The 72,089-nt window shown below is 36.1% G+C and overlaps 4 protein-coding genes across 5 annotated transcripts in view; 1 reads left to right on the forward strand and 3 right to left on the reverse strand.

The window, feature by feature from the left end:
• Window positions 1-15,749: 15,749 nt before the first annotated feature.
• On the reverse strand, window positions 15,750-55,151 carry LOC116169000 (sodium/calcium exchanger 3-like). The gene is made up of 3 exons (XM_031485032.1): window positions 52,777-55,151; window positions 19,835-19,926; window positions 15,750-15,922 (listed from the first exon to the last, which is right to left on the reverse strand). Exons 1-3 carry the CDS (start codon window positions 54,333-54,335, stop codon window positions 15,750-15,752), a joined length of 1,824 nt encoding a protein of 607 aa, XP_031340892.1. The 5' UTR covers window positions 54,336-55,151.
• On the reverse strand, window positions 37,218-39,963 carry LOC116168465 (facilitated trehalose transporter Tret1-like). Its single transcript, XM_031484317.1, has 2 exons — window positions 39,864-39,963; window positions 37,218-39,332 (listed from the first exon to the last, which is right to left on the reverse strand). The coding sequence occupies exons 1-2, from the start codon at window positions 39,931-39,933 to the stop codon at window positions 37,999-38,001; spliced, it is 1,404 nt and encodes a 467-aa protein (XP_031340177.1). The 5' UTR covers window positions 39,934-39,963; the 3' UTR covers window positions 37,218-37,998.
• A 3,079-nt stretch (window positions 55,152-58,230) lies between the features above and the next one.
• On the reverse strand, window positions 58,231-59,895 carry LOC116169950. The gene is made up of 2 exons (XM_031486162.1): window positions 59,008-59,895; window positions 58,231-58,961 (listed from the first exon to the last, which is right to left on the reverse strand). Exons 1-2 carry the CDS (start codon window positions 59,800-59,802, stop codon window positions 58,518-58,520), a joined length of 1,239 nt encoding a protein of 412 aa, XP_031342022.1. The 5' UTR covers window positions 59,803-59,895; the 3' UTR covers window positions 58,231-58,517.
• A 7,790-nt stretch (window positions 59,896-67,685) lies between these two features.
• The window catches only part of LOC116169312 (vanin-like protein 1), a 7,680-nt gene continuing 3,276 nt past the window's right edge, over window positions 67,686-72,089 (forward strand). The window contains exons 1-5 of one of the 2 annotated variants that reach the window (XM_031485376.1): window positions 67,686-67,860; window positions 67,923-68,031; window positions 68,081-68,197; window positions 68,243-68,386; window positions 68,438-68,586. In XM_031485376.1, coding sequence (XP_031341236.1) covers window positions 67,975-68,031; window positions 68,081-68,197; window positions 68,243-68,386; window positions 68,438-68,586 — 467 coding nt within the window. In that variant the 5' untranslated portion in view covers window positions 67,686-67,860; window positions 67,923-67,974. Of the gene's footprint in view, window positions 68,032-68,080; window positions 68,198-68,242; window positions 68,387-68,437; window positions 68,587-72,089 lie in introns of both variants that reach the window. The other variant, XM_031485375.1, reaches the window with a different exon arrangement.

A 72,089-nucleotide genomic window follows, 5' to 3' on the forward strand; every position in this document is an offset into this window, starting at 1 on the left:
ACCTTATTCATTTTTTCCCTCTCACTGTCTTGAGCCCAACATTAGTATGAAAATTAATACGTACCTACCACCTACTACAATAATACATTAGATGTTTGTAACAGCACTTTATAGTTTTCGAGATATTATTCCAGACGTCCCAATCGCCTTTTGTCCGTATCCTTTCCCGACAATCCGCTCATGAGATATAAGTAATTATAATCGTTCACGATAAAGGGTCGACAAGGGAAACTATGATTGGTAAAAGTTCATACCTTTCATTGTGACCATTCATTAGAGTACTATGAAGGAGAAAATCAGTCCCCCGGCCCCCTTTAATAAGGTGTTAGAAAGAAAGATGGTAGCTGGTAGAAAACAGTTTCTTTTGCTCCTTTTAATTAGAATACCGTGGAAGTCGCGTAGGAAGGATACAGTTCATTTCGATGAAACCTTTCATTAGAATACCATGAAGGGTAAAACGGGTATTTACCCCATCTCACTCCCCCCATTTTCAAAAGTCACTAGACGCATGTACATACAAATCAGTTGGTCCACATTTCTTTTAATTCCTAAAAAAAGCGCTAAAAATGGTATAATTTCCAAAAATTGAGACAAACACGCATTGCCAAACTTGGTTTTTTCTCTCTCTTTACTATTAAAACACGTCGGAAAAGTAAAATCTTCTACCGGACCTTTTGTAACTATGTATTTAGCATTTTTGCGTCTGATTTGGCTGAACTATGCACGTAACAAAATTACCTTGAGATAAGCGCATGGTAAGCTCAGGCACAGTAGAGGTGGGTACATTAGCAAAATAAAAGCAAAATGGAGAAGTAATGGTAAACCGAATAGGCGCACTTAATCTTCAGTAAATTTTAAAAGAGAGGAAAGAATGCTTACCAAAGGGGAAAACAAGACAGACTAAGAGAAACGTCACAATCGAGAGTAATTTAGTGAATGTTCGCAAAAATATTACAGATCTAGGGCACTGTAATATACCTATAGATCTGATATGTCAAAATTTAAATTAATTTTTAGTAAAAAGGGGATCAACACGTAGTCAGAGAAAGTATTAATATCAACACAGGCTTCGGCAGAAAACAACGAAGCTATAATCGTTAAATGAATATCAAACAAAGGCAAAACCAGAGTGTAATCAAACGTTATAGTGGACGAAATAAAAATATTACCTTTTGACTGTAACAAAGAACAGCACAACCAAACAAATAAAAGGGGTAGTGAATAACGCGGCACATAAAATATTGCGTAATCTGACACTCGCCAATCGGATATTACAAAATTGAAATTGCGACAAGCTGAGGTTCATGAGAAAACAGTTGAATCATATCCGAAAGGTAGGCATATTGAAAAAATACTGCCCATTTGGCTCAAATTGGGGGAGGGGGCAATAGGACATAGAGCAAGTCAGCTCATTGCGAGTAAAAAGATAAAAATTCGTTTTGCACCGTCATAGAGCTCAAGTCAAATGCAGGTTTAAGTTTTTATGTACAACAAACCAATTAGCCCAACACCGTCCACAAAATTCGAAGCGTGATAGTTTATCGAATTAAAAAAAAACCACGTCAGTCATTAATATGGAAGTGTTGCCGATTGACTTGTAAAATAAACATTACAAGAGGAATATTTCACTCACTAATAATGTCGCGAAAACTAAAGTTTTGTTAGCACCTAGGACCTAGTTCAGATGAAAGTATCATCATACATCAAATTCCAACTGTTTTCGTAAAAATAGTGTACGTGCAAATTCGTATCCAGAGAGCTGTCAAAAATGTTGTAAAAGTGCAAGCGGGCGTTAAAACAGACAGGCCAAACTTGGGCGTGCATGCTCGTTAATTAAAAAAACGAAACGATCCAACTCCTAAAGAGACAATATTTCTGAACATTTATCGATTTGCGCAACGAAAGACTGTAGAATTTGATTTGATTTTTTCGCGAGTGAAACACACTTCAATATAGAAGCAACGTGTGTACCTTTTAGCAAATGGAAATTCTTAAAAAATTAGAAATAGCAACTCAATCGGTATCAAATGATAATCTTGAGAGTCAAAGTAAATCTGGCATTTAGGTAGTTCATCTTGCCCTTATGTTTACCCCTATCAGTCAAATGCTGACAGGAAATGTCTTTGTGCATCTAATGGACTTTTCGAAGGTTTGTCGCCGCGTAGCTCGTAATTTGAGCCTATTAAAATTACAATTTCAAATGATCGATTCGAAATTTAGCACAAGCCGTCTTCACAAGGAATACAATTAAGTTACTTTTATTCAATTTGCATGCGGATTCAATAAACGCGGTGCTCTTTACTTTTAACGGTAGACAATCTAACCCTCTCAATTGTAGTCAACCTCATTAAAAATTGAAATATACCTCAAACATAGTCGTTACATCTTTTGCCTTTAGAAATTAACAAACGTTTACATTGCGTTCGCCATAAAATTCTCAATTCTCTCCCGTTTTACACGCAGATTTTGCATTAAGAGAAATTCATTTCGTCCCGCTGATAATTACTGGAAACGTTTCAAAATATTTAATGATCTTGCGTTCTGCACAATTTGGGTTTTAAAATGAAACAAGTTAATTAACTCGATTATCGATGAATGGCACTAATTAGACGTCCTTTTCTCCGCCAGGAATCGCTGGGGGACAGATTGAGTAACAAACAAATTTTGCCATGTTTATAGAGCTATTAAAGCTCGGCCAAGTGCAAGTTTCAGATTAGCCCTATAGACGATGTAGTTCTTGTAGATTTATTTAGAGGATTGCGTATAGGAAGCTCCGACCTGAATGATCTTAACGAAAACCCGACCCTTAATTGGTTAATTTTTCAATATAATCTCTTTTAACGTTTCGTAGGTCTTACGTACCGTCACAGATTTATTTATTTATGAAGCTTTTCTTGTCCACATGAAGAATTGTAAGGTTTACTGACGCAAAATATATGTATAGTGCAAATGTGGTATGTTCGATATTGTGGCTGTCCTATACTCGGAATTTAGACAGAATTTACGTTTTCCTGGTATTGGTGACACATTATTTGTGTTATCGTGATGCGAAGTATTTTATTTAAAATCGATTTCCAGAAATGCGTTCAAAAATAGAGCTTGCTAACGGACGGCATGACGCTACACGCCTTTATAATTTTCAACTTTTATTTTGAGAAATCGAATTACTCTGAGAAAAGCCTCTATATCTTCGGAATACTGTATATTATACAGGGTGGTGACTTGCGTAACGCATCATAGGGATTTCCTCGGGGATTTCAATGTAAAATTCATAACATGCGATTATTGGCTCCCCAAATTATTTTAGAGCAGGTTTTTTGTAGAAAAAAATTTTTTGACGCCAATCAACCGTATTCGTTTTCAATTTTTGGCATAATAAAGACGGAAAATTGGAGAAATAAAACAATCTAATCTAATAATTATCGCAGAACGAATACTTGCTGTATGACCAATACGAACCAAATTGTGAATTGTTAAAGGTTAGCTCTTGTTCGTCAAACGCTAAATTAGAGAGTTTCACAGTCAAGTAAAGGCAAAACTATGCATTTTTGAGAAAAACTTGTAGAATATTCTTTAAAGTACTTTCTTATTTTTTTTAAAAACGACCTTTAGCATAAAAATTAAGTGAGTGACGATGAAAATAAGGTAGATCCGTACTTTTTCCGTACTTTTTTCAGGGAAAAAATAAGTGCAAGCAACCCCCTAATTACCATTACTACATTCTAGAAGTGTGACCAGTTTAGAGGACTTAAATTTGAAACAATTCAACCTAAGTGAAAAACGAATTTCTGCAATTTTGTGAAAAACATCCTTCTCTTCAAAATAACTAGAGATACGTAAAATTTGTTACAGCATCCAATTGTCGCATTTTTAATTCCAAACATTTTCCTCGCCGGGAATTTTCTGTACGACAAAAATTAAGTGAGGTGTAGATGTTTAAAACGTGTATTTATATGGGTGCACTACCTTGTTTTAGCCCTTTAAGCTCACCCCATTTTAAAACTAAGAGTTTTAAAGGGATTTGATGTAAATAGCCTTGTAGCTTTTGCAAAGACCTACAAAATGGTTTTTTTAATGCACTTTCTATCATAAAAATAAACGAATCACAACTTTTTTCGAAAAATTCTGAATGCAGAAATCGGAGCATGATGATCTACATGACCGGTATGTATTTCGTATCTACACATTAGAAACATTCATACACACATCCATTCCATACACCTATACATCATGTAATGTATATACAGGGCGATTCAAAAAGAATATCACTACTTTGAAAATCTGAAAATTAATTAAAGAAACAAAGGGATGGGATGTATCAAAATTAAGAGTATTAAAGTAAGTTTTCTTCCACTAGAAAATAGGTTCACAAATGTTCAATATGACCCCACACTGAACAACTGTCGTCAATAATAGATCATTAAATTTTTGAAGGTAAATACTTATTTTATTAACGCACAATAAGGGTTGATTTTTAAGGGTTGAAATATTCTGAAATAATGTTCCAAAGCCTCTGACTAATCATTACTCAATTCATCTGAACCAAATTTTACTCACATTAACTGTATGTAGTTTTATGGGTTTTGGAAAAAGAGCCGGTTTGGGTTCGATTTCCAAAGGAAATATCCACACACCGGCAGCTTTCTGTTGGGCGAAGAATTCCACGACACTTTTAATAATATATCTGGCTTCGGAACGGAACGGAACTTTTTTTGCCGTACGGATAAAATTTGGTGCAACAAGCGGATTTTATAAACATTAAATTTGTTACTGTCACATTTTGTAGAAACTGTACAAGTGTACACGCATGCGTTGTAGGGATTGGGTTAACGTTTTCCGGCTACATATTTTTAAAATTAGTTCACAAATTTTCCGTCGGATTATTTGACGCAAGCATAAGATGATCATCTTCCTCAACAACGTCCTATATTTTAGATCCTTACTTAAACAATTTTTAATTAACATCCAATTTATCACCACTAACCTCTTATTTAGATTATTTGATTATGCCGTTTGCATTTTAACCTTTTTTTTTAAAGGTTGACAAACAAATGTATTACTTGCTAATGCTAATGGCTTTCATCCAAACATGTTAATTTGTAATTATGTAGTCCTCGAAAAAAACCAATTCACTTTTGACCCAATGTTGGCTTACCTTTTATCTCTCAGAAAATTTAGATTAGAAATATGCTAAATACTCTGGGGAGCAGTTGAGGCATTAAGTACTTTGAATATATATTAAATACATTCTATTTTTAAAAACTATATGTATACGGTCAATAACGTGTTCAGTCTCGGAAAAATTAGCCAAAGGGAACATTTAACATCTAATTGTTCATTTTCTTGATCTAAATTTGACAGCCCATATACTGTCTACTTGATATTATTACTCTGAAACCCCACATCGAATACTATTATCAACAAGTTCTGATCACTTTAACCGAGGGTGGATAAAGTGAAACATAGAGTGAAACAGTTGATTGTGCATTCTAAGGACATCTGTCATTCTTATTTCAAATGCACGATATAAAATGACGTTCAGAACATATAAAATAAAATCTACATGTACTCATATGTACAAATAGGCAACATTTTCTATACAATAATTATCCCAGATGTCAATTACATCTGTGATACTGCAATGCGATCATTAATCATTGCCTGTGCCGCTCTTATGAAACGTGGTTTTAGTACCCATTTGCCGCAACGCATGTGATGCTGAACTAAACATAAACTCTAAACCTAATCCTGTGGTTAATTACATTTTAAACCAGAAATTCATGTTTTATCGTGTTAGATTGAAATATTCTGCAACTGCGACATGCCCCTTACTTTAGAAGAAAATAAGCTGCTTTTCGAGAGACATATCCTAAACATGCCGTTGATTCCGAGAACTTACCCGCCACATTCTTCGTGTAGTTAAGCGATTTGATGATACAGGAAGTGTTGCTTGTGGTCCGCTGTGGAAATCTCCTGGTCACCCAACAGTTGCTAACGAGGCGGTAGTAGATGTGCGTGTTCGTCTTGAACAAAGATCTCAAAAGCCACTGCGATTTGCGAATTGAGATCCCTATGCAATTATTCAGGACAAAACATTTTGTTGTTCTTGCTTTATGCGTTTTGAAAATTCCGATTACCTCGTAGCTACCTTTCTGGACTTATCTTCCGCTTTTGATTGCGTCTCGCACAAAATTCTTCTTAATAAATTAAAACGTATATAATTTTGATAAAATAAGTGTGTCGCTCATTAATTCTTACTTGTCTGGTCGATCGCAGTGTGTACGTTTTAATAATGCGCTGTCACACAAATTACCCATTCAAAGAGGGGTTCCTCAAGGAAGTATTCTTGGGCCCCTATTATTTCTAATTTATGTGAATGACTTCCCCGCTTATGTTTCATTATATAATGACTGCATTTTGTATGCAGACGACATCACTCTTTTTAAACAGGGTAAATCTGTTCAGCAATTAAACGGTGAATCCGAGTATTTAGTGGATCTTGCAAATAAGTGGTGCATTGCAAATGAATTAAAAATCAATATTTCAAAAACACAACACTTAATTCTCTCCCTGAGAACACATAATCTTTTAACACCACGCTATGTCAAGTTCCTGGGACTCTGTATTGACAGCAAATTGAGTTTTAGTATGCATGTTGAACATGTTCAAGCAAAATTTAGCTGTAACTTATTTGTCCTACGTCGATTAGCAGATAATGTCTCAGCAAATGTCTTAAGACGCGCTTACTTCGCTTTGTGCCATTCTTTATTGACCTATGGTATTATAGTATGGGGAAGCTCTTCTTCCAGTGGAGATCTTTTTAGACTTCAGCGCAAGGCACTAAGAGTAATTTCAGGTCTGGGCTATAGAGATGATTGCAGACAGGCATTTATAGATTTAAAGATCCTTACATTGCCTTGTCTGTTTATTTTTACCTGCTTGTGTTATGCTAAGGCAAATCTCGCTAAGTATAGGCAACAACATCAGATTCATGCTCACGATACACGTAGCAAGGAGGATTATCGTTTACCCCTTTTAAGATTAAGTATATCGAAAAAAGGTGCAGAATATATTGCAATAAAATTTTATAATCATCTACCCGATACTATTAAGTTGCTTAATGAAAAGGTTTTTAGCAACAACATTAAACAATTTTTGTTGTCAAAGGCGTTCTATTCCCAAAATGAATATTTTAATTTTAAATTCGCCGAAAAAATTTAAATTTATGTATTAGTTTAGATCTCGGTTTAGATTTTTTGTAATTATTTTTTATTTTGACGATTGTATGTAACTTTTTTCGGTTACTTAAACATAATAAAAGTTATTATTATTATTATTATTATTATTATTATAATTAATTCTCAACCACTTGCCCTCGTTTCAAATCATCTTTTCGATTTTAAAACGTCAACGCCCGATCATTTTATTATTGGAGACTGCTATACCAGATCATAATTTGGAATTTTTGTCAATAAATAAATTGCTTATGGATATAAAATGTTTTTAACTATTCAGTAATTATTTTGAACTCGTGAACACTTTAAAAAGAGAAACATATTTTCAAGAAACAGCGTAGAATAGGACTACATGTTTTCAAACCGATTTCCAATCGACAGAACCGTCCCGCCCCATGAACGGATGAACTTTCGAATGTCGTTTTCGTTGATGGGTCAGTAACAAATGTAATACCACTCGCTCTTACTCCTCAATTATTATTCAGCGCTTTCCATAATGGAGATATGCAAAGTTTTCCTATTATAAAATGCAGCTCAGGGATACGCTACATATGTTTGTTACGTATATCCAACTTCGTAAAGGGAAAACAAAACTTTTAGGCTTTCGGCACTAATCAAAGTAATGGTTAGTTACCTACCTACTGTTAGTAGCCAGCGGAGAATAACGTGAAATTCGCTTTACCCATGTAGAAGTGATTTCGTTATTCAAAGTAGGGAGGTAGGTGAGATTTGTTAATAAGTAAAGAACTGGAGAAATTCTCTCTAAAGCTTGACAAAAACTTCGTTGTTTTTGACATTGAAAACCAGGAAAAATTGCGTGAGGTAACTCTACAAGTGAAACTTGGGAATTAAATTCCACTCATGGACAAGTTCATTATAGAAACTTTGAGTTGTTCGCTAGTAATAATTTGTTGTTGAAACCCTTACAGTTTGAAAAGGTTTTTGCTTTTTAGCGCATTTCCACAAAAATAAAAAAAAATGCGCTATTGTGGCCACTTTGTCCGTCCGTCCGTCCGCCCGCTCGTTTTGCGACGCTACTAGTTCTTTATCTTAAGAGCTATTGTTCTACTTTTTTCGCTATTTGGTTCGTTATGGTGCCGAGTCTTGTACCAAGGAAGGAATTTTTTCTGTACCGCTTACAAAAAAAGTTATTGTAAAAAAAAACAAAAAACCGTTTTTTACATTTTCCATAATTTTACACTTTTGCCGTTTATTAACGATCCTAGAGATCGTTTATAATTTTGCATTGCTATCTGTCGCCTGCCGGTTGGTCTCTCCGTCTGTTCCTTTGTCTGTCTGTCCATCTATCTGTCCGTGTGAACGATAACTTTGTTTAGAAATGTTCGATCGCTTTTACATCTCCGTTAGTTATGAACTGAATTGCATGAAATTCAATATGGGCATAGCTTTAGCCATATAAAAATACGAATGATTTGATACATAGGCACTTGGAATAAAGGAAAATCAAACGCCAATTTCATACATAGCACTTTAAAGGAAAATCAAACGCCAATTTCAAAATTTGGTTTTGCGCATGCGCAGTGCCAACTTTTTTATTTATGGAAGAATTTAAATGAAATGTGATACATAGGCACTTGGAATAAAGGAAAATCTAGCGCCAGTTTCAAAATTTTATTTTGCGCATGCGCAGTGCCAACTTTTTTATCTATTGAACTATTTAAGTGCAATTTGATACTTAGGCGCTTGGAACAAAGGAAAATCTAACATTAGTTTTAAAATTTAGGTTTGCGCATGCGCAGTTCCAACTTTCTTATTTAGAAAAGCATTGAAATGAAATTCTTCTCATAAACTGAAATTGAAGTAGCACGTCAAAAATGGATTGCCCATGTGCAACGCTATCTTTCATATTTGTGGCCGGATTTTTACGATTTTAACAGAAGTTGCATCTTACAAATGGGAAATGAATGCAAGTGGAAATGCGCTTTATGTAAATCGTTTACGATTACTTTTTAACTTGTTGAAATTGTATTAAATGTTTGGTATTGAATCTCGGGTCTCTGTTGGAGTGGTTTCCAGTTAGATATAAATGCCGCTGGAAAATTTCGGCCGTTGTATTGTTGGCGCCATTTGGTCGCATATCTCGCATGTAGGTTGAATTATCTTGAGTAGTGCCAAGCATTTCGTTGACGTCACGGTTAATCGACAGGAAAGCGGAGTTTTCTGTATTTTTGGGGTGTGACTGTAAAAGCGCGTTATTTAGCATTTCGTACGTCGCGTATCGTAGAGGAAAAGTAATCAATCTTAACACGTCGAGAGATGTACGTTCTGGTTTTGACGCAGCTATATTAAAAGAATTGTAGTTGTAGAATCGGTTTTTAGACATTGAAGTTATTTGTCAATACAAGACACGTTCTAAGTTGCAAACTTCATTGCGTAAGTGAACACGTTTGAAATTTCGTGTACGTGTATTTCGTTTCAAGAGCTAATTTTAATCCTTTCCAGAAGTTTTTCGCGAAAAACTCATCATTGTCCTATTTAAGAGTATTAAGGTCACCACATTTTGCAAGAATTCATTCCGTTTTCTGGATGAGTAGTAGAGTTAATTCTTACAGAAATTATTTAAACTTTATTGTCGTCTTTGTTTTCGGATACCGCTGCTTTGAAGGTAATAAGAGATTATGTAGAAAAGAGCAAAATTTACCTTTTTTGTGGCGCTTATTTGGCGGTCAAGTGGGCAATGTCGATATCAGATACAGATATTATTTATAGTTCCAGTCAGATTCCTAATACTATGCGATCAAAAAGGAGTTGCTGTCGAGTCACCTTTGGAATTTTTGTTCACATGGGAAATCGTATTTAATTTGAACATCCAAAGGCGACTCGACAGCTACTCATTTATGATCGCCCGTTATAACATTCGTATTGGTTTGTCACGTGCTCCAAGTAACTAAGTTTTAAAGGATTAACGCCCAATGTCCTCGTTTTAGGACAGTTCACTAAGGGCCTCGTAAATTACTATAGACGCATGTATTTTAAGGGCCGTGTTGAGATTTCGTGTTAGAAGGGAACGTGTTAGCAATATAACCCCAAGTTTGCTTCAAAACTTTGAGTACTAAACTGGTGAGGACAGATTTGTTGACGTAGTTTAACACATTGTGCGCGCGCGGCCATTTGCGACTTCTACGTTTTTGAGATAACAGGTAAATACGCCATTATTGTTTTTTTTGAATGTTTACTTAATGTGTTTATTGAAATTAATGTGCATGAGATAATTTTGTAAAAGAATTTTACGAAATAAGTCCGAATATTTTGATGTCCTCAAATGAGGACATTGGGCGTTCCTGTGATTTATTTTTTTTTCTCAGATACGAGTGGACAATACAATGCAATCAAAAATGAGTTGCTGTTGAGTCACCTTTGGAATTTTTTTGGAAGGGGAAATCGTACTTCACTTGAACTTCCAAAGGCGACTCGACAGCAACTCATTTTTGATCGCCCGTTATTTCAAAACTTTGGAAGAAGTAAGTGTGTGTCTTTAGTAACAAACTTTGACACCGTACTTCCAACGATGCAAGTTCCTCGCTGGAGTAAAGAGTTGAAAGAACTTGTGTTAGTTCCTCAACCATGTCTCATCAAGAACCCCCCATGTATTTATTATACATGGGGGGTATTGATCACCATGATTGGCTGCTGGACAAACACAATATCTCAATAAAAGGGAAAAAATGGTATTGGTGTCTGTTTACTCGTGTAATAGACATGTCAGGTGTGAACAGTCATATTATATAATATAACATGACACATTCAGAAACAATGCCAATAAAATGATTTCGTAGGCAAATTGCCTATACATATTTAAAACTTGGTTCTGGTACAAGGATAAGGCGAGGAAGACCAATGAGTACAGCAAGTACTTCAAAAAAACTAAAAACCATCATGTCGGCAAACGTGAGAGGCAACGTAGATGCCAACAGCAAAATTGTTCTAGCAAACCAACAACATATTGCCAGAAATGTAATGTTACTTTGGGCATTCCAGATTGTTTTTTTGAGTTTCATAAAAAACCGTAGATAACAATTTTATTTTAGGGCATTTGTATGCATTTTTTAAAAATATGTTTTGATTTGCTTTTTTATTAAAAAAATATTTTCCTCAATGTTTTGTATTTCCATCAGCCCAATGTCCTCAAATGAGGACAGCCCTTTTCTCAAAAATGGCTTTACCAAAATTTAAAATTTTGATTGCTTAGTACTTTTGACCTAAAATGCCACCAGTTTTCAGACCCATCTAGTAAAAATTTGAAAAAAAATAAATTTGGGCGTTAATGGGTTAAGGTGTGGGTAATTTTTCGAATTTACATGTTAAGAAATTTACACATGTACCGCTTTATAGCGAACCTGAACGAAAATAATTAAGTCAGACGATAACCACCCGCCCACCTGTGATAAGGAGAGCATACTATAAGACTATATAGAAAGGTGGAAGGCATGTCCATGGCGATGGAGGGCTTACGCAAGAGAGAATAGAAGAAAAGTACTTACTCAGAAATGTGTAATGAAAAAGATAAAGATTTGTTGCAAAAGGTAGCAATGTGCCTGTTGGGGGACTACGAGGTAGAGGTGGAGTTTACAGCGCCGACAGAAGAAAAGGACAGGGAACAGGCGGGGGAGCTGGAAGACGTAGTAGAGATACCGGGGAGAAGGTGGCAGCGAACCTGGTAAACGAGGAATTGGAAATGCATTGTTTAGAACGATGAAAAATAAAATTTTGTATGCACCTCGGGCATTACTCAATATTTAATCTTCGGGCGACTTACAATCCTTCGGGCCGGAGACCCTCGGGCTCTATCGCCCTCGGCATAAGTATCGCCTTAATGCCCTTGATGCATAAATAACTATGAATAATGCCGTTTTGGCTTCCGTATGTCTATTCTCGTTCATGTGTGATGTATTCAACTGAAGAAAATGTTGATATTGTTAATTCGTAATTGGTATAGTGGCGGTAACAGTTTATGAAGCGTAAGGGATTTATTTTCTGTGAAACCAAAGAAATAATATTCATATTAATTAATATGACAATCCGATCTTTATTTGATTTAAGAAGTTAATTTGGCTGCATAAAATTAGGCGCCCTTCAGAAGGATTTTGTCGTTTAAAAGTAGACATAGGGAAAAACAATACACGTAAATCCGTATGTCTACTTTTTAATAAATAGCACTGTATAAACCTATAAATATACTGGTACTATTACAATAGGTAGATCATCTACCTAAAACAATGAAACAAGTAGTAAGCACGGGAACGTTTCTTAATATTCCACCACCTAATCTATACGTAAAAGCAGTTTTTCCACCAAACTAGTGTAACCAATAGGGGTAACTTCGAGCATTAGAGGTTGCAAAGAAGGTAGTACGTTATTGTAAAATTAACGTAAATAGATAGAAATGTGGGAAATATAGAAAAAGAACACATAAACAAGTTAAAAAGTAATCGTAAACGATTTACATAAAGCGCATTTCCACTTGCATTCATTTCCTATTTGTAAGATGCAACTTTTGTTAAAATTGTAAAAATCCGGTCACAAATATGAAATTAGGTCGCAAATACAGGGTGTAATCTAAAAATTCGTTAAGCCGATTGTGAGCAAGACGCGAAGAATGCACTTTTAAATTTGTTTTCTTCGATTTTAATAGCCCTTATGGACATTTGGTGTTTTAACGATAATACAAACATGAAATAATTTTTAATTTCTGATCGAATGACACCAATACCAAGTCTGTGAGTGGTGTAGTTCCGTAGCCTTTGTGACTCAGGCAGAGAGACAGACAGAGTGTGCAAAAGTACACTTTTTATTTTTTGAAAGTGAAAGTGCACTACTAACTAACGCCACAAGCTACAGTTTTTGTCGGAACTGTACGCAACAAAAACCATATTTAATAACTGCAAACCGGCAATAATGCAAATGCCATTATGTTATTTTCGGGGGCTACTAATAGTTGACTTAAATGTTTTTTTAATTGAATTTGATAGAATTTGTCCCCCTAAATTCAATGATTAATATATCAAAGTAACTTTTGATTGGAATTTTTCACACACAAAATTAAAGAAGCCAATTTTTCAAAATTTTGTAGCGCGCCATGGAAACAATCCTCTTTACGCGTGGAACAGGAATCGCGAGCAAACAGTATGACTCCATTACTACAAACATTTTCTATAAATAACCACAATATTAAAATGCTGTTCATTCTACAGAAATTGTTCAAATATGCAATCATTTTGTTCAGTGCACAACTGGCACTTACGAATTACTCTAACCACTTCTATAATTCACCTTGCCGGAAAATGGTGGTGTAACAAATTTACATTTTGTAGAGCTTTATGTGGTGCGGCCCCGTCTTGTTGAAACTACAACACATCTAATTCGGCAAGAGGTAATTCTTCCAAAAAATCCCGAAGTTTGCCATTCAGTACCTATGGTCATGGTACTGTTGTTGGTTGAGAGTTCCATAAATAAAAAATGGCTCCACACATTTAAACTAAATCTTCGCTGAAAGTTACGTTTCCACAATAACTCGCCGATTTTCGCAGCTCCAATTTCGATGAATATCTCGATTATGTTACTAAATACACATTCACGTGACCATTTTTTCTAAAAAAACAGTGGATCTTGTTGCAATTGATTTACATAGTACTTTTTGCGGCATGTACGACTTCATTTTATGTCGTCTTAAATCCGCATGAACTGTTTGCTGGGGTGTCCAAATGTTTGCTGCGATTTCCGAAGTAGAACTTTGTGGATTCTCTTTCAATTCCACGTCCATATTTAAAAAATGGCGCTCCTCTCTCTTCGGTTTTTTAAAGGAACCATAAGCTCATGTTTTCTTCCAGCCCAGCACACTTGCGTGGATCTCGATTGCGGAATCGTTCGCGATACAGACGCACTGCTTGCCCGCGGTTTTTATTGCACTCGAAATACACTTGCAAAATCCCTTAAAAAAATTTAAACCAGCAACCATACTGAAGTCTAATGTTTTTCCATGGCATACTATAAAAATTATCACCATTTCTGTTACACTCGATATGAAAAGAAGGCTGTTTCTATGGCATGCTACAAAATTTTGAAAAATTAGATTTTTTAATTGTTTGTGTGAAAAATTCCAATCAAAAGTAACTTTGATATTCATGATTGAATTTAGCTGGACAAATTCTATTAAATTCAATTAAAAAAATATAAGTACCTACTCATGCCATTTAAAATATATAAGTCGAAAATAATAATTTAAAATATTTTAGATATGGCCGTGGTGTAGTATTTTTACAGTAATTGAATATGGTTTTTGTTGCATTAAATTCGGACAAGGCGTTTTTTTAAATTACACCCTGTATAAGAATGAGATAAAATATAGCACGAAACAAAATAAGTATACTCGTAGACTCAAATAGTGACAGCTACACGAGGGAGATGCATATAGTCTTCGTCCTTATAATCCAATTAAAGACGATAGCGGAATTAAAATCAATGTACAGTGGGTGTAATTACATTAGTAGCTATGACGCGTTCAACTTCAATTCCCCAGTGCACTACGACGCTTATGGAGAAATGGGGCGCCGACCCAACGTTTTCTGTGATTAACCGTCAACACTTTCTATTACAGTTTAAAAAACGTAATACACCAGAAACTTATGTTTTTACTCAGTTTATTTGTTTTAATTTTAAGTACCTACAGAAACACGTTCACGATTTGGCTATAATATTAGATTGAATTTAGGGAGACTTAGTCCAGAATTCATCCGAAGAGAGAGACGCGTTATAGAATTTGCAGAAGATAAAATTCCAGAACGCTCGTTGTTGTGTTTCCAATATCATTTGCAATGCTTTATTTCCCCTTTGGCTTGTCAACGATTAAATGGAATTTGGGGACATTTTCCAGAAGGCGTTAACAAAAAAAAAGCTACATTCGCTCTTCTACCTTCCGAATCCCTTACATTAGTGTTGGCCAACGTAAAAACCTAGTGTCTCCTAGTATAGGAACATTTTATCGTTAAGGTTTGTCCGCATTCCTGTTGACTACTAAAACTCGGCTCCAGCACTCCTGCTATAGCTATAATGAGCTGTGACGCAACTTGTCAACTTTATGACCCTGCCGATGCTGTCATTTCACCCAGGAACTTAAAATGAATGAGTTAGCATTATTTATTCATTTGGCTAGGGAGGGAAATCTAGTGGTGATGTTACATAAATCATTTATAACCTTTGGAGATTAACAATAGTGTTTTTTTAGGCGAGATGACCAGAGTGCCCGTCACCTCCTTATTGATGAATTAGATCTAGGGTAAATTTTCGGTAGATCCCAGATCCGAGCATTATACGGAAAATTGGGTGCTTTATTACTTATTTCTGACCAGCCAACTTCGATGTTTTAGTACGTTTATAAACGGAATTTTATAGCGTTTGAAATGTTTGTTTAGAGGGTAAAGTGGTAATCATTTATTCTGAACGTGACTTCATGAAAATTGAAGTAAATGCAATTGCCTGGCTACTGTTTAAACTAATTTAAGAAAGGACATTTAAACTTACCTTAAATTCTTTACTCTCTTTTATGCGTATTTGCGCTCGTGTGATATCACCGCAACGTGGCTTTCCCAATAGAGCAAGTTTCTCTCGTTCGGTTCGATCTTCCGCCCTTTTCTTTTCGGCTTCCGCTGCTAAACTTGCTACTTCGTCATCTAAATAGAAATCAATTGAGTGATAAAATATGCTTTTCTTTTACTTTTAAACAATCTGAAAGATATAAAAATTAAGAATAGAAATTATAATAATTTGAGAGACTTGTAATAAATAAAGTAAGGCTCAAGCGCGCTAGCGGCACAAACCTTGCATTACCTACTCCTTTATTGCCTTTTTTTCAAATTACGGTCTGGCAGATTGATTGCAATAATTGAATGCAATACCAGATACCTGTTGGTAAAAAAGAATTGCATATAGTCGTTCTTCAGAGAGGAATGAGAAACCAATACTTTTTGCACTTTCTATGATATAATTGATAGTATATTTAGCTCTCGTTCAACACAGTTAAGGGTACGGAAACGCTGAGGAATTCCATTTTCTATAGCGTATGACCGATAGTGATGGACGTAGATAGTTAGCTACACGAATCTACAGTTTCCTTGAGCTTTTTATACATTTCTTTGTATATTTCACGTTGTCGTACAGCAAATTGATTGTTAAAAAACATAAACTTTGAAAAACTCGCCAATTAAAAGGAATATTGAGGTGATCCTCTTATCTCGAACACATTGTATATGATAAATAACAAATAAATCTTAAGAAACTCGCAGGATTCTAAAGAGCATTTCATAGCGATTAAATACAATTTCATGTTTCACCTAAAAGCGAATTTCTGTTAGATAGGTTTAACAGTAACATAAAAGGTTGGCCCAGAACATTTGAAGGTGATTAAATACAATAAAGGCATTTGCTTTCTGTATTCTACTTACCTGGTACGCGGTTTATTCGAGCAAAAATGTATCGATCTTCCACGGTAAGAGCAATAATAGGATATAATTAATTGGAAACCTGAGATACACAAACATCTACGAAAGCCCATATAATTGCTTAAATAAAATAATAAACAAGCGCTCTTGTTTATTTGGAATTGTTTACGAAACAGATAGATTTTGTTGATACGAATTTCAGTTTCACATTCGAGCTTTATAATGCAATTAATTGGCTTCTATTCATTTTTATTTTGTTTAGAATTATAATTTGTATGGAATTACCATTTGATAATGCTTATTAATAGGGGTGTTTTTTTACTTTTTAAGTTTTTTTACCCTTGGTTTTTCAGAACTTACATGACCATGATTTTCGAACTTATATGAAACGGATTGTTCAGCAATTATTTTAGCGTTTTTCTAAATCTCTAAAGAAATGCAGGATATTTTTTTACGTATATTGAACTTCTACATATCATATGTAACGTGTAATCTATTTCCAATATAAATTTGATTGCGTTTTTATTGCTAACTAGCAGGAAATACGTATGTATGTAAGTTGTGGAAATTCATATTATATCGTTAGCAAAGTTATTTTTAACATGGAATGTAGAGATAAAGCGTGTATGTGCGCAAATGCAGAATTAAGGCGGCGGGGAAGGGAAAAATGTCGCTTTAGTCGTTTTCGAAAATTTGGGTTTGAGTTGTATTTTGGTAAGCATAGGAAAATTTATACATGCGCCCGCTTCATAGCGAACACGAACGAAAGTACGTCTGAAAATAAAAAGCGACCGTGTATGCGCGGAGATTTTAGATAGTATACGAGGTTTGCCTTTCAAAGAGTTCGCACGTATTATTTCGTTGTGAGAATGTTATTATTTCGCATATTTGCGAGCGGTTAGGTACTATCTTAGTGTTGCCAGTTTTTATTTTGAGTGGAAAATTCCAAACAAAAACGTCAGTGGTATTTCTTTTCAATCGCATCGTTAAGGACCTCCTTGTGATAAATTGGCGACAAAGTGCGTGCTGCAACTTGCAGCTTTAATTTATATATAAAAAATTGAAAGGTATCCTAATTTGTAGCAAAGCCGTTCATTAATGAATAGTAGTTTTTACAAATTGGAACTCGAAGACACGGTTTGACACTTTCGTGGGTGGAGATTCCAGATCTATAACTAGCTTAATTAATTGGTCAAAATTTAATAGCAACACAAAGAAACATTGGCATTTTATTTCTGTGCATAAGTAATCACGATCTCGAGTATTACTTTCGCGAAACTGAAGCCGGTTTGTTTGGATTAACCGAGAATAGGAGATAATTACATACGGAAAGAACAAAAAGGTACGCATTTTTATCTTTATTTCTTGTATCTTATTCGAGTTAACAATGAATAAACAAAATCGATTAGTTTATTTAGAATTAATCGTTAGCTATATTGTTTACTATACCTGGTGAAATTATCTGGCCAGCAGGAATATTTTTTGTTCATTGGGTATTTGTATTATTTAAGTGCCTGTAGGAGAGTTTGATTTTCTTGTTTACTCATAATAAATGTATTTCATTTGTTTTGTTTCTGTAATTTGAATTACAGTTATTAGCTTTCTCACTACATTTCGGACATTCGAAAAGAAAACTACCTCCCCCCTCCCCCACCCCTCGTTCTGTTTGAGTAAGTAAAACATCTATAACTTTGCGACCACCGATATTATGCCAAAATTTGAGTGTAGGTACGTTTCTTCTAGTGGTAGGGTCGCTCTCAAACATGTTTAGTATCTCCTATTTCTTTACAACCACTGGTTGGCAAATGCAGTTGTACTCACGTAAATCGAACATGACTTTCAGGGTTCCGGACTTGGATTGACTTCAGCATTTCATTAAGTCTGCCAAATTCATGGGTCCATTAATTAACAATTTTAGCTTAGCTTGGGGGGGGGGGGTCCGCAAAATTACTAAAAAAGAGGTGGCAGTGTCTGAAACGATGAGAATCGGTGGATTAGTATGTAATTAAATTAAATTGTTACTTGTTATCATTCCAGTACTGAGCAATTTGTCCTTTTCAAAGAAGAATGGAACCCTAGAAACCTTTATTTCTGAATACACGCACGCTAAAAAGAACATTTAAAATGTAAAAATACTGGACATTTGCATTACTTCCCTTCTTATACGATTTTTAAAAGCTAATTAATTTTAGTTCATTTTTAAACTCAAATTTCCCTACAGTTAAGAATCCAAACTTGATCTGTTTGCACCCTTAGAAGGATTTTCGGTTGATAACGTTAGAAAATTTGCCAGGATAGGTAACGATCACATCTTGTTGTCACGGAAAATGGAAGAATTCACTTTAGATTAGCAATTTCCTCAATTTGAAACGGTAATTTTTTAATTTGATCGTTTCATTTACAAAAGTATTCCATATTGAGGTTGCAAACATGCTTTTTCTCTGCTTTTAGATTTTAAAACATGTTTCTTATTCCTTACGATTGATGGGACTACTAATAGTGGCATCGTGATCGTCTTAACGTATTTCCTATAACAAAGAACATGTTTGCAGCTTTTGTGTGGAATGTATCCATTTGGAAACAAAACGAATTCTAAAAGATTACCGTTTAAAATTCAGGAAATTGGGGTGTTTTTTAATTGCATCCCTAGCGCTAAGAGATTATTGAAGGCATGCCAAGCTATATCATAGTCCCAAATTGCATTTGGTAAGTAAATATTCTACAGAGTTTCAGTCAGTCCCCACAGAGAGAAGGTGCAGACGGACACAGTTTACTCATTACTTGCAACGAATGAGTCATCAAACTAAAGGGCTTCCCCCTCATCGTTGCAATATTCGTAACCTTCGAGCAAAAATAGATCAATACAGTTTTTGTGTACTTATGCGTCCGTTCAAATTGAAAAGACAATAAAGGAGAAGAAATCGGCGCAAACAATTTAAAAATGTTAAAAGCATATTGTTAGAACCTTTAGTTTTACAAACAATATTGCCATAATAATATAAAACAAAAAAAATATGTTTTACTTACTTAGCATGCAGTGCAGCAACGAAGAGAAGAGTGCAGAGCAGAGAATAGATGGAAATGAATAAGTAGACATGGAAAAATGAGACTAACAAGAAAAACGCCATGAACTAGAAATCTTACCACCTGACAGTTGCGGTTCTCCTAATTGTACATAAAACAATACGTCTTTCTCGTAACTATCTTCTTCTATTATAGTTAATTGGATGGATTGTCTGCAACAGAAAGAGAAAGTGTTATTATAACGTAGTTGTGGAGTGGATGCCGCATATAAATATACATTTTCACCAATCAAACTATAATAACAATAGTTTAATCACATTTTTTATTACAGTAAAGGATATAATCGTGGCCCATCGTGGTAATTGCTTTGGGTCCGTTTCGTCTGCGGACTTTGGTACCTATATATAGAAAATTAGAAAGAGAAACGAGTTCCTCGATCATAGAGATTCATCTTGAGTTTGGTCGCAAGAAGGTGTCGGTTTCAAGATTACCGTGCTTAATGACAGTGAAGCGTTACTCGTTTCCAAGTGCCTACAGATATCGTCGCAAACAAAGCTTACTGGAGGATATAAAATCTTCCGTGTAAAGTTTTGTAAATCGCGGAAAAGAAACATAAATCGTTCGTGGGTCTGAATTGGAGTAGGGTCATACTTTAAATGCGTGTATAAGCTTGTGCAAATAAAACGTCGGAGGAAAAGTACGCAAAGCAGTTTCGTGCCCAGGAAAACAATACGTCGTGGCATAAACAAAACTGGGTCGTAGTTAAACAATCTGAGACGCCTTAATCGTATTTAAGGTGGCATTTTCTCACAAGAAAACTCAAATAACAAGTATAACGCAGGGCTTATAAAGGAGAAATAAAAAAAATCAAATAAGTTTCGTAACAAGTGCAAAACTGCAACGTTGAATGTGGTACAAATAGAATTAGCCAAGGGGTGTCGGTATTGGAAAATTGCTTATCGTGCGGGAAGAAGATTGAGGCACCTCTTGAGCTAGAAAAACGACCAGTAGTTAGTGGTTTGGCAGGTAGTAGTTCAGAAGGAGGGGTAAGTCCCCAATTTACTTGTAATTTTCTAAGTTAAGAACAAATTTTATTCTCCGGTAATTACATTTTGGTATGTATTGTGTATAGAGCCTAGGCACTCCCAAGCATTCCAAGTAGCGTTACAATTACATGTTAAACAACACCCCTTAGGTGTTCAATAAGACAGGGGCGCGTACGTCCGCAATTGAAAAAAATTTTAATTCATCTTCGCTAGGTGGGTTAAATCAACCCAGTTATTACCTACCCCTCACCGCGTGTATAGATTTCACAAAAGGTGGAAAAACTATAATAATCAGATTTTATCAGAACTAAAAATAAAGAAAAAATGCCCAAGACAGATCTATATCCGAATTTGAACGCCGGCGAAAACGCAACATCACCCCCAAATCCAGTTTTTACCACAGTCACGCCAACTGTGTTATTTACAACCATTGTCGAACGTTTTGATGGGAGGAATGTTAAAGAATATTTTCGCAAACTCGAGATAAGGGCATGACTTGACAATTGGACGTAGGAAATCGACGTTAGACATCCCAATTTATAGACTTTCAGGCGACGCCTACACATTTTTCTGGGTGATGATAAATTAAAAGATCAAAAATATGACGAACGCAAACATACTTTCATTAAAAAATTTTCTCCGCCAAAAATTCCTGGAGAGGCGTTAATTAGAGTATCCAAAAGTTACCAGAGACACGATGAACGCGTTTAAAAAGTATAGGGCACGAGATTTTACTGATGATGTTTAACTAGTGACTTCAGAGACACAAAAAGACGTTTTTAGACAAAACTCCAATGAATCAATTCAGGATAGGCATTCACAAAAATTTCCAAAATGAATTATTACCCTCCCTTATGCGCACGGAAAACCTCACTGTAGAAAAAGCAGAAGAGTTAGCTACACAAGCGCCAAATTAGCGTGTGCTGAGTAGTTGGAATTTGGCTTTTTATTCTTGTGCATAAACAACAACTCGATTTACGTATTTGACGCAAGTTTTGAACGCGGTCGAGGTTAATACAAGCTTCGCTATCCTGAAAGCTTTCATGCTACCAGATGCAACTTTATTCAGTTATACTACTCTAAAGCGATCCAGTATTTGCTTTTTCTTGGAAGGAGCCTGTTTCAAGGAAGGGCCGTATATCTGTAAGTTATTTTAATTTTTTTTGAATTTGAATTGTCGGTTATCTTTAAGAGTTTACCGCATGATGCATATTTGACGTAATCATAATATCCTTAAAGGAACCAATCTGCGGATATGGAGTGTCCAAGATAGATTTATACGGTAGAAAATGAAATGAAAGCTAAATATACCATGAGAATTTACGTTATTGACCGAAGAACGCGGAAAAAAGTGATGAGTCACTTATGAAAATAAAAGATCTACATGCTGTCCCACAATCGTCCTACAAAGAAGCCTCCTAAACGTGTGAAATGTATAGTTCCTACTTCCTAGGCCTCAGAACGTACACGAAATATGACAATTTCTAGGACTTTGTGGATTTTTTAGAGGCTTTGTGGAAAAATTGTTATTGATGGGGTATTCGTATTTATTTATTGGGACGAAAGTTTACGATCATCACTGACTGCGCTTCGCTAAATATGTCGATGACTAAAAAGGACACGTGTCCGAGGGTTGCAAGATGGCTCTTGAAACTTCAATAATTTGACTTCGAAGTTAAACACAGAAGCGGAGTTCGAATGGAATCCGAAGAGAGTAGAGAGGTAGAAGAAGCGAGTCTAAAGATAAATAGTATTAAATTGATCAAAGCGAATAGTTATGAATCATGCAACTACAAGACAACAGCATCAAGGAAGTGACAGGGAAGCTTAAGGAACGTCCTAAAACCAGTTAAGCCTGTGATGGAAGGGATAATTATGGAATAGATAAAAATAAAATAAGTATTGGAATACAAATACATATAGTAATCCCTCAACTATACGAAGAGTGGCATTGAAGCACGGGGCAATTACTCTTACTTTCAATGGTGTCATCCCCTCCACTAAATATTTTATAAAAGTATTGATCATTCATAGTAAAAAAAAATACGTAATTAATACTATATAAAGCACTGCTTTCAATTTTCTAGAGCATAATAAAATATTATCTTCAAATCAGTTTGCTTATCGACAGGACAAATCTACCACGTTAACATCATGCAAAAAAACTTAATATTTTGTATCACGAACTTGCCCATTGTAAAAACGCCGTGGCGTTGTTTGCGGATATAAGTGCTTCTGACCGCGCTGGCCACCAAATACCTCCAATCAAAATGGAGATCTACGAGGTAGTTTCAGAAAACTTCTGACGAGAATAATCCCCGATAAAATAATTAAACAATAAACTGGTACTGAATAAAGGGAAAAGGCATTGAAAATGGTTTTATCAAAATGGAAACAGGTAGCTTGTATGAAGCTACACGGTTTGTTAAATTGGAAGTCTCATGTAAATACGAGTAATAATCCACGTAAGAGATGCGCGTACAACACTGTCATGCAGTAAATCAATTACAATAGCGAGTTCATCACGTAGTCGAAACTTATTACCACTCCAATTTCGAATCTACAAAAGTGCAGTTGTAAAGTTGAGGAAGTTCATCCACTATCCACATTGAAAACATATTTATTCTTCAAAATAACAATGGAGTTTCTGTTGCATTTACGCGAATTCTGTAAAAGTATGAGAAAGAAAGTTATTTGTGAAATGCAATTTTAATTACTTTAGTCATACTACAAGGTACACAAAAAGCTTCTACTTCGCAGATGATTATTATACGCGGTACATCTCATAAGAGCCCCAGTTGGAAAGATAATGTAATGTAAATTTAATTTGTCCTTTATTTATTCACTGTTAATTAACGATAAATTTACAGCATCTTAAAATAGATTAATTTATTACGGTAATTGCAATTTATCACTTACAATCTATAACATAACAAGAAAGCATCGAAGTAGGAACTGAGGTCAAATTTACATATGCAGTGGACAGTGGAACATTCCAGAGAGAAGGTTTGCGAAAACGTTTGAAAAGATCTGGAACGTTTCAAGGAAGGAATTCGCCAAATTATTTATAATATCGGAGACTTCAAATTTACAAGTGGGCAAGAGTAGGAAAGAGCTACTGACATGTATTGAAGAGAAAGCCTCCCTGTATGTGCACATATTTAAACCATCAAGTCAAGATTTTTCAAAAGCCTGCCTACAACAGTGGTGAAAAAGTGATTGAATTCATCTGCAATCTCTAGGTTGTCATATATCAATATGTATGGAGTTTCATTTTTCATAATACAGTTTTTTTCATTTCTTTGACCTAAGATGACATTTACAGTTTGCCATTGTTTTTTGGTGTCATCCTTGTTGGTTTCAAAAAGTTTAAAATAATAGTTGCTTTTTTGAGTTTGGATATATTGTTTCAGCTTTAAGGAGACTGACGGAAAGCGCTGTTTTAATTTTAAATTTTCAGGATTTTTCTTTAATTTTTTATACAACAGATTTCTATGTTTCAGTGTCTCACAATGCTCAAACGTCATCCATGCCTTCAACCAAACCAAATCCCCGGATTGATAACCATCAGTTTGGGTCTTCACGTCATACTGTACAGGGTGATCAAAATTAGACACTTTCTTACGCCCTTTATTTTAAGAGATAGAAAAAAATGAAGCTAGATGTCAGGAGCTCAATTTTAAAGAGAAAAACACCGGCACAAACAGAATTTAGCTATCTCTAATCGTTTGGCCGGTAGGGGGCGAAATTTAGGGTTGTGATTTCTAAAAGTGACAGCAGCATGACAGTTCTCATTTTGTAAGTATTTTTTTAATAGCATTATGCTGGTCACTCTGTAATTGGGCGCATGCCTGTTAAGGGCCCAGAACAAGAGATGGATAATAAATAAATAAATAAATAAAAGTATTTCTATGATTTGTCCCTGCTTTGGCAGGACGAAGTAGATACAAATTGCTTTGGATGCAGTGGTGTAGTGCTAAAACCATTATTATCAGTATCTTCTGATACAAGGGTCCCAAACTTATGTTTAGAGCAAAACTGTACTACTGTCAAGCAAACCATCACATCTGCATCTCTTTCAGCCTGATAAGCATTTACTCCTTTTTCATGAAAAAAAATCATAAGCATGGCAATAAATTTTTTCTTGTTTTCTTTATTTCTTAAAAATTCTTCCTGTGGAAGGAATTGCGGTATCTTGATGGATAAAATCAACCATACGGCCTTGTTTTGAACGTAATTTTTGCAATTCACCTTTAGTGAAAAGTTGTGTTTGGCCCGAGGGGTTAATGACACTTTCAACATCCCCACGCAAATACGCCACTGTTTACTGCACATCTAGTAGCCGGGCTTACACTGAAATTCTCGTGCTTCTTCGAGGAATAAACGAGCTGTACCTACAGCAAAAATTTGGATCAAATTGCTCCGCAAATAAGGAAGTTGTTTATTGCTCATGCATGGTTTTGAAGGGAAATTATAACTGACGACGGAAAAAGCGAGTGCGAGCATTGCACCACCCCGCTAGAACTTGCTTAGATAAAGTATAAAGTATAAAAATGCCTCTTATGCACTTGCAAGTGGTATAAGAGACTAATAACGCACATGTGGTAGCTCGTTGCCTTGGTTACACGTGTCGTAAGCAAATTCTCTTTTGGAAAAATTCAAAATGGGTGCCATTTTTTCCTTACTTGGCATAAGTTTACCAAATGGGACTTTTAGTATGTTATACTACAAGTCATTATGAATCGATATTAGCGAAAACCGGCTTGTCTCTAATTTGTTCTAGGTTACCTCCTTATAAGCTTCTATGTTTACTGTACTATTTACACCCTCGGACCTCGTTACGAACTTGAAGGGAGGTTAATCCCTTTAATGCAATTTAAGCATACGCGCCGGAAACATCGCACTTTACATCCAGAGTATTGCCTTTGTATCAAACAATCACCACGGAACGTCACGTTTCAGCGATTTTTCCTCGATTGGATACGATTGCCTCTTTAATTATTTACATAACTAACCACGCAAATGTAGTGTAACATTGCTTTCGTCTTTTCTGGCCCAATGATTTCTGTACACGCTTAAATGCAGGTGACGCGTTTAATTGTGTTAATAAACTTTGATCGAAGAAAACCCTTTTCTTTCGAAACTGTGAAAGTGGGCAGTTTAATGTCGTACAGAAATCACGCAGGTTTTTTTGACGTTAATTTAACGTAATGGTCAGGAAAACTTAGAACTTTAGTTGAAAGATACGTTTAAGGAACGTAGGAATACAGTACGTAATTTCAACAAATCTCCTATGTTCAATTCTTAAACATACAAGTCAAATGCCCCTTAAGATATGCAACCAATCTTACCTGATTTCATCTTTTTCAATAAACGGCTATATCTGAATTATCAGTCTTAATAAAATTGATAAAGACGAAAAATTGAACTCGTTCAGATCACAGGATTTATTTGCTCCTAATATCCCGATGAGAAAATTCGTCAATTGGCACAATTTAAACAGCATTAAAAGATGTTATGTGGTTGAATCTCAGGTTGAATTGCTATGAACATTATACAAGAAAAAGAACTTTCCGTGTCCTAATTTTAGAAATGAAGTTAAATATTTTAGCATACGTAGAAGAATGAATAAAATAAATAAACTATCCGGCCAAAAATTGCAATTGGACTATTTTGGAGAATTTTTACGTTTGTTTGAAAAATTTTTGCTTTGGTCTCCTCCGATTTCTTTGGGGGCAACCTAAACGTAACACTCCCTATACAACTTGAACAAACCCCTATTTTATACTAAACCCCTTCCTTCAATTGCAAAAAGAATGTTAATTTACGTACTTACGTACGTACGTACAATATTCCAATGCAAATTTGTACACAAACCCGCCATGTTGCATAAATAAAATCTGAAATTAATAAAATAAAATATTTGATTTAAATTTGAATTAATTTGGTATTGTTCTAATATTCCGACCAATATCCGTCTACAAAGTAAAATCATTGCTAACGTTCACATATTTCCTTGTTAAAAGGAATCCAATATAATAAAATTACAACCGATATTTAACCCTAAAATATTACATTGTCACCAGGTATATTATTATACATGATGAAACAATAGGTATTCAGTGTACGAAGGGAATTAATTATAAAGCACGGTGGCATTCAACAAATTATCAAGATTAGAAAACTAAAGCAGCCTATCAAAATTGTCACCTTTGTAATGCGTTAATTTAGTATGCAAAGCAGTAGGGTTTAATTAAATTGTGCAACTGGAAGTTTTGACACTCAATAATTTTAACCCCCATTTATAAGTAGGTACATTGTCTTTAAACATGAAGCTAAACGTGTTTAGATGACGCTTTGAGAAATTATACCTTCTATTCGAGAGGTTGGAATGTGTAAAACTTGCAAGTTTTGCAGAAGACATTGAGTAATTTATTGAGACATTTATAAAGGGCCTCGATTTTTCTCGCCTCTCCATTCGTCGAGTCAATGAAGGTTTTTACTCCTTATATCCCGAATTTTACTGTTTTTCCTTGTTTTTAAATCCTATTTTAAGTTACAGGCATTTCAATGTGTGGAATGCAGTGTAATTTTTTTCCCCTAGAACGACCTGACTATCGCTGATTATTAATCCCTTTTTGCACTTGTGAAATACACTTACATCTTGTACTGAAAAGAAGTTAATATCCATTTTTGATCGATAAACGTCACTTATAAAAGTTTTATACAAAATGTTAAAGTTGATTGGGTAATTGGTAATTTCCCTGGTAATTTCTTTCCTATATTTTGGTGGTTTTGGAGGTGTACAACTGTCAGTTCCACCAAACCTGATTAAATTATACATCCAAGCCCTATCTAGAAAATTGCAATAAGCAACAGAAAAAAATACGCGGAAGGTAAAACATGGCCTTACAACCCCGTAACAAACGCTGTCAATAGTACAAAGTGTACGATCATTGATTTGATTTCTAATAGCGTCGTGTTTTAAGGAAATCCAGATAGTGTAACTAATTTGCCGTTTGTAACCGTTCCCGTTGCGATATTTAAATCTAGATTTAAACTATCTCTTGCAGAATCGAAAAGCTCTCTTCGATTGGAAGAGGAGGGAAAATTATTTCAGTTTGGTTAATTAATTAATAACAGATTTCCCAATCTTAAGCGAAAATGAGCATTACAACTGCAACATCGTGCAGTTTATTTCATTATCGCAGACCGGTACTTTCGTTGCAAATAAGTGATTGGCAATTTCCTCTTGTTTTTTATTAAATGGGAAATTGCAACCAGACAAATTGTTAACAAAAATACCTCCGACTAGCTCTTTCGGTTGTTTATTAAACATTACCTACTTCTTTTTACTCCCCTGGTTTACACAAGAGATCCCCTGTCCTTTATCTGCAAATTTCCTACAAAAAGGGGTTCTTTGACTTTGTACAACAAAATAATAACACCGAAGTGACAAATTGTTGTACTTATATTGATTGAAAATCAGAAAAATATTAAGGGTGGTTTATGAATGTGTACCTGTGACAAAACTAGAATAGTTTACTTCGAAGTGGCCATCTCTTTTCTGAGCCGTCCATTGAAATTGACAAAATTCATAAATATATAACTAACCTTTCGATTTACAATTTTTCTTCGACGCGGAAAACCTGGATATCTTACGACTAGCTTGGTTGAATTATGAAATGGGGTAATTATCAGGTATTTTCAATTGGATGCAAACTTAAAACCCGTCGACTTGAAATAGCTTCGGCGCAATGGCTCCTTAGATTGGATTTTTGTATGACTGATTTGGAAATACGGGCTGGCTCCGGATGCCGGTTCTTTTATTGGTCAGTACAATTTTGTTGCGAAACGTGCAGTGGCATACGCACTCTTAATTGGACTATTAAAATTTAAACTGACTACCTTTTTTCGTGGCGGCACGAATTTGAACTTGAATATTATTTGGTTTTACTAACAGTTTTCCTTGTTGTAATTTCGGGTTTCACATGAAATAAATCTTGATTACTACTAGCGATTTGTTTAGTCGGAAGTGTGTTCTTTACTAACGGAATTACGCACGAATGTTGTTTCTTCTCCCACACCGGAATGCGTAAATATCTCTTGGTTTAATTTTAAATATTATTAATTTTATTTTAATTATTATTTATATTAATATTAACTTCGGTGATCTAATAAAATTCCGTGTATGTGCCAAGTGTGTAAAACGTTTGGTGAAATTCATATTCTAACGTGTTTAATTTCAAGAGAGGGATTCAGGTGCGAATAAATTAAGTGACTCATACGGAATATATTCAACCAAGACGCGTTATAAACATTTATTCGTTGTGTGTGCGCACTATAAAAAACAAGTAATTAGCTCCGGCTAAAGAATAAACCCATTGTATATTTTCTGTAATAATTACGTTGTTAGAGTTGAAGGTGACAGTTTAATAAAAAAACCATTTATAATCGGGGTGGGACGTTTTTTGTTAATGCAAAATAATTTCGCGCAGTTAATCTAGGGAAATACTAAGCCTTTCTCTTTAAACATTAGTGGTTTGGATTATTACAAGTGATTTACACTTTTAATCAAGTGCTTAATGTGAGGAGATTTTCCTGGTTATATAGTAGACAATAAAAGACCCGCACCGATGCAATAGTTTAGCCATAATATGGAAAAACTTCAAAATTGACAGTATTTTGTTATTTTGACACACTTGCGCATGCATGTTTCTGCCTAAAAGCTTCCTACCAAATTTGGTCCTAATCGGTTCAGCCGTTTAGCCAGAAATGAGAGTACAGACATATAGACAGACAGACAGGCCGACACACAGGCAGACACAATCGAGATTTTGTTTGATTCGGATGCCTAGTGGTTCAGAACGTGTATTTCCGTTAAAAAAGGGGGTGAGGCATTTTTTACTCCAATGCAGTACCTCGCTTACTAATGTGCGGGTGGTAAAATTATTTCACATAGAGCTGGTCGTTGGTCAGTTAAATATTGTTGTGTATACTACGCCATGCGGACGTTTTACTTGGCTTCGGCACCGGTAATAACGATGGAACACCTTGTATGTGCATTTCAAGTATTTTTAACGTAAAAAGTTGATTGTAATTAGAGAGAAAGAAAGATTGGACACAAGATTCTATCATACTAGTTGAATTCGAGGTCCATTTTTGGAAATAATGGCGTAGGATTTATCTCCGGTCGTAGTTAAGAAGTTTTGTTATCGCGGCGTGAGCTAATTAGTTTCAAGACAAGAAAACACAGGTATCGTTCATTAATAATAAAATAAAAAGTGAAACTTTTGATGTTGTGGTTTAATCTTCTGGTCGGTTTGGAGTCTACGGCCCAAAATCTATAAGAAAATATCCTTTTCTGGTCGATCTAAAATTGGTCAATTTTAGCTAAAAATAGCAAGAGCTGTCGGAAAAATTACTTCTGTTTCTGGACTGTAGAATCCAAAACGAAGTTAAAGACACAAAACCGATTTTCACGAAAAAGTAGTTTGATTTTTTAAACTGATCTACTAAATGGAACTTTTATAAATCATGTAAACTATAATTAAGCATAGCAATATACACTTAGTCCACTTACGCGTACAGAACATGTAGGTTTTCAACTTCTAATTGACGATCAATACACCTTTGGTTAGAAATCTCAAGGGCAATTTAAACAGAAAATAGAGAAAAAAAGTAATCCTCGATTTATAGGTTAATATGTCAAACTGAAATAGATGCGAGGAAGTGAGGACTGACAATATTAAAAGTAACAGAAATGTGCTCGCTTTTTTCGGATATAAGTATTCTATTTTAAATCTATCTTATATTTAATTAGTGCCAAGAATGTTGTGTCTGTGTAGATGCCAGACAATATTGTATTTAATTTTAATACAGGCGCATCTGAAACTAAATATAAAAATTGATTCTGCGGTTTTTAGTTGATCACAATGCACGTTTTTGTCTGGTTAATAATGCTCTTTGTTTAATCCGTTCCCACCCTTAGAGTTAACTGATTACCCTTTGATTTGTTATTCACAATCAATAGCCAATTAGCAAGGCAAAGTTGTGCGCCGTGCATTTTGATGTCTATTATTTCAAGCGAACGAGCCGTTGCATGTTAGAATAAAAACCGCGCCCGGGGATAGATTTTTGCATGACCATAGCCATCAGAATCATTGAAATGGTTCGTTGGAATTTTTGGTTACACCCTTATTAAGTTGATCAACTAAGTTTAGGCCGCGGTTAAAAAGTATTTCATTAATTATTTCAATTATGGGGGAGGTTTCTAGATCATCGGAAGTTGCAGCCATCTTGGATGAAAATTTGAAATTCTTTCCTCCTACCTATGTAGTTTAGCACTGAAAACTTGACCGTTCAGCGACTATTTCTCAAGGACCTGAATGTAATTTATGAAATTCTTTTTTGCAACCCTTGCTAATGAATTTCCCCGGCAAAAGGACGCGTGACGCAAACATGTCTATTTTGCTAAAGTTTCTCTTTAAAAATGTATACCGTATTAATATTTGAAGTGAACTCGAAATAGAATTCACCACCAAATCAATAAATTAATAATCAGGACTTCTCTCTGCATTCCCAAAGATAGTAAATAAAATAGCACAAAGACGCTTGACACATGATGGTTTGGTGTTTTACTATCTAAGCATCTGATGCAAATCAACGCTTCTTATGGATCTTCAGTTCCAGGATAAATTACTAAGTATAAAAAAGAACTGTTTCGACGAATTTAAATTGACTTTATATCAGATGGAAGCCTGCGTTGTTTACAGGTAACAAATTTATTGAAAGGTAATTGAATATTAATTTCTGAACCGGAACGGTACGGTTTTAGGGCTTTGTCATTACAACTACGCAAACAATATCACAAATGCAGTAACTCTGTGCGTAATAATGAGATCTAAGTGTACACTGTGTTTAGCATGGGGATGTCCGAAACTATAACTATAGAAGATAGGGTTTTTGAATATATAAAAAAAATAGAATCACATTTTCTCATTGCCACTTTTTGAGCTCTTGTTACGGATGTTACATTTTTTACTTCTTCTCCCTCTTTCCGTACTATCCTATATCTTAATTAAATTGGAGGTGGTTCTTGTTATGTAATTATATTAATATGCCTTGGGCGCGCTTTGGTATTTCTCTTCTGGCTTAAGGGAAAGAGGTAAAGGGTAAATAATAAGCCCCTTTATTACAATTTAAGATGGTTCTTATTTTCTTAAAAATATCGCCTTAGCCGAAATGGGGATTAGTAGTTAAACCACATTCATTCACAAAAACATACTTCGCATTGATCGGGAAAATTTAAATTTATTGTAAATTAAATAAACTTAATGTATCAAATGAATCACCGTCAGGTTCTAAAAGAAAATTCATTTTATTTTTATAAACACTCAAATGGTGTGCACAAAATAAGTCACAGTCAGGTAGTTAAATCACCTTTACGATATATTTATATAATTTATATCGAAGAAAAACCACCTTTTCTTCAGCACCCTCGAAAGCGAAATTCACACTACCGACCCGACGGAAACACTGAAGACGGCTACAGCGTAACTTAGAGGAGATCTCGCGAAATGATGGAACGGATATGAAGCATTATCGCCGACTTAGACTGACCTGAAGGACTACATCCGTAAGGAGTACGACAGCAGCAAGATTTGGGCAAAATCCATTCGGAATTCTTCGGTCGAGAGCAGAATATGGAGTCCCACAACTGTTCCTCCAAAGGAATGCTCAGTTAAATAAGGGCCTGATTAACGAACACCTCGAGTTTGTGAAGGACCTGCTACATCGCATCCGGCAGTCCTTATTAACCACGCCCACGCCACTACTCGACTTGGTACGCCTCACCGAAAAAATCGAGAACTGCAACAAGACGCTGGTCCGAAACACTCCACCAATATCATCACACCTGCAGACTCCAACAGACCGCCTAGCACGCCAAGGTGCTACCACTGTCCAGAATACCACTTTCACCGCGACTACCTAGTTTTGGCAAGCCGCCGAGACCAGGGAAACAGGATAGTGGTCGGGAGCAACACCCGGCCGTCCATCTCATTTGCACTGCAACCCAAACCAATCTACCAACGCTGTCGGTCATAATATACGGGAAAGACGTGAGAGCCCTCTTGGACTCCGCAGCAACCACCAGCCTGGGTCCAGTACACTCTCAGCCACCAGTTAGGATCGGACAACTTCTTAGTAACTCCAAACCTCGCCGTACCTGTGATATTGGGGCATGGTTGCCTTCACTGGGGAACGAAAAGGGGCCAAACGAAACACTGGGACCAGGTCCTGAGTAATAGTCCAAAGGCCGACGACACAGTAGACTTCGCCGGAATTCACCACGGCTTCTGGCCACCGCTAGATCAACGCATGATCACACTCCTGGAGGTTTTCGGGAGCACGCTCATCGACAATGCAATTCCCACAACACACAGCGTCCACCACACACTGCATCCGGTTACTGCAACTCCCGTCGTACCCTCGCTCGCGAAACAAGGAGAAAATTATCGAGGAAGAAGTGGAAGCCATGCTAGCAGAGTAAGTGATCGAACCAAGTACGTCGGAATACTGCTCGCCCATCTTAATGACACAGAAAAAGGACGGCCGCCCGAGATTCTGTATCGATTATGGACGTCTGAACTCTGGGGAGTTTTTTCCACTCTGTATCTTAAATCCTACCGCTCGAGGCAGAGTCCATGTATCTCATCGCGTTTTCCACCCCTGACGGTGCGAGCGACCAATTTAAGATAATGCCCTTCGAACTCAAAAATGCACCGGCAACTTGTCAGCAGAGGTCCTCGCCGGATATTTACGAGAATTTGTCATGGTGTACCTGGATGACATAAGCGTCTACTTCGATCCCTGGGAAGAGCACCTCAGACACCTAGACCTCGTTCTGGAGCGTCTATTACGCCACCGACTCCGTTAGTCCATCGACAAATGCCGTTTCGGGGTACAAACCTTAGTGAAGAGTTCGTAAAGGTCCATATACACGACCTACGTCGAGCACCCAATCAATCTCCCCCTGTACTTGACCAACCTCCCGTTGAAAGAGGAACCCACCGTTGCAACTCCCTTACAAGGGGGGGGGGCAAGACTACCAGGCGAGGGCCCCATTGACCACAACGCCAGACGCGTCGACGGCGAATTGTTTATAAGCAGCACCAACAGCCAACTCCTGCCCGGTAACAGGGCTATGTTCTGCCGTGGGAATATTCAAGTAACTCGTTCTCAAACGTGCTGCCAAAAACTTCTCCAGCGATACGGCGGTGGCTTGGCGGCGTTGGAACCGTACTCTAGGTATGATCTTTGTTCATCAGTCTTGGTGTTTTCACTTATATTTATATTAAACTATACACTGCAAGGAGGACGCTCAATTCTACACTTTGTTGCATTAGTGTACAACGAGAACGAACTTATGATAAACATAAAGAAACGCTCATCAATTCAAAGAAAGGTTCGATAATTTCTTTTCTATGAATGGTTTATTGATAGACAAAAATACACCAAAAACAGGTCCAGAATACTTTGAATTATTAAAACATACTGTAGCGCCAAAACAATCTAAAAATAGTAACAAGGAAATATGTCTCGCTAGAAAGACATACATTTTTGTTTATCAAAAATCACAACAAACACTTTAAGATTTTGTAATTCAACTACGTCAACCTATTCGTGCATGTAAATTTAACTGTGAATGCTGCAGCCGATTTATTTTTACATTCTCAATTTATAAGAGGGAATCACATACGATATCATAAATTATTCCTAGATACTTCAGAAACGTTTTCAGACGCCGCGCACCGTATCAAAAGCTCAAACCTCAAGAATTCGACATACTTTCAAAAAGGATTCTACAAAATAGTATTTCTAAACCTAGAAATAAAAACGTAATGATCTGATTCACTTATTTTGTGGATTCCTCACTTGGTTTCCGGTTTTAATTTAACGTAGCGGACATTCCCTATTTAACCTTACATCCACGTTAATTACAAGGTTTATCAAGACAGCGGTTATACCTGACGGCGTCCGTGTCGTAAAAAGGTAAGGTCAACATTTAGTTGGGTCAACCCGAATACCTACTTACTCTGGGATTAAAATAATTTAGTAATAATTGGATAGTGCCCTCTTCAAGGCACATTTCAACGACGACATCATTTGTTCACTCATTGCTGGTCGCCTCTTCAAGGACATGTTATTAGCATTAATTTAACTGTTAATCTTTGCTCGAATTTTCTTTTGCTGTAATATTCTAATTGGACATTTTAGTCTCCTTCGGAGTATCAATCTGCATTTATGTTACGTTCCGATTTTGGATTTCACAAGCGAATGCAAGCTCTTCCAGCCAAGTCAACTATTAATGCCGAGTGTGTAGATTAGGAGTACATGCTTTAGTTTGTAATTGTTTGTTTTAGGAATCGGCTGGACAGAGCTCCCTCCGATAGAAGATTCTTCAATAGCATTGAAAGGTCCGTTTGCTATCTATTTACATTCTCGCTACGTTTACTTATTTTGCATTATTTAGTACAAAGGTTAAGGGTGGATTAAATGCTTACTATATTATCGATCACGATCGAATTAAGGGGGATTATTTCGTTTGGGATACATTGGGGTTAAGTTCAATTTTAACTTAATAGTTTTGATATATGGGTCTTTGAAGTGAAATTGTTTGTCGTTGAAGAAAAATGCCTTAGTTCATTTCATTGGTACTTTGCATTTTATCAGTTTTATACAGGGAAAGTTAGCATCTATACGAAACTGGATGGCGCTGAAGCTGAACCATACAAGGAAGCTACAAAGATTTTAATTCCCAACGAATTCGCTGTTGGGAATTTAAAGCCCTGCTATTTATACCTCTGAGCTTCTGTTTATTAGATTTACTATGCATGCAGTAAAAGTATTGTATGAAACGTTATTGGGTATTCTAGTGTGACTTCTCTGGGCCCATCACAAACCAGGAGACGGTCCTGTCCCAATCCCGTCAGTCTGTGAACCGTAGTTGAGTGTGGTTGGAACAGGCCGTGATTAATTTTTTTTTAACTTACGAGTGATCCCCTTTACCATGGTGGGTGGTTGATTTGTGTTACATTTCCTAAATTTTGAAATATAAGGGGAAAGGTTCCTTTGGTAGGGTGGCCCACACCCACGCTACAGTACAGCAATCTATTGTGATATGGAGAAGGCTTCGAGTGTAGCACGCACTTGTTGCTTTAGTATCTCTGCAAATGACGTCCCTAAACACAGTTTTGATTTTTTTGGAGCGTCAAAGAGTTATTACTTTAGTTCTTTATTTCACCGTTAGAGATCATTCGAGCGTTACAGGTTTTCTTTTACGTTGTGTTTTTTTCTTTCGCCGCTAGAGGTCGTGATATCTTTACTGCATACGTATTTCGTTCCTTTCGCACAGTGAAGATTTTGCTTTATATTGGTTAGTTGTAAATTATTTTTGAATAAGGGCTTTTGGTTTTAGCTATTCTTTGGAGTGGTTATCTTTCGCTTTCTGATGTTCTGTAACTGTGCTCCATTGAAAGGCTTTTTGCGGATTTGTATTTTCAAGTGATCAATGTGAGGTACGTAAAGATTTTGACTCTTTATCTTCCCTCAAACTTTGCTTACAGTTTTCTCTTAAGTTCTAATCGTCTTCTATTCTGGATTATATTTTTCGTTATTATTCTTTTTTCTCTTTTGAAAGACTAAGTGAGGCCTATCCGGTTTACTATTACTACATTTCCTTTTTGCTTTATTTTTGCTAGTGCATAAGAGCCCCGTTATTCACCTTGACCTTGCCTGAGCTTATCGTGTGTAATTTTGTTACATTTGTGTAAACGTAACAGGCTTATAAACAAAAGCGATATTAAATTATATATTCATTTTAATAATTAAGGGGCAGAGCAAAGCAAAGTAAGCTTTATAGGGGAGTCGATGGTGACCATCTGTCCGTCCTATAACTGCCGAACACTTGGACCGATTCTTTTCAAACTTAACCTACATCCTACATGTAACAAGTCTATTGAAAATGGGTCAAATCCAATGACCCCGTGGGGTCACGCCTATTCGGTTCGAACCGAGGTGCTTAGTCGCTTTTTTAGATCTGCTTTAGGGGTTTATTTAATATAAATGAAAAGATATTACCTTTGCAGTATTTCTAAGATGCATTCGAACTGAATATAATGAACAAATCCCGGGTTGCATTTCACATTTTCCCATCTTTCGTCTGCCAACGGGTGTCTTTGACCATCGACCCGCACGCTTTCTTTACAAGTTTAAAAAGATAGTCCTTTCTTTCGACTCCATATGAAGCTAATCAAAACGTAAATTTTTATTTCTGTTAATATTACTCTTACACAACCAAATTCTGTGTATTTAGTCATGAACTAAGACGGTAGACCGTCACTTCTATAGAAATTGTAGACTGGAAACCTTACATCCGAAATGAGTAAACGCATTCGGTAAATACTAATTTATTCCTAATCAGTCTTGAGTTTATATAGGTACAGTTGGTTTTCTTACGTATATCTAAACAATATTGTAACATGGTAATTTCATATATGTGCATTAATCTACTGATCCATTCATATGCACCGAAATCGCACAGTATTGATATTGTAACCTAATCCATGCAATAACTGTTATCCTAACTTATTACTTAATTAATCTGTTCAAAGATTATTCTGAGATTGCACACCGTATAAACAATTACTGTGTCGCAAACCATTTAGTTTCTTGTTTTCTTAAGTTGTAAAATTAGTTGCTTATTTGCGAGTTTTTAATTGTAAATAAACGATCTATACGGAATCTGAACAACCATATCACTAATTCTGGGGGTGGGACGCGGAGGGCGAAATAAAAAGAAGTTCAAAACCAAAAACAATATAGTTTCCATGGAAACGACGAGGGAGCATAAAATCTTGCTATTTTTGACGAATTACATTCAGAATTTTCAGACCCTTTATAATGATTTATATGGCTTCTGCTATAAAATAAAGTTCTGTATTATAGAAGATGAAAAAATGTTAACTTGAAGGTAATTCAATCGATGCTTTATCGTCTTGTATAATAAATGTTGTTATAACTGTGATTATAGCCTACTCTGATTTTGATACCAGTGCCGTATCATCACTATCACATTTACTATAATTATTTATAAATTACAAATTATCACTAAACAACTGATATTTACAAAATCTAAAGTTTGGCGAGTACGTAATGATCACGAGTTTCTTTTTGTTAAGGTTTGATCTCGGATTTGATAGGCAAATCGCCTTTTAAAGCTTGTTGAATTTCCTCCAAAGTTTTTCCTTTAGTTTCAATAATACAGTAACAGCAAAAGACACCACCGAGTGTAGCGGAAATTGCAAAAAAACTAAAAGAATAAAAAAGGTCAAAATTCTCTGTTACAAGATGGAACAATTTAGGTATTAGTAACATCTGAAGAGCAAAACATAAGTTAAGTAAGAAAGACGCCTTCGCTTTAACACTCGATGAAAACATTTCACCTACAATGGAGGTGGGAAGAGTTGCTAAACCAAACCCAAATATTAAAGTATACGCAATAATGGACGATAATGAAATCCAACTGACTGAAGACAAATCCAGGTCAGTGAAATTACGTATACCTAAGTAAATACAGTCGATTCCTAGGCAGAATGCCGAGCCAAAGCATGAGACCAGCAACAGCGATTTGCGACGAAATTTATCCATCACAAACCAGGATATAGTGACAGTGACCATTAAAACAGCAGCGAAAATGATCGAAGAAAGTGATTCCGATATTCCAACCCCCGCATTCGCAAACATATACTGAGTGTGCGATTCTATTGCCGAAAGTCCACTAAATTGTTGTATGGTTCGTATAGCTAAACAAATAACAAAAGCTTTTCGGTGACTTTTCACTGAAACTATGTCAATAAATCGGCAAGATTCCGAAATTTGCCTTTGGACATCAGCCTCGAGTTGCTCCATTTCTTCATCTACATCACTTCTCCAACGGAGCAACTGTAAACTGCATCTCGCTTCCTCTGTTCGATGTCGCGCCAATAAATAGTAAGGTGATTCTGGTGCAAAAATAAAGAGCGCGATTTGTATTATTGGAATACACGCGAACATTAAGGCAGTGTCTGTAATGCTGAAGTAGGAACCAACAACATTCACCAGAAGCACACCCAAATAAAGACTTACTGAGATAGCATTATTCCAAGTATCTCTCACTTTCGCTTCCGATATTTCGCACACATATATTGTGATGGTGCTAAACGCCCCTGCGTCCGCGATCCCGGCCATAACTCTCGACAGGTAAAATAATTCTATACGTTGCGCGAAAGCAATCAATAACCACGAAACTAGTTGCGGAATGATAGTTGCAATGATGGCCAGCTTACGACCGACTTTGTCAATAACTTTCAGTTGAAGTACCGAGAAAACTCCCATTGAAAGTGGATGTATCACAGTGAAGTAGGAAGCCTCATCTAGGGAGATGTCCAGCGATGGATCGTTAACCAGTTTCGGAATTGATGGAGAGGTCCATGCGTATAATAATCCACACGATAAACTTGTTAAAGACACTGAAAAATATTATAGAAATTAAGAAATCAGCCAAAACACCTACTACAAATTCAGAGTATACTAATAATGCTTGTTTGCAATAAAATTATGGTTTTATTTATAACAACTCCTGGCAACGTGGTCACATTTAAATAGGACAGACTTTGACTAAGACAGAGTGCCCTTTTGGCGCCCTATTACGAAAAATAAAGAATAAATGAACCAGCTCCAGAGTTATTAAATTTTAATGGTGAGGGTGGATCACCATTAAACGTTTCTCTCACCTCGGTATCGAAACGAATGTGCAGAAGGTCACATTGATGATCATAATTTATTATTAGTTAATAGCAGTTTTTCTCTTTGCAAAAAACAAAAAAAAAGAAACATTATCATTACGAAATTGTTATAAACGGCGCAAACACGCTCATAAAATCATTGTGATTATGCCTAATGTATATTGAAGTATAGTATTCAATGACTATTCAAAGCAATTAATACTGTCAATGAACTAAACCTCTGAATTTGTAATGTTAACTTGGAATCAAATTTACCTAGTAATGTAATAGCGATCTGGGGAAGTTGATGATCTTTCCCACAAGATCTTGGTAATAACAACTGCATTGTTGTATATCACTTGTCACTGGATTATGTTTATAACGTTTCTAAAGCGAATTAATTACTCTTGTTTAGAGTAGGTACTTTAATTGTACATAAATAGTTGTTACTTATCTTATCAGTATTTTATAGCCCAGGAGTATCTCGATGAGTACCTACTCCGTATACAGGGAGATTCACCAGAACCGCCGGTTAGCCGTTTACGGGGACCCATATCTCTGTGGCCGTACCCTTTCGGGTCGGATAATACCCAGTTAGCCCCCCCCCCCGCCTCCCCAATCCAGTAAATCCGCCATGTTATTTGGCATATTTCGCGCCCCAGCGCAATGGTAACCAAAGTGGTGGAGATGCATGGCAGTTCCTACCAGGGAGCCATCCACACGATAGCTGACTAAATTCTGGGAGAGGCGGCTACGCCAGGTATATGCCAAAGTATAAGAAATTTAGGGTTCAAGTTCAGTTTTGCCACTTCCGAGTTATATGCGATTACATTTAAGTAATTAAGGGGTTGGTTCTATTAGAACTTGCCCTATTCAAGTTCTTTTGGACTAGTAAGAAACTCATTCATCCATCCATTCTTATATAGTTCTAATGTCGGTTCTAATATGTTTGGCGTAGCGGTTTAACTCGGACTCTTATCCTCACAGGTTGTGAGTTCGAATCCCATAACTTGCCAATTTTTATTGGTACAGACCATCTCCTGACTACTATGCTTCGGAGAGCATGTAAAGCTGGCGGTCGCGGCAGTCATACTACGACTGTCGTAAGTCACAAAGACGACTGTTGATGCGATCTGAAAACTCTGTACCTAGAGAGTACCGCCCATACGATACGATACGATATGGTTATAATTCGTTGAGAAAATTTAGGTTTCCCTTTGAGGGTGCATGATTGGCAAGCCACTGCCTGGTCCAAAAGCATCGTTGTCTCCTTTGTTTCTTTTTTTTAAAGAGAGTAACAGCAGAAGCAATAATTAGCGATACTGCAGCAATATTAATTTTTGAATTGCTCATATTAATAAAATAATGAGTTACGTGACTTCTAAGTTACAAACCTGATTATGGCTAGGGAGGAAATGTTCTCTAGTGCATACCACTTAAATTAAAATAAAAATTAATCTTACTAAAATAATTACTAAATTGTAAGAAAAACAGCACCAGTTCTAAACAAGAAAATTGCAGCAATTCATTGCAGCAATTATTGCAACAAGAACTTGCACGTGAAATTTTGACAATACACGGAGAAATTTCTTGCGGCAATGGATTACTGCAAGAATTGCAATAAAAATGATATCGTCTAATACGGCCTTAAGGTAAATACCCGGAGTAGTATAGAAAAACTTAAGACCTTCTGCAGAGGCACCTCTAAAAAGCATTATGCGGGTCACTCTGTAATTGGGCGCAAGTAGGGAATGCAATCCCGCAGCAAAATCTCAATCCCGGTATTTGCAGGATTGTTAGATGTTAATCCCGCAGAATCCCGGTATTTGCGGAATCCCGCAAAACTTTAAATAAATTTGCAAATAAGCAATTCTGTGCGGTTAACTTCTGTATTAAAATAAATCTCTAATTATCACAATATTTCACAAAAAAGTACCTTCAGCCTAACTTAGAACTAAAAAAAAAGGTGAACTTCTAAAGTGCCTCAAAAATCATAGTAGGTACATTTTTAACGAAAAAAGTTTAACAATTACAGAGAGTCGACCCTTTGGTCGACAATTCCTCAGTCCCGCAAATCCCGCGGGATCCCGCTCCATTTATCTGCTGGATTAATCCCGCAAAAATGCTGCGGAATCCCGGTATTTCGGGATCCCGCAATCCCAGTATTGCATTCCCTAGTTTCTAGTCTATAACTTTTGATTGAGAAGTCTAATCGAAAAAGTACGAATTGTTTTGGATTATACGCACCAAAATTAATAAGAGAAAGTGTTTTCCCGAGAAATTTTGGTGTAGTCGATTTTTGGTAAAAAAGGAAGGTTATACACTGCCTTTTTTTGAGGCCCGAAAAAAAAAATTGTCTCAGATCGACCCGGAACAAAAATTTTCTTATAGAATGTGGCCTGTAGAATCCATAATTTCAAACAGTTCCAAGATTGGGCTACTAGTTCAAAAGTTACAGCCCTTTGAATTTTTTTTCGAAATTGGTTTCTCGTCTATAACTTTTGATTGAGAAGTCTGATCGAAAAAGTACGAATTGATTTGGATTCTACGCACCCAAATTAATAAGAAAACCTGGAAGATTTCTACCCACAGCTGATAGGAAACGTAGTGGAATTAGAACCCCGGTATGAACAATATGCCAATATGGAGGAAAAGATCGAAGCATACTTCAGGGACCACAGAAAGCAGGGATTCTGGGGAGGATACGAGTCACTGGTGGTCTGTATAATTATAATATTAATGTTATAAATTATTAATTACATATAACACAGCCAATAAGGAGCTTCGGGCAAAACTGGTACTGCAAGCATTGATCGCCAGCTCTTTTTGGAAACCCCAATAAGTTCCGATAAGGGAACACCTACTCGGAAATGAAAAAATAGACAAGAGAAAGTAACAAGGGTTTGCCCTATCAAAATCCTGGACTGTTAAAGGTATTCTGGAAGAATGGACAATTCCAGGGAGCAAAAGGTCGTAGTGCAGGAACCGACTGGGACCACTTCCAACACTATAATATATAATGTACCGGAAGTGAAAGTGAGCTAGTTTCCCGAGAACGTTCCCTGCGCAGAAATTCAAGAATAGGGACCACAGTTCACAAGTTCACATGCAACGAGTTCATATTGGACCGCTCTGTATATACTCATTTTTTCGTTTTAGATAGGTAGATATAGGTACTACAAAAACGGTGGAGGGGAGTGTAGTGTTATTTCATTCACTACCGATATCTATGCCTAGAGTGCTAAATAAGTTAATCTTTCATTACGTGGCCTTGTCGAGTACTAAAATCTAAGTGTTGCACTTCTACAATAAAATAAACGATAACATCGCAATATTTACACCACTTTGTCTCATTAATATGGCATGAGTATATGTACGCCACTGGTGCTGAACAATGAAAATTGAGTTTTTCAAATTGATTCGATTGGTATTTGTCGGTGTTCATTGTCTCGATTGTTACTCTATCCGCTTTAATTGTTTTCTATCATAATTGCCAATTAAAACGAAAAACCCAATAGCAGATTCGACGAGAATACAATAGAAATTTTCTATATGTTGCACCCAGAAATGCAACCACTCTGTGTTTTTTATATATCTATTTTTATATTTTTTTAATGGTTTTCTTTATCTACATTCAAAAATATTAGCTCTCGTGATAAACGGTTAGTCACCTAAAAATAGATAAGCACGTAACAAGCATTAGTTACTATTCCCGGATTCTTACCTTTGACAATTAGCGTCGTCGTAAATCAGAGCTTTAATAATTAAGTACGCCTTAAAATCCAAGCCAACGAATGACCCAACAACCCCCTGTATGGATTTAAACTGTAGTTAATTTACATTTAGAGAATTGGTGAGGATTAGTAGAGATAACCGCTGACAAATATTAATGTAAAAGTATATCGAACTTTGGGAATGACTTCTGGGTTTAATTTAACCTTAAACCTTTTATTAGACAAGCTTTATCCAATATTGTTAACATAAGAAGACACATTTTTAGCGCATTTCAATTAAGATGCGCACTGACGTCGTTCGAAAAACGTCGAAACGCTTTAAGTTAATTTTATATATTTCATTTTGAGTATGAACTGATTTCCGATTTCATTCGGAAAACATGGAAACTCTTTGGTTTGACTAGCTGAACTTAAAGGTCTCATAATCGTTATTTTCACTGACATGACAACGGTTTTATCTTGACGTGATGAAGTAATTTTTTGGAAATAAAACTCACTGCTAAGTAAATTATCTCATTAAAATACGAAATTATACACGATTGCAATACCCTTTACGTAAATCGTTTACATTACAGTTTTTACTTGTTTTTTATGTTAAGCAATTGCGGAATATTAAAGTATAGGTGCTTCCTTTCCCATTTCAGTATTGAAATTTGACCTTCTCTGAAAATCATTCTCAACGATCAGTTTTTTTAAATTGAATAGCTCAATATAGTTTGTGGCATACTCAAGTCTCATTGCAGCTTATTACATTTGAAGATAAAAGCCAAATCCGCGTAGGTGACGAATTTAAGATATACGGCCGCTGATATCGTATTTATTATTACACACTATTATCAGAATGGTCATTAAACATAATTTGAATTGTTTACAATTATTTTATACTTTTGGTTTCATTGCTCGAGATTCATTACATTTTTGTTTGGCGCATTTTTTCAAAGGAAAGTTGGGCTTAATCTTATCAAATTACCCTTCAATTAAGCTGATATAGACATGCGATTTTTGTACAATTAAATTGTCTATTTTGGGATTACAGCATTAAAGGCCTTCGGGGTCGGGGCACAAGAGGGGTCAGTGATAAGTTTATTAAATTAATGGTCCTACAAAATCTCTCATTCCTATGTGGCTAGGAAACTTTTTCGCATACAACCATTCTCGAGACAATCAATGGTTCTAAAAAGTCACTTACATTAAAAATGTACGCAAAAGTGTACTGAATAAGAAAGTCGTTTTAAACGATCAAATTTTACATGTAACTTTACACGTATTTCTACATGCAGATACATCGGCGGCATGAGTTATAACTCTGGTATCTATAGAAGATGCAGTGTAGTTACCCCATTTACATTGGCGTATTACCAGTTTTATTAATCTCTGGTAATTTGTATTATGATATTATTATCTGTGTGAGTCCTTTTTACAGTACAGAATCTTTTTTGTTTCACTTTAACGCATTTGCTTTTTTCTGCTTTGTAAAATCTAAAATGAACAAATTGTCATTTTTTAAAAGTAGCGTTGCCCTTTTCTCAACCTTAACGTTAGGTAAGTATAAACTCGACTTTGTTTAAATTTGAAATATGATCAATTGAAATAAGATGGTAGGGATCCAATTTAGAGATCACTGGGGGAACGGAGAAACCACGTCACTTAAAAAGTTGTCATTTGGAATTGATTACTAACTAACTTATTAAGCTCTTATCCAGTTAGACAAAAATCGGTAGAAAAGAATGGCGTACCGAAGAGAAATAATTTGTATGTAACCAATGTGACGGCAGAATCTTCACTGAAGTGGAAGAAGTACAGCTTATACGCAAGACCAACTTAAAAAAAGTATAGCCCATCTGCACGACCTCCGCCGGCGAAACAAAGAATTTTTGTAATTAGAAATCTATAACAAACACTAACAAATCAAAAGAACGTAACAGACCAAATAGAACAAAGTGAACCTAGCAAAATTTTATGTGGGCTTCGGGACTGTGCTAGACAAAACAGCGAACAAAGTACGTTATTATCTCTTAAAATGAATGGAAGTCATAGTGATATAGCTAATACCGTATTTTTATTTTTGAAAATTTGCGATAATGTTGGATTTAAATTTTTAAGCTCGATTTTATTTTCGGATATAATGTCGATGTCTTTTGGATTGATTTTTAACGAAACTCTAAGAAAATATTCATTGTGGATACAAAAAAGGCGCCGCGCCGCCTGAATAAGTATCTTTAAAATGGATTTATAATGACTTAATTCTCGAAAGTAATCCAGAGATAATACAGTACGCTAATTAATATTGCATAACTCTGTAAGTAAGGGGCAAAGTACGCATTTATTTCAACCTCGTTTGAGAGTCAGCCTAAGGGTAGGTATCGATTGTAAAAAGAATTCAGACTTTAATCACAATTCGGGCACCACGTGTTTTTCACAATGAAAACGATACTGTCTCAATTCCGCACTTTGGAAAACTAAGTACTGGTTTCCCGCACAAAGCCTTTTTCACGTTCAATCTTCGTCCCTTTTAGCTTCTATCGCACCATTCGCATCACCACAGGCACAGATAAAATATACTGTGGAATATGGCTTAGGTTTTTGAATGTCCTCCTATACTGCACGAAACCCGAAAAGACCATGCCGTACGAGAAATAGCATCCGATGATATAATTTTTATTTCCCTGTGGAATAAATTCGATACTTTCGTTTATTATTTTGCGACGGTGGAAAGCCATTTTTACGTCCCCAAATATATTTAGAAATTTCTCTACCCAATTAAAAATGAGTAAATATGCGTACTTCCAATACTATAATTATATGAGTTCTCTTTCTTTGAACTAGCAAACTGAAACGAAATTTTCTGGCAATGATATTATTATATTAGAATATGTTCTAATTAGTTCCGCGAGTTGACCGAAAAATCATTTCTCTTTTTATGTAACCCATTATGAAAACGTTTGAACCAACCTTGTCCAACATTGCAAAAATTACTACATTACTGTACTCTACTTGCTGCTGACTTTTCGAATTTCTGTTTTTAGGAAATCAAAATTAGTCTTTTCGTTGTGTTTTTATTCGCACATTTTTGACTATTATCATTGATTTTATACGTACAAATCAATGCTATTACTGCAAGTTGACATTACACCATACTCATCAACGCATGAACGCATGTTACTACTGCCACAATAATTACTAAATGTCCGTTACCAGGTCTACATAAAGAAACGGATATATTTTAACTATTATGTATTTTTAGCATAATTTCAATAATTGCTTTGTCCGTCCGGGTGGTTGTTTATATTTTCACTTGAATGCCTCTTAAAATTAGGCTGTGCTTGTAAATGACATACTAGTGCTAATTTTATATCAAAAAGCCGAGTCCCAATTTCGTTGAGCAAACAGTCAAACACACCTCTGGCATCGAAGCCAATGCGATTTTGATAAGTAACAAGCACTAATATGGTTGGGAATAACTTATAATTAGGTTTGTTAATGAATAAAGATTTTAATCACTGGATTAAAATTAAACATGATGATGTTTAGCACATTTGAACAAAAATTTCCCCATGTGATTGCGATCATGCAAATTGTAAAAAATCCGTTTGCTATACCTCAAAGCTATTACATTAGCAGTCTCTTGCGACTGGAAAGCGTATGATACGCTTATTAATTATTTTATCTATGTACGTGGTAAATGACGTGGTATAAAAATGTAAAATGTATATTGTTTCCGTTCTGTGGCAAATAGACTTTAATCTAATGCAGTAATGCAAGAAAAAAATTATTATATGTACATTTTCTTTTTAATTCTCTCTTTCCGTCAACCCTTTTGATGAAAAACGCGGCTTTCTCTGAGGGAGTAAGCACGAATGCATAATTAATTCGGCTTCGCCTCACACGGGAAACGTCATGCGCCCACGGGAAAATAGTAGTTCTCGATATTAATCTGAAAAAAATTTCTAACCTCCAATTGTTTACTGAAGAGCGAAAATAGTCAGAATTTCCCGCACACACAATAAAATTTCCCAACAGGTTGTGAATGCGACTTTTTAAAAAAAGTTATAAGTAATTTATAGTAGGTATCGCCTAAAGGTACAATCGATTTCTGCGAGTTCGAATATGAGCCGGATTAAAAGTCTGGTCTCCGAACGCGAGCTGAGTGGCAAAAAATTCCCCGACCTGTATATCGAATTGTTTCTTTTCTGTGTATGTATGAGGACTAGGACTACACATACACCTATTGCAAATATCAGTAGGGCAATTTTATCATTACAAAGGGTCCGTTAACTTGGCCCCCCCCCCCCCACTGAGAGATTTGATAGTCGTATTATTTTAAAATGAATGCGCTCATATGCGCCACCGATAATAACTCTTGCGCCATTATCGTTTTTTAGAAATCCGAAAAAACATTTGGGGGGGGCCAAGTAAACGTAGCCCCCCCAGTACGTATTTTGTCGCTTGTAACTAGCTCACTCCGAAGTACATATTTTTAAAAACCTACCATTTTACTTTCCCAAAAACGTTTAACTAAAGCTCCCAAAAAAACAACCCTGTATAGTGTTTCTGAAACACTATAATGGCGTAAAGATTTTTGTTTACGGCGCATTTTAGCGCATGATGAAAGCTACGATGTAGTAGAAAAAACATGTTAAAAAAACGCTAAGTTAGACCCTCCACTTTTTAAAAATTTGTCACGGCTTAACTGTAATGGCGCTAGCTTTAATTCAAGTGGCGCAATTGAGCGCATAACCAGATGTATCGAGTGGCACAAATACCGGTAGCAAAATGCGTTAAGGGGGTTCCGTTCACTTGGCCCCTCCCAAATATATGTAAGGATAACCAAAAAACAAGAATGGCGCAAAGATATCTTTTTACGGCGCATTTCAGCGCATACCTGAGAGTACAATTTCGTATGAAAAGATGTTAAAAAAAAGAACTTTTAAAAACGTTAAGTTGGCCCCCCCGCTTTTTGAAAATTTGACACGGCTTAACCGTAATGGCGCTAGCTTTCATTCAATTTTCATTGAATGCCTCTTAAAATTTGGCTGTGCTTGTAAATGACATACTAGTGCTAATTTTATATCAAAAAGCCGAGTCCCAATTTCGTTGAGCAAACAGTCAAACACACCTCTGGCATCGCAATTGAGCGCATAACCAAATGTATCAGGTGAGCTAGTTACAAGCGACAATATACGTACCGGGGGGGGGGGGGGACGGGCACTTTCCCCCCCCCCCCCCCAATGTTTTTTCGGATTTCTAAAAAACGATAATGGCGCAAGAGTTATTATCGGTGGCGCATATGAGTGCATAACGAGCGCATTCATTTTAAAATAATACGACTATCAAATCTCTCAGTGGGGGGGCCAAGTTAACGGACCCCATTACAAAGTAAATAAAGCTCTGAATTCTTCCAGGATACTTACTTAGGCGATACAATTTTGGCGCTTTTTAACCACGCTAGAATTTTGAAGTTTGAAAATTATTGCTGAAATATGGACAGTAACCATAGCACATCCTCTAGATATACAGACTGAACTCCCATTGGTTACATTAAAATCTGGAGGAAACATGGCGCAGCAAATAGAAAACTTGACCACACTGTGGGTATAAAGCCACTGAAGTTAAGAAGAATTCCTATATAGTAATAGTAAGATTTCCCTCGAGAATTCCTAGAAAATGCCCTTCCTGGAGACTACCCAAGAATTCCCAAAGAATTCCTCGGAATACCCAATAATTCATCTGAATACACAATGAATTCTGAGGAATTCCCTTTCCCGTAAAAAAGAATTCCCAATGTAACAACCCCTCGGTGTGAACTATACAACACAGCTGTTTTTAATGCATCCTTTCAATTTACATTTTCTTTTGTATTAAAATAACACTATGGTTCTTTAGTTTGTGTTTCATAAAAGTTTATTACTCAATTTTCAAAAGAGTGTCTAACAAACAAGACTGCTGTGAATCACTTACAGATTTAGCCAGATGTACAAAACTAGCATTAAATTATTACTAATTAACCCAACAAAAATAAATAAATGAACACATCAATTATAATTATTTAAATTTCTAGCACATCAAGAAGCAGTGTTAGGCAAACCTTTGACTAGAAACAACTATTGTATTTTGATTCCAAGGTACTCTATTGAAAATTGACGATCATAAAGAAAAATTAATTGCACGACATTCACATAAGATCGCATTCTCCAACCTAGAAGAGGGTCCGTAACAGTTCATTTTTCCTTCACGGTCATTGGATTTACTGTTTGAAATTCGCTGGCATTGCGTTATGACGTCACATGTTGGTGAATTTTTCCACGCGAACCTCAAGGCGCATTATTTGCTTCTCAATTTCCTCTTCCGATATTCTAGTACAAGCACGCCTTACTTGGGCATGTTAAGCAGAGTGTAGGGCGAAGGTTCTAATTGTACTTTCCCAGCACAATTATTCTGGCGATTGAACCTATATTTTGGGGAGCCCGGATTTCTGCATTTTTCTTCGAATTTTGGGAGGCTATACTTTGGGTTTTACTAGTTACGTGAGTACGGCCATTTTGTCTAAACCACTACGTGTTACGTTATAGGGGGTGTTACATTTAATTTCAAGCTATAACTACGTAGTGTCACTATTGGTTTGAATTTAAATTCCAGTAACGGAAATGTTTCATTTTTTCTGTTACATGTAGCTTAGTTGCGGCGGGTATCAACACCTGTTTCTTATCAAGACTCCTGGTAGACCAGCTAGCGGCCATTTTGCTTGGAAGTTCATCTCGATCTTTATTAAAGAAATAGGTCATTTAGTCAACTCGAATCAAATGCTCAAATTAAGCTTCCTCTTCAAAGAATATTATAGCTTTATTAGATTTAGATTTAGAACTTAAATATTTCTGTGCTTATTAATCGGCAGAGCAAAGCGATGGAAGCTTTATAGGGGAGTCGATGGTGCCCGTCTGCCTGTCCGTCTGTGAACACGATTACTGTCAAACGCTTGGACCGATTTGGTATAAACTTTGCACAGTTTACCTATATGCTACATGTAATAAGCCTATTGAAAATGAGTCAAATCAAATCAATATGGAACATGTTCTAATCTCTAATCTCTTCTTTCACTAATCTTTTATGGCGTCTCGATGTCTACCGGGATTTCTGGAATATTCGCTAGAATTTAATTATCGTAGGTAATTGCACAAGTGCATCAAAATAAACCTGATAATTTTTTATTCGAGCATGTTGTCAGTAAAAAACTGCATTCGGTCATTTTCATATTTTGTTAAAAGAACCAATAAAGAACGAAGGCGGATGTGGTGCTATCTTTCATGGAAATATGACGTGTTTGTTCTAGAACATTCTGAAGCGTCCTTAACACTCCAGAACATTCTAGAATCTTGTTTGCACATCGAATTATGGTGTCGAGTTCAGTCCCAACTTTCATGCGCTTGTGTTATGTAATAAATTGCAAGTGATAAATAATAATTACTGTTATAAATTAATCCATTTTAAACGTAATTAAATTTACGTTACAATATGTATATCATTTATGCGCCCACAACCTGGGAAATGCAACCACGGAAACTCATTTAATAATAGATTAAACGATTAAATCCATCTTTCAACCTAAAATATTTTCTTAATTAATATCGCCACTTAAGTTGGCTGGACTTTTCTATCTCTTCTTTTGTTAAACTTTGTAATAAATGTTTTATCATTTATAAGCATGCTTATGTGTTATGTGTCATATTAAGCAAATTTCAAGAGCGGGTAAAGTGACTGACTACGGCCCTGATTCCGCAGAACATGCACATATTTAAAATTGATTCGGTATGTTTTGATGGCATATCTTGATAAAACAATTTCAGTAAGTGCGAGAATGTTTTATGTAGGTAATAAACACATTATTTATCCACACAACATTTGAATCAATATGATTATTATCGGACTATAACAAATTGTAGCAGTCATCTGATTATAACAATTAATGGCAATTGTACCAATTATGTGGAGATTGTAGAAATTGTCCGTCAATTGCGGCAATTGTCTAGCGATTGTTACGGATTAGAACCCCTCGGGAAATAGCTAGGAACGGTTGAGAGACTCGCCTGTCTGGGAATCACTGAAGTCATAAAAACCACTCCAACTTTGGCTATGGTCTTTTGGGACTAGAGCCTTTGCACTTACCTGCGAAGGGAGAGGGTCGGAAAGGCTTCCATACGACTAAACGATTGGAACGAGTGGAAGGATCGAGGCAGTGTTGGGCATGGACGGATCTGAGAGGAAACGCTCAGAGGGTTTGCTCTCAGATCCGATCTCTTCCTCGCAAGAAGGGATGTGATCCGGGTTATCTTACTAAGACTTTTTCTGTTGGTTATACTAGTTTCTTGCAAAATAGAATACTTAAAAACTGCAAAATTGATTTTTATTCAAGATGAAGACTAAAAAAGTTAGCCCAAAAGTGCTTTCCCGATAAAATTCGGATTTAAATTTAGCAACTGTTTTCAAGAGGTTATTTAAACGTAAATTTCATAATTACCAATCTACTATCCTGAAAAGAATATTCGTCGGTTCTTATTAATAAGATATCAGTTGCTATTTGCATCGAACGTCAAACTGAAAGTATTTTTATACTTGTTCATGACCTACATCTGTCTTCTAATGTATTCACGGCGAGATTCAATGTAATCAAAGACCAAAAGTAATTGCTTTGGTGACCAAGAATTTTATAAATGTAAATAAACTCGCAATACGGGAACCCGAAAACAGGAAAAATCGTTATGAGAAAAGTTTAACTACCTTTTTGTCTATGCTCTGCCAAGGCTATTAAATACCAGACTCGTCTATAATTGGTGCCCTTTCGTCCTTGATCTTAATAATTAGTGAATGTGTCAAGGACGAGATGTGTAGACATTGTGGACCGAGGTGTAGCTAAAATTTCTCTCATTTATTTAAAATTTTGTTTTACAAAAATTAAACTGTCAGTTACAACTGGCGCTAATTAAAGAAATCAAAGCCACGGCTTTGTCTAGGGTTATAAAACGGCTCGTTACTTTTGATGAGGGCGGCGAGTATTTTTGTAGGAAAGAGGTTTGGGGGCGTACTTTTTGTCTTGTGCTGAGATTGACGGAGAAACATTTCTTTTCCTTAATATACCGAAAAAGTTGTGTGTCAAACAAGATACAAGAAAGTTAGCACAAACTTGCCTTAAACTTCAATAACTCTGAACGTAAAGAAGTATAATAGTAGATAAAATCTCGATTAAACATTCTGAAAAGGAAAATGTATCGATTCGTTGTAGTGGTCTACAGATTTGTCAATAATAATTGGAAACAAGTACCTGGGCGTTTAACGGAACTAAGTTAGAAGTTATGTAATTTGTAGGACATATTTTTAGATACAACGTCTGGTCAGTCTAAAAATGCATGATATTTATATTGGCGGCACCATTTAGTTATTTACCCTGAACAATAGGTACTCACTCAGATTCGTTGTTTTCAAAAATAAGTTCTCCTTCAATCGGTTCGTACTCCTTGTTGCTCTTCGCTGTTCCATCCTCCGTCCAGTAGGGCACGATCACACGGCCTCTCGCCCCCGAACACCTGATTACTTTAAGTTCATATATACCGACACTTTCCACAAGTTCATGGTCACGTACACTAAATTTAAATATACCACCGTGATCATCATCAAGAATTACTACGGTGGCTAAAGTTGGCGACATTAATGAGGCAGAGGGTTGAGCTAAACTCAGTCTCACGTAAAAATGTTCATCTGGCTCAAACACATCGTCGTCAATTACCTCCAAAACGATTCGTTTCTCTTTCTCCCCTGGCCCGAAATGCAAAGTGCCTTTGGCAGAAACATAGTCGCTGCCACAAGTAGCAGTGCCATCCTCGGTACAGTACTGTACAGAGACGTTTGAATCTAGATCACCTGTTCGAGCGACGCGTACTTCGAACCGTCCGCAACTTTCCAAAACAGTGTACTTAGATGGTTCGAAAAAGACGCGACTCCCCGTAGGATTGAATTCGGCACTTCCAGATTCTCGTCGTATTTCAGCCTTTACTTCGCTAAGATCACTTTGAGCCCGTTCGGATATACGTCTCAGTAAATCACCACTTCCCATAAGCTTACGTGTTGCCTGAATCCGATAGAACGCACGTGATTTAGGTCCCCGATTTAGTAGCAATTCGTGAGCCATCCTTTCGAGAGAATCCAAATCGCAATTTGGATGCTGTCGCCTTAACTCTTTCAAAGTAGACACGTACTCTTGTTTTGCATCTTCGTGGATGTCGTCGGCTTCTAAATCGGTTTGGCCCATCTCTAACGAGTCCGCACCCTCGGCTTGAACAATTACTCCACGAACATTCATTCTATAACTCTTTCTGATATATTTGTACATCCTTCGGTCGGCGGCGTAGGCCGTTAGGACAGTTGTAGGGAAAAAGAGAAACGTTAAAACTGCTTCCCATACCTCAACGACACTCGGGGAGGAAACCGCGAGAATGATGTACAACCACACGTAAGCGAAAACGGACCAAGCCGCCGTTACAAAAAACACGCGAAGATGTTTTATTCTGCGAATCTCTCCATTGGGAATGACAGATACACAAATTGCGATAATTACGAATAAGTTATAAGCGGCAGAGCCTACGATAGTTCCAGGCCCCAATTCGCCTGCCTTAAATTCTTTAGCCCAGATTTCGATGACTGATAGTAAAATTTCTGGGGCACTCGATCCAAGTGCCATCAAAGTGAGATTCGCAACAGTTTCGTTCCATACGCGCACTACAACTATGTTTCGCTCACCATTTGGTTTTCTCACGGAAACTTCTCGTTCTTGGGACGTTATTACTTCAATAGCGGCCATGAAGCGATCGGATATTATCGAAACCCCGATAAAAAGGTACATTAAAACCAAGGAGTAGATAAAACCACGTCCAATCCGGTCTATCATTGTGATATTTACAAGGGGTCTCCAGCATGGTAGCACTAAACCATCGACGCAAGCGATGGTGTAGTTACGCCCCTCGCCCATGACGATTTTCGGACGCGTAAGACGCTTCGAAGTTTGGGTTCTACATAACAATAAACCGACGTGAATGTCGGGGTAAAACTAACGGCGACGCCGAAAACCAAACTCCTCCAGCTGACGTCGCGCACGCTCCAAGGTTTTATATAGTATTGAGCTCTCGTTTACAGGAAAATTGCATTCATTGTTTACTACCTTTAGTAGAAGACGACGACGGCGAGGGCGACGCCGATCCTAATTACAATACAGGAAAATTGCACGCGCTAGAGGCGTGAAGGTGTTACGGAAAATAATAGAAATAATGTCCGTGATTCCAGTGCAAATAAAATTCCTGCATTGCAATTAAACATTTTCGTACTAACAACGCCGACAAACAACTACAACTACTCACTGATGACGCATAATCTACTGCTGACCTAAAAATATAGAAACGAGTGTTTCCAAATACCACGTGGAGGGGAATTTCGTAGATTGCCGGAAGTCTAAGTAGGAGCGGATAAATATGAACACACATACACGCTAAATGATTATATAATGACTAATGAATTATGTAGCTCCTTTACTTACTTACTTACCACCTTCATGCTTGCATAGTTAATTTATGATCTAATCCGTCAGTTATCTTTCTGCTTTAACTTTGTATACTTGCCGCCAACAGATGATGGAAGCGTCCCTAAAGATTGGATCAGGTTCGGGCGAAGCATGGGGTGGATTGTTCCTCGATCATAATACTTAATTTTAGTACTAACTACAAAGCACAGAACAAAGGCATCATCCTTAAGATGGCTGTTTTAAATTGTTTACCAAAACCAAAGCTCAAGCTTGCAATGTCCCTGAGAAGACGTAATCGATGGCGCTACTTTGTTTATAAGGTACGCTAATGTCCAGTTTCACAAAGGGTAATTAAGGTTAATCAATCTTCACTCATATATTACAATAGCTTACCTACCATATAATCAAAAGTGCTATTTTAAAATCATCGTTTATGAAACCGGATGAAGATAATATAAAAGTTGATCTTTAGTCTAAAATTTTTATAGAATTCCACTTTGAACCGACATTAATACTTTTAATATAAGCAATTGACATTCAGTTTACTTTTGAGATTGACTATACGAGGCGTAAATATAAATCTATCGAAGTGGAAACAGCTTCCAAGGATAACGCATTCGATACAATAGAACATGAAATCTTATCCCTCATTCAAAGATCTGATGGACTTGAACATAAAATGTTTCATACCAGACAAGTAAATCCAGACTGATCCCTTATATACTTGGTTCACTTTCAGACAACATGTAATGGAACCGAATTTGCCCGCTAAAATTCGATTACAATATTCCGGAATCCGCCCCTGACGCGACGAAAGAATTCAAGAACGATTTGTTTCGTTTCCGTGGAATACGTGTTTTTTTCTTCTCTGCCCTGCATTCAAATGGGCCATAATATACAATAAAAGTGCCGAGGAAAGTTAATGATCCACATCGATATTAACAATTTTCGTCTCGGATTTGCTTAAAAAGGAGAAATAGAGGCAGAGGTATTCGTGCTTATGTTGAGGGTAGAAGTAATTTTTCCGTTTCGAATAGTGAGTGCAGTTTCGACAATTACGAAGGTGATGAACTCGTTTTTATTATCTCTACGTCTATTGCATCCATCTAGTAACTGTATTGTGATATTATTATTATTATGGTCGGTGTTTCTTGTGAGAACTCTAGTCTAGCCTGGTTAACTAATCGCACGGATTAAAATCAAGTAACGATTAGTGTTTGTGTCTGTGTCTGGTGAAGTTATGTAGGGTTCTAAAAAAAAATAAAAAATAAAATAAATATTCACACACTCACATTGGAAATCTAGGGATAGTATGTAATTCATACTTACCAACATAGCTATTAATGGCCACAATAGTCAACGCTATCAGGAAAGAAGAAAACAAAACAAAAATATCATTATAATAATTCCTGTAATTTTATTAAATAGAGTTTATTGTGTAAGTGTTTCTTTGGCTTTGCGTTTGGGTTGTATACGAGTGGGTTGTGATAACGTGGTGTGTTTATGTGAAGAAGGAGTTTTGTGTTTTTTAACTGTGCTAGGACGTGTAACTTTATTCAGTGGACCTGTCTTTGTAGTGCAAGTTGCGTTACTTGTATTTATTGCGTTTGTTTGTTCAGGAAGTTGTGTTTGTGTGGTTGGTTGAGTTAAGGGTGGAGATATACAGAATGTTGTGTGTCATGTTGTGAGTCTAAAGTGCTGTTTAGGCTTTTGCGTTTGGGTTGAATACTAATGGGTCGTGATAATGTGGTTTGCTTCAGAGGTGAATCTCTGAATGTAGTATATGTTGTATATCATTTGTTGTACTTGTTTGTTCGGTAAGTTGTATTTGTGTGTTTGTTTGGGTTAGAGGTGGAGATATTACAGTATGTTGTGTACCGTGTTGTGAGGGAGTGCTGTTGTTTACATGTATACGTTGTGGATCATTTGTGTATGTAGTATCTTGTGTTATGTTTAGAAATTTACGATCAATATGGCATGTGTTGATAATGACTGCTTTTTGTAAATGTTTGTATGTGTTTTTGTCCAAACCTAATAGTTGTAAATTGTGGTGTATTGTCTTTGGTATAACTCCGGTAGCACTATGAATAATGGGAACTATAACAGTAGATTTCATTCTCCATTGCGTCTTAAGCTCGATATTATTATTATGGTCGGTGTTTCTTGTGAGAACTCAGGTCTAGCCTGGTTAACTAATCGCACGGATTAAAATCAAGTAACGATTAGTGTCTGTGTCTGTGTCTGGTGAAGTTATTTAGGGTCCTTAAAAAAAAATAAAATAAAAAAATAAAAAAATAAATAAAAATCACACACGTACATTGGACATCTAGGGATAATGTAATTCGTACTTACCAACATACCTATTGATGGGCACAATAGCCAACGCTATCAGGAAAGAGGAAAACAAAACAAAAAAATCATTATAATAATTCCTGTAATTTTATTAAATGGAGTTTATTGTGTAAGTGTCTGCAATGCGTTGTTCTGTCAAGTGTGCTAAATGTGGGTATTGTGTAATGAACGCGTGATATAGTTTACCTCTGTATGCTGTCCTGTCCGTTTCCATCTTAGTGATCTCCAGATACGTACCGAAAATGAAGCGATTCATCCCTTCGTCCCATTTCATACGTCTTTTGGAGGTATCCTTTGCGCTGGTCCCATCCACAAGCGGTTGAGAAGCAGGCACAAAGGTCTCTTCATGGCGGTCCTCTTCAGGTGGTCGTTGTCCTTATTATTATTATTATTATTATTATTATTACTATTTATTTGAACTGGGTGATTATGATTATTAATATTTGGCAGGGTAACTTGTTTCGAATATGCGTTGATACCGATATTTAATCTCGAATTGACGCAGCAGTGGCTGGCTTAAGTTTAGGACGGACATAAGCAAAAATATATGTTTTATGTACTGTTTTTTGTGTCTTAGAAAAGAGCCATCTTTCCCATATATATTTTGTTTATGAGTACGTATGCGTGCGAGGTTGTCAATGGTTTCAATGTTGAACAAAAGGACTTTTCGTTCAACATTGGCACGCTCCTATTCCGGAAGTCGCTCGTATCTTAAGAAAAACATAGATTGAAGATCGACTGAAGGGGTGCTGTGACCGGCAATCTTTCCTGGAGATATAGTCAAACTTTTCGAGTTCACCCTGTATCTCAGAAACAAACGTACCTAGCTAGATTGATTTGGGTATTGTAAGTTTCAAAAAACGTGACACAAGGTCGCGGAAATCGCAAGTCTGAACTACACTGCAGTCTCAACCAAAATAGGACACACTGTACATGAAATATGTCTAGAATCTTTGATAAATCTTAAAATGGAATACTAAGGGTGTTTTGTATTTAAAAAAAGAATGCTGGCATTGGCCACTGCTACATAACACGCTCTGTTTAAAAAGTATAGTTGAGAAAAAATACTATTTGACGTATCCGAACGTTTCTTTTATCGAATTTATTCTATTTGTCTTATACACACTGTTTGTTCAATAACTGTCAAAGAAATTTCGCATTAAAACAGGCCTTGAAAGGACGGAGTAGTAATTATAAATAAAAATCGATCCTTTGTTATTACGGGTAAATAGATTAGATTAGGAACGTGCGTGTGGAAATCCGCATATCATAATTAAGAGCTACTTAAAAGTTGTAACCAAACTTCTCAAAATCTACGACAACATCTCGAATTCTAGAAGTATATCGATCTATATTCTTCGGAACATATTTCATCTGTACCATTCCTTCTTCTTCACTCGTGAAATTATGTACATCGGGAATTTCATCTTCTCCACTCACCATGAAATAAAGGCTTTGAATAGCCATAAATAAACCATAAACGGAAAAAATTTTCAAATGCTCCTGTAAAATGTTAAAGGGGAAAAGCACTTCAGGATCACTTCCTAGTTCGATTAAAAACGAAGAAAGGCTGTCGTAATATTCCTTAATTAGACTGTCGTAATGCTGATCGCGTAACTGCTTATCCGTAGACGTAAAAAGAAAACACGATAGATCTAAAACTGGAGAACCAACTCGAGCCATTTGCCAATCAATCAAGCACATATCCGTTGGGGATTTCTGCAATTTCTGAAATAATAAGCAGTAGTATTTATCTTTAAATAGCTGGTTATACCGAATACTTGAAGAGAAAATTGTTTATCCAACAGTCACCATGAGAGATAACAGCATAAGGACCTGCAGCTTCTACTGTCACCAGTTTTTTCACAAGTTCAAGCATGTGATCTTGAAATTTTGAAAAGTTATCATAGGCACGTTTGCTGTCTATCTGACTAATAGAGTCTCTAATTTGGTTACATTGATATTGTATTAGTTGCCTACTGCTCTCGCTATTGACTAAGAGGTCGTAGAAGACTTCTGGCACATTTTGTTGAAATTCATGGAACAAATCGGGCTTTTGATCACGAATCGCAAAAGAAAAAGCATGAAAACGTCCATATTCGCGTATCGCCAACAAAGCGTGATGGTAGTCCAAAGGCTCTTGTCGATTGTAAAGTTTGTAACCCACTGCTTTCATGTCCTCCAAAATTATAGTCTCAAATGGCTCTTCTAATAGAGAAGTGTAGTATTTTGCATATGACCGAAATGGTGTCGTTACTCCTTTTTCCTCCTGGAACTTCTGGTACTCGGCTAAAATTTTTTCGTAGACGTACACCTCCCGCTGGTACACTTTGGCGACCGGAACAGTAGTTCGGAACTGACTTGCCTCCGGAGCGCACTTAATAATCCAATTCCAAGTTGCACCTTCAGTTTTCACATGAATCTTACCGATAACACCCAAGTAATTATCCCCTTTCGCATTGCCCCGCGTAATATTTAAGGTATAATTTTCGATGCCGAGGTTAGTAATTAACGAATTAAGGAGTGACTGCGCTTTGCTATTCAAAACTACTTTGTCGCAGTCGTCCATTTTGACTACCGATGTTAGTTCCCGTAGGAGTTCTTACTTATATCGCAGCTTTGTCCCCACCAACGTTTCAATTATTGCTAATCTCCATTGAAGATGTAACAAGCGTATGGTAATCACCTACCTACTCAAATTAAACCATTTTGGCATGTCGACTTTTTCCAGAATTGAGTGCTTTATGGGCTTTGCGCATTTTTAATTGCCACTTGAACCTTTTCCTTCAATAGATTGGTCAAGGCCCCTGTTATTATTACAGCTTGTTTAAATAAATAGCGGATTTAAACCATTAGTTACAACGAGGAGGGTAAGTACCTATACAATTATGTAATAATGCGATTATATCATTGTTAAACAGCTATTATACGAGGCGTGTTTGTTAAGTATGTGCCATTTTGGGGTACCGATCACAAAAACATGTAAACTGTTTGTAACAATTTTATTTTTACATGAAAACCCACATAATTGCCGTCAATACTAAGGCATTTATCGTATTGAGAACAAGCTTTTGTATACTGTCATTGTTCAAAATAGATTTTCCGGAAGTTCTAGGCCTCTACTTTGCTTAATAACGAGATTAATTGGGATGATAGGATTTTCTTATTCAGAATATGATTACAGACTTATTTTTTTACTCACTTGATAATAATTATTATAAAATACAAAGTCATGAACCATTTACAACATTCTTCCACCTTGGGAAAGAAGCCTAATCGAACTTGGGCTCGAAAACAACGATATTATTACAACTGTCTACTGGAACCAGTGATCATTAATGGCCAGTTAAACCACGAGGCCGAAATCAAGAGCAGAATCGAACAAGCCAGGCAGACATTCACCAAATGAAAACACTCCTTACCGACAGAAACTTGAATACCATGCCAGACAGAAAAATATCAAAAGGAAGTCGCAAACGCCGTTCGGCAGCATTAAAGAAGAATAAATTCAAGACACAACATTCTTCGCTCTACATAGGGCTGCAGTTATAACTGATGAATTATAAACTGAAAGATAGGGGTAGTTTGCAATTAATATTCTAGAAATCTTCTTTCCGGGAAATATGACGTGTTTGCTCGAAAACATTCCAGAAGCGTTCGAGAACTTTCGAGAAAGATTGGCGTTTGCTATATGAGCAAATAGAATTGTGCTTCAATCAGTTCTAACATCGATGCGAAGTTCCCGCTCGTGTTATAAGTTGTAAGTGATGTGATAAATAATAATTATTATACAGAGTGTCTTAGATAAGATTCATACCATAGAAAACGAAATCGATTGACTACCAAAACGTGTATGGTATTGACTTAAGAACGCGGAAAAAGTCATCTGTGATCTACTTGTGGAGGGCGACATAGCTAGTCAATGAATAATTGAACCATCTAGCAGCCCTTGGACTGCGTAGACAACTGAACAAAGAAACAAAGAAAGATAGTTATCCCTTGGCCCGAATAGATGACACGCTAGATACGTTTACAGGTGCTAAATGGTTTTCCGCCCTACATATGAAAAGCGGCTACTGGGAAGTTGGTCTGGATCCTGAACATTGTGAGTACACTTCCTTTAGCATAGGGTTGGGTTTATGGTAATTTAGGGTCATGCCCTTTGGTTTGTGTAACGCATCCCCATTTCGGCCTGCATTCCTCTAAGAGCAGCTTCCACCAGGTTCCCGCGTCACCCTTTAATGTTCGTTCATGAACTGTCCATATTTCTGGTGGAAATATTGGATCCCTTCGATTCCCTCTTCTATTTGGTCGACCTATGTAATTGTCTTTGAACAAATGCAAAATTGGTTGTAGCTCTGGGGGTGTCACTTCGCGTAAGTCTTCGAAAGCTTCTTCAAGGTTTTCTACAGGTCCAAATGATAGAGCTACGAATAGAAACCAATTTCGAAAGAAAATTCAAAGGGCTGTAACTTTTGAACAAGTAGCCCAATCTTGGAACTGTTTAAAATTATGGATTCTAAAGGCCGGCCACATTCTATAAGAAAATTTCTTTTCCGGATCGATCTGATAGAATTTTTTTTGGGGCCTCAAAAAAGGCAGTGCATAAGCTTCCTTTTTTACCAAAAATCGACTGCACCAAAATTTCTCGGGAAAACACTTTTGCTTATTAATTTTGGTGCGTAGAATCCAAAACAATTCGTACTTTTTCGATTAGACTTCTCAATCAAAAGTTATAGACTGGAAACCAATTTCGAAAGAAAATTCAAAAGGCTGTAACTTTTGAACTAGTAGCCCAATCTTGGAACTGTTGAAATTATGGATTCTACAGGCCACATTCTATAAGAAAATGTTTTTTCCTGGTCGCACTGAAACAATTTTTTTTTCGGGGCAAAAAAAGGCAGTGTAAACCTTCCTTTTTTTACCAAAAATCGACTGCACCAAAATTTCTCGGGAAAACACTTTTGCTTATTAATTTTAGTGCGTAGAATCCAAAACAATTCGTACTTTTTCGATTAGACTTCTCAATCAAAAGTTATAGACTAGAAACCAATTTCGAAAGAAAATTCAAAAGGCTGTAACTTTTGAACTAGTAGCCCAATCTTGGAACTGTTTGAAATTATGGATTCTACAGGCCACATTCTATAAGAAAATTTTTTTTCCGGGTCGATCTGAGACAATTTTTTTTCGGGGCTCAAAAAAAGGCAGTGTATAACCTTCCTTTTTTTACCAAAAATCGACTGCACCAAAATTTCTCGGGAAAACACTTTTTCTTATTAATTTTGGGGCGTAGAATCCAAAACAATTCGAACTTTCTCAATCAGACTTCTCAATCAAAGTAGACTAGAAACTAGTGATATTAAATTAACGTTTTTTTTTAAGTGCGTAATATTACGTGTAAAATTACCAATTGTTTATGTTTTTTATGTATTTTATGTAATTTATGTAACTTAAATTTTTTTAAAAATACCGTAATTTTACAGTAAAATTACCAGTAATTTATGTTTTTTGCGTAATTTACAATTATTTGCATCTAACTTTTTCTTCATATTTCTTACTAACTGAAAAAGGTATAAAAAAAACTCGTTTGCGGGAGCACTCGAAGCTTGTAGATTCCGATTCAGAATAAAAACTCTTGATTGCGTTCCACATTTTTTCAAAGGTCCCCTGCTGTTTATTGGGTAATAAACAATAAACGACTGGAAACACAAATCCTCTTCTTTCGGCCATAACCACGCGATCCATAATGTTCAATCTACATACAGTTTTTTCATATCTCGGGACCAGTTCCCATAGGAGGCACATCCAAACATCAATATCCGCGCCGTACAAGGTGCATAATTGAAAGTAGATTTAATTAAGTGCAATTTAATTTGAGATTCGCCACCCGTTTGTAAAATTGTGAATATCCAAGCATTTGCACTCCTATTCTAAAACTTAATCGTTTCTTCGACCCCATGGCATAGCTAAATTTGACGCACGAACTGAAAAAATATAAATAAATGTATTTCCATTCATTTAAAATCTATGCAAATTGATATGTAAATATAGGTGCAACGAGTGATACATACATAAAGTTTCCATAACAACGACCAGGGCCAAAACGGGACGGAACCGAGACGGCGGGACCAAAACAGCGAGACTGAAATGTCCTGCTCCGGAAAAACATTATTATGTCATAAACCTAAACACGAAATAAACTTGACGTTTAACCATGGTCCAAAGGTTAACAAAACCCTTGCAATATAATGGATACAATCTTCGTCGCTTAAACTTGACTTATCTGCAGGTGAAGGTCACTGTCTCGAAAACAGAGAGAATACCCACAAAAAGAATGTGAAAGGCCTCGACGAGACGTAGGGTCAAACTTTGTAAAACTTTCCGAGGTGTACTGAAAAAATTGTAGTTTCCCTATACGTAGTAGCATTGACTAATACCCCAGTCAATGGTAGTAGGTATGTGCAGAATGTATAAGTATATGCGATCAAAAGAGTTGCTGTCGAGTCACCTTTGGAATTTTTGTTTACATGGGAAATCATATTTAACTTGAATTTCCAAAGGCGACTCGACGTCAATTCTTTTTTGATCGCCCGTTACTTGCCATTTACGTTTCATTTTATTCCTACTCCAGTGGTCCAGATATACTTACCTTATACTCGTACATGAATGTTGACATCGCATCGCGTTGGATATGGATACCTTGTCAATAATTCCCATATTTTGACCGCACATGTAATCCTGGAATTAGCGGCGGTCATGTATTTCCTCGCCAGTAGCTCAAGGTCCTTCGGAAGCCACCTCAGTGGTCTGTTTGAAATTATGGATTCTACAGGCCACATACTATAAGAAAATTTTCTTTCCGGGTCGATCTGAGACAATTTTTTCTTCGGGGCACAAAAAAAGGCAGTGTATAACCTTCCTTTTTTTACCAAAAATCGACTACACCAAAATTTCTCGGGAAAACACTTTTTCTTATTAATTTGGGTGCGTAGAATTCAAATCAATTCGTACTTTTTCGATCAGACTTCTCAATCAAAAGACTAGAAACCAATTTCGAAAGAAACTTCAAAGGGCTGTAACTTTTGAACTAGTAGCCCAATCTTGGAACTGTTTGAAATTATGGATTCTACAGGCCACATTCTATAAGAAAATTTTTTTTCCGGGTCGATCTGAGACAATTTTTTTTTCGGGGCTCAAAAAAAGGCAGTGTATAACCTTCCTTTTTTACCAAAAATCGACTACACCAAAATTTCTCGGGAAAACACTTTTTCTTATTAATTTGGGTGCGTAGAATCCAAATCAATTCGTACTTTTTCGATCAGACTTCTCAATCAAAAGTTATAGACTAGAAACCAATTTCGAAAAAAAATTCAAAGGGCTGTAACTTTTGAACTAGTAGCCCAATCTTGGAACTGTTTGAAATTATGGATTCTACAGGCCACATTCTATAAGAAAATTTTTTTTTTCCGGGTCGATCTGAGACAATTTTTTTTTCGGGGCTCAAAAAAAGGCAGTGTATAACCTTCCTTTTTTACCAAAAATCGACTACACCAAAATTTCTCGGGAAAACACTTCTTCTTATTAATTTTGGTGCGTAGAATCCAAAACAATTCGTACTTTTTCGATCAGACTTCTCAATCAAAAGTTATAGACTAGAAACCAATTTCGAAAAAAAATTCAAAGAGCTGTAACTTTTGAACTAGTAGCCCAATCTTGGAACTGTTTGAAATTATGGATTCTACAGGCCACATTCTATAAGAAAATTTTTTTCCGGGTCGATCTGAGACAATTTTTTTTTCGGGCTCAAAAAAAGGCAGTGTATAACCTTCCTTTTTTACCAAAAATCGACTGCACCCAAATTTCTCGGGAAAACACTTTTTCTTATTAATTTTGGTGCGTAGAATCCAAAACAATTCGTACTTTTTCGATCAGACTTCTCAATCAAAAGTTATAGACTAGAAACCAATTTCGAAAGAAAATTCAAAGGGCTGTAACTTTTGAACTAGTAGCCCAATCTTGGAACTGTTTGAAATTATGGATTCTACAGGCCACATTCTATAAGAAAATTTTTTTCCGGGTCGATCTGAGACAATTTTTTTTTCGGGGCTCAAAAAAAGGCAGTGTATAACCTTCCTTTTTTACCAAAAATCGACTGCACCAAAATTTCTCGGGAAAACACTTTTTCTTATTAATTTTGGTGCGTAGAATCCAAAACAATTCGTACTTTTTCGATCAGACTTCTCAATCAAAAGTTATAGACTAGAAACCAATTTCGAAAGAAAATTCAAAGGGCTGTAACTTTTGAACTAGTAGCCCAATCTTGGAACTGTTTGAAATTATGGATTCTACAGGCCACATTCTATAAGAAATTTTTTTTTCCGGGTCGATCTGAGACAATTTTTTTTTCGGGCCTCAAAAAAAGGCAGTGTACCTATAACCTTCCTTTTTTACCAAAAATCGACTGCACCAAAATTTCTTGGGAAAACACTTTTTCTTATTAATTTTTGTGCGTAGAATCCAAAACAATTCGTGCTTTTTCGATTAGATCTCTCAATATAAAGTTATGTACAAAAAACAAATTTCGAAAAAGAATTCAAACGGCTGTAACTTCTAGTAGCCCAATCTTCAAATTGTTTGAAATTATAGATTCTACGGGCCAAATTCTATAAGAAAATGTTTTTTCCCGGTCGATGTCAGACATTTTCTTCCGGCCTCAAAAAAAGGCAGTACTTTTAAGTTATTCAAATATTTGAGAACAATTTATAAATGTTTAGGGAATGTTTCCATTGTCACAAAATCAAATATAAAAATCCGATACAACTGAATGCTTAACGATCCTGGAGTGAAACTTTTTGACTTGATAGTCTACGTAACTTAAATACAATAGGGACCTTTCTTATATCCTTAAGACCATGTCTACCAATTTTCAAAGCGATCGCACGTTTCTAAACAAACTATCATGCACACGGACAAACACGGATGGTCAAAAATGGATCTGTTCCAAAATCGCTATGATTAATTTCAGAAAGGCGTACGTATTATGTGCACGACGTACGATCGCTTTGAAAAGTGGTACACGTATTCTTAAGGATATAACTGGTATAAGAAAGGTCCTGGTAGGTACCTCCTATGGGATAATATAATAATAATATTACGCTTTTACTCCCTTTAAATTTGTATATAACAATAGAAATATAAAAAAGCTAACCCCAATCAAAGTATAACTTGATTTTTTAAGTAGTATTAAGACTTTTATTCTATTTTAGATTATAATCTTTTTTATAAGCACCCAATTGAGGGTTTTAATTGGACTTTATGGCACAGAAATGTCAAAAATTGCCTACCAACGATTACTTTAATCATCAAACATTTATTATTCAGAACAATCATACAATCACGTTATTTATAGAATTTAAAAGTGCAATTGCTTGGATTAGAAATTGTAACATCATGAACCAACACCTTATCTTGAATTTCCTTTTTTTGAAGTACTCAAGTCACAGTCTCAGTATCCATAACAACACAAAAAACGCCAACTATAATCTACACCACTAATATTTGGTTAGGGACAAATTCCTACAAGAACTACTAATCCCTTTTAACTTTTTATAAATTGTGCTAAAATAAAATAAAACGTTGTATGTACCACGGGCATAATCGATTATGGCCCTCGAGAAATTAAAAGCCCTCCTTCGCCGGGCTTTAAACATTCTCTCGTGCCATAATCTTTTGATTATGCCCTTAATACATAAATAACTATTATCTAGTATACTATTTTAAATTTTTAATGCATTTGAGTGACAAGTATTTGAATACTTTGTACTTGTATTCGAATACTTTTCAAAGTAAGCTAATGAAATACGTTTCAAAGTATTCGAATACTTTTTGAAAGTATTCTGCCCAGCTCTGCCTGTGACGGTAAAATAAACGGAAGTTATTGAAAGCTTTAGGTGGTTGATTTTTCCTAGCAAATGAATGGTTTCCTCTTAAATGTCGACATAATAGTCACTAATGAAAGCTCCTCAACTGTTTTTACGGACGTTAAAGCTAAATCACCAACGGGCTGGTCACATCTCCGAAACGAATATTCCGGAGCCGAATTTTCGGAGGCGGCTCACTTATAATAGAACCCTCACCCCCTTTCAAAATTTGAAAGATATCCGCCAGAAGGATGATACTTACTTCATAATATCAACGGGTACGACCATTTTTAAATTCGAAACCATCGGATTTAAGATTTTCGTTGGGCCACCCTGTATAGAACCAAATCTGAGTACAATTTCGTGTATCCGTAAATACAATTTGCATAAATTATATCCACGCAAGCGTATTTCTAAGAAACGTCTATAGACCGAGTCATTCATATGACTATCTCACCGACCTTAATCATATTACCGCAAATTTTATGGATGGGCAAAGAAATTTTCACCAACGATGTACTTTTTCTATATGCGGTTTCCTTGTCCACTCACTATTTATATACTTGACCGCTTGCATTGGCAGTTCTACTTTCTTCAAGTTACCACGAGGTTTGAACGTAGCAAAACCACCTCGTGTTCTTTTGGCAGTAGTTTTAGACAACGCTCTGGTTATCTCAGAAGTGGCCTTGCGACGGTCGTAGCCACAGGTAGGTAATCCAGTTTGGTGTCCATCACACAATACAGACCTCATTTCCATTATTACCACAAGATCTCTCTGCCCGAGCACATGTGATAACGGGAGTTGTGTGGAAGTTAAAGAAATGTTGTTTACGAGTGTTGTAATTTTTGCTTTTTCATTCTCCACGTCGGGGGCCAAGGTAAGGCTTAAGTTCCTACTCTTTTGCATTAAAATGATGAGTTTTTTAGGATAGTTATAAGGCTGCGGTACTTGAACATTATCCTATAAAAGACACAAATTCTTATGAAGATTTAGTTAACACTGCAAAATTGTACCTGAATTACATTGAAGACGCTGCCAGAGAGGTTTGAATTTAGGTCTCATTGGACACTTCAGACGATAAATTTTAGCAAGCTGATATTATTGTTTTCCCGGAAGATGGCCTCACAGCGTCAGTTAACAGTGAGGACAGCCTTTGGGCTAGCAGTACCAAAGTTCCAAATCCAGAGCAAAAAATTTCACCTTGTGACGACAGGACTGGAATATATTCTGAGGTATGTAATGAAGTCACCTACTCAATAAATGCGGTCAAAACTTTTTTTTAGTTCTTGGTTGAGTTTTCCTGTGCTTCGAAAATGCATCGCATCTACTCGGTGATGAATCTAGTTGAGGCCGTTGAGAATCGTACAGGCGGTAGGCCAATTTTATATAATTCGAATGTTGTCTTCGACCGTAACGGTACTGTGATTGCGAGGTAAGAACCAATAATTGCTAGTCAATCTTGCAAATTTAATCAACAACCTGGAATAGTCCTAATATGAACGGTAAATAATAAATTATGTCCTTGGATAACACCGGAATCTTATTAAGTTAATATCTCATCAACCGTGAATGGCCAGTAATTAAGTAGAAGGTTAGAATTAATATTATATTAACAATGCTTCTACAAGAAGTACGTATTGAATAAACAAAAATAAATATATTTGCATAACTTAAGTTGTGTAAGGTGTAACAATTTTTCTTTTTTCATAAAACCTCAAATGCCAGCATACCAATTGCTCAACTTTTGTAGGCCTTGATACTTGAACTTTACGCAGACTATTATTATACAGGGTGACACCTTTAACACTTTCAATACCTAGATGATATTTTTTTTCTATTATAGATAGGTATTACTGTATGATAGAGGGGGAACCAAAAAGGGCCATATAATTTAGGTGCAATCGTAGTCTCCCAAAATGTTGAATTGTAACGTATCACTTGTCATAGATCATTGAAAATGCTTTGGACTGACCATTAGTAATTTATTTAATAAAGTAATTTGGTAATGAAATGTAATAAAACAAATTTATTAGATCTAGTGATAGTTTGGAAAGATAATGTGGACAATAATGTACCCGGGCAACCTTTGCATATTCTTGCTCGTTGTTTTGAATACTTTGGTATGAAATACACCAATAAAAGTTCTATTAGACGAAATCAATCTGTTTCAAATTAATTACAAGAGCAATGGAAGTGAATAAAAGACGAGTTTTAGCCCAAAATGGGAATTTATACCATAAGTGCGCAGTCAAGGTACCGTGGTATTTTCTGTATGGTATGTATGTACGAGTATATGCACTGATGTCTGCAAATAAGGCAAGCAGAGGTAAAATAAGAGAAAAGAAAAAACGAGAAGTGTAGATTTTAATTGGTAAAACCTAATTACACAAAAGGTCGATCACGCAACATTATAAATAGGTGATTCATTGGACATATTTATTGAGAACCATTAATGACAAATCAGCTGCTATTAGATGAGTATGGGTTTCGTACTTTGGAGAAAAATGTCATTAAATAAAGCTTAATATGCGAAACTTGAATGATATGTGCACCTGTTAGCACAATTTTGCTAAACATCCAGTAAATAATGCTTTTCCGATTTAAAATCTACTACGACCATATATGGTATAGCTATAGACTACTTATACACTGTGGACAGGGCGGTAAAAAAAACACCTGATATGTAACGTTTCTTACAGCGGAGTTGCTGGCGATTCTGAAAAGCTTTGGAATGGTGAAAAGTCTCTATTGAATATGGTGCGATAACAGATTCACAAATGATTACCCTAGAGTTTAAATTTAGTCCGGTACACCACTTTAAAAATAATGTTATTATAAGGCATTAAATTGTACACAAATTGTTTAACACAAACCAAACTATACGGTTAATTTGCCCGATTTCTTTGAATTGAATTACTAGATCTCGCATGTTCTATTGATACTAACTAAAGTAACCACAATGGGCGACATAAATATCACTCTAATAAACGAAATAAAAGAAAAATGGAGCAAATTCTATCAAAAAAACGCAAAAATGTCCATATTACCTACGTTAAATTTATAATATTCACCCTAAAACCATAAAGCATTTGAGTTATCTACTGTATAGACATTACAGTCTATAATTATCCGCAACACGGTAAATTCCCAACACATTTGCACGATAAATATACGGAAATGTATAGGAAACATAAACCACATATTTTTGCAATGTATCAAGCATCTAAATGTAAGAAGTGACGGATCTGTTATTACAGCACATATAGATCAAATAACTATACAGGGTGGTGACTTGCGTAACGCATCATAGGGATTTCAATGTAAAATTCATAACATGCGATTATTGGCTCCCCAAATTATTTTAGAGCAAAAATGTATTAAAGTTTTTTGTAGAAAACATTTTTTTACGCCAATCAACCGTATTAGTTTTCAATTTTTTTCATATAAAGACGGAAAATTGGAAAAATAAAACCCGCATCTTTTTCAATAATCTGCGATGCCATGGAATTTTCTAAAACAAAAAGATATCCAGTTATCAATTAGCAGCAGTTCGAAATGGATTTTATGATCGACTTGGTTACTGTCTTGCAGTTAATGGTGACTTATTCGAACATTTATTGTAAATTGTTATATTAGGAAACCGTTTTTAGTAATTTGGTCTTTCTTTATGTTGAATTCGCTGTTCTAAATATAATACTTTTTGATAGAATTTGATTTGTTTTATAGCAGACATTCCATGGCATGACGGATATTGGCGTAGTTTTTGTATTATAAAATTCCATGGCATCACAGATGATTGACAAAGATGGGGGTTTTATTTTTCCAATTTTCCGTCTTTATTATGCAAAAAATTGAAAACTAATACGGTTGATTGAGGTAAAAAAAATTGTTTCTACAAAAACCTTAATACATTTTTGCTCTAAAATAATTTGGGGAGCCAATAATCGCATGTTATGAATTTTACATTGAAATCTCTACGATGCGTTTGGAAGTCACCACCCTGTATACAATGTGTCCAAGATGAGAATGTCTATCATGGGCGTCTTAGATACAATAAAATAAAAACTACTTTCGCATTGCAACTATTTAAGCTCTACAAGATAGATTTCAGAGATTTTCAATACGACGTTTCGTTTCGGAGAATTCATCATCAATTATCTCTAAAGGAAGTATAAGTACATACTGTATGGAGTAGCATTTTTCATTATGATTACAACAATGTGTGGTACAAAAAGAAACATAAAAGTTGGAAACTATATTGGTTTCAGCAGGATGGTGCACCCGCGCACAACGCCCTAATCGTGTGAGAATACCTATCTAAAAAATAGAAAATTTCTATTATAGGTATTCTCGCACGCTTAGGGCTTTGGGAACCATCCTAGTGAAGCCAAAAATTTCCAACTTTTCTTTTTTTGTGTGCTGTACATCGCTATACTCGTAATAAGAAATGCTACTCAATAAAATACGTACTTTTTTCCGGTCCATATAAAAATTTGAAGTTGATGATGGTTTCTCCCAAACGAAACGTTGTATTGAAAGTCACTCAACGTTGTTCTTTTCTAGAGCTCAAATAGTGACAATGAGAAAATGTTTGTTTATGTTTGTGTATCTGTTCAAATAAAGGGTAGTAACCACTCCGGCTGAAATGTACATAGATTGCGGAAATCCTAAGATTTCAGCAAGGTTGCAGTGAATTCGAGGGGATTGTCGGTCCTAAAACCCTCATTTTATTCACTATGCCACGGGAACGTATAACCATAATGGAAACCTACATTTTGCAAGAATAACGTGTCTTACGCGCAAATAATCACAAATAATACGCAGAAAATTCGTGTTAAAACGGTACATGCCATTTTTACGCTTGCACAAGTTAATGTTAACATCAACAACCGGAAAATGTCAATTTTTAGCGGTTCCAACCCTTATAAAAAGGGT

This window comes from Photinus pyralis, unplaced genomic scaffold, assembly GCF_008802855.1.
Source record: "Photinus pyralis isolate 1611_PpyrPB1 unplaced genomic scaffold, Ppyr1.3 Ppyr1.4_LG4, whole genome shotgun sequence".
NCBI lineage: Eukaryota > Metazoa > Arthropoda > Insecta > Coleoptera > Lampyridae > Photinus > Photinus pyralis.

Coding starts and splice junctions, on each gene's coding strand:
- LOC116169950 (XM_031486162.1), bottom strand. CDS start 59,802: ATGGACGACTGCGACAAAGTAGTTTTGAATAGCAAAGCGCAGTCACTC. Junction 58,962..59,007: donor ATTTTCTCTTCAAGTATTCG/GTATAACCAGCT, acceptor TTATTATTTCAG/AAATTGCAGAAATCCCCAAC.
- LOC116169000 (XM_031485032.1), bottom strand. CDS start 54,335: ATGGGCGAGGGGCGTAACTACACCATCGCTTGCGTCGATGGTTTAGTG. Junction 19,927..52,776: donor TTTGAAAACAACGAATCTGA/GTGAGTACCTAT, acceptor TTTCTGTTGCAG/ACAATCCATCCAATTAACTA. Junction 15,923..19,834: donor AGAACCGCAACTGTCAGGTG/GTAAGATTTCTA, acceptor ATTTCTATTTAG/ATGACGAAGTAGCAAGTTTA.
- LOC116168465 (XM_031484317.1), bottom strand. CDS start 39,933: ATGCAGTTGTTATTACCAAGATCTTGTGGGAAAGATCATCAACTTCCC. Junction 39,333..39,863: donor GATCGCTATTACATTACTAG/GTAAATTTGATT, acceptor AATATTTTTCAG/TGTCTTTAACAAGTTTATCG.